This window comes from Hibiscus syriacus, unplaced genomic scaffold (genome assembly GCF_006381635.1).
Source record: "Hibiscus syriacus cultivar Baekdansim isolate YM2019G1 unplaced genomic scaffold, ASM638163v2 tig00111621_pilon, whole genome shotgun sequence".
Taxonomy (NCBI): domain Eukaryota; kingdom Viridiplantae; phylum Streptophyta; class Magnoliopsida; order Malvales; family Malvaceae; genus Hibiscus; species Hibiscus syriacus.
This window is the reverse complement of record NW_024063138.1, coordinates 698,966-771,054: the sequence shown is the minus strand read 5'-3', so window position 1 is coordinate 771,054 and position 72,089 is coordinate 698,966. Positions and strand designations below refer to the sequence as shown.

The 72,089-nt window shown below is 33.5% G+C and overlaps 3 protein-coding genes and 1 pseudogene across 5 annotated transcripts; 1 reads left to right on the top strand and 3 right to left on the bottom strand.

Moving 5' to 3' along the window:
* Nucleotides 1-17,145: 17,145 nt before the first annotated feature.
* On the bottom strand, nucleotides 17,146-22,848 carry LOC120166126 (protein FAR-RED ELONGATED HYPOCOTYL 3-like). Of its 2 annotated transcripts, none has more exons than XM_039175485.1 (9): nucleotides 22,653-22,848; nucleotides 19,868-22,085; nucleotides 19,720-19,776; nucleotides 19,475-19,543; nucleotides 19,333-19,398; nucleotides 19,156-19,224; nucleotides 19,029-19,070; nucleotides 18,850-18,940; nucleotides 17,146-17,432 (listed from the first exon to the last, which is right to left on the bottom strand). In XM_039175485.1, the coding sequence occupies exons 2-8, from the start codon at nucleotides 22,031-22,033 to the stop codon at nucleotides 18,884-18,886; spliced, it is 2,526 nt and encodes an 841-aa protein (XP_039031416.1). In that variant the 5' UTR covers nucleotides 22,034-22,085; nucleotides 22,653-22,848; the 3' UTR covers nucleotides 17,146-17,432; nucleotides 18,850-18,883. The 2 variants fall into 2 exon arrangements, with proteins under 2 accessions (XP_039031416.1, XP_039031417.1); XM_039175486.1 differs by having other exon boundaries at nucleotides 19,868-22,077.
* Nucleotides 22,849-24,761: 1,913 nt separating this feature from the next.
* LOC120165906 lies at nucleotides 24,762-43,493 on the bottom strand (annotated as a pseudogene).
* LOC120165904 (putative 3,4-dihydroxy-2-butanone kinase) lies at nucleotides 33,873-46,220 on the bottom strand. Of its 2 annotated transcripts, XM_039175336.1 has the most exons (20): nucleotides 46,113-46,220; nucleotides 45,478-45,551; nucleotides 45,331-45,394; nucleotides 44,576-44,688; nucleotides 44,423-44,470; nucleotides 44,024-44,095; nucleotides 43,820-43,909; nucleotides 43,512-43,685; nucleotides 43,231-43,314; nucleotides 41,836-41,891; nucleotides 37,022-37,152; nucleotides 36,849-36,941; nucleotides 36,554-36,618; nucleotides 35,806-35,949; nucleotides 35,672-35,715; nucleotides 34,862-34,945; nucleotides 34,703-34,776; nucleotides 34,522-34,634; nucleotides 34,345-34,440; nucleotides 33,873-34,235 (listed from the first exon to the last, which is right to left on the bottom strand). In XM_039175336.1, exons 1-20 carry the CDS (start codon nucleotides 46,150-46,152, stop codon nucleotides 34,107-34,109), a joined length of 1,788 nt encoding a protein of 595 aa, XP_039031267.1. In that variant the 5' UTR covers nucleotides 46,153-46,220; the 3' UTR covers nucleotides 33,873-34,106. The 2 variants fall into 2 exon arrangements, with proteins under 2 accessions (XP_039031267.1, XP_039031268.1); XM_039175337.1 differs by lacking the exons at nucleotides 45,331-45,394; nucleotides 45,478-45,551; nucleotides 46,113-46,220 and having other exon boundaries at nucleotides 44,423-44,495.
* A 1,006-nt stretch (nucleotides 46,221-47,226) lies between these two features.
* On the top strand, nucleotides 47,227-51,292 carry LOC120165905. Its single transcript, XM_039175339.1, has 11 exons — nucleotides 47,227-47,244; nucleotides 47,316-47,451; nucleotides 47,694-47,793; nucleotides 47,905-48,049; nucleotides 48,268-48,325; nucleotides 48,414-48,535; nucleotides 48,651-48,743; nucleotides 48,903-49,175; nucleotides 49,332-49,555; nucleotides 50,586-50,789; nucleotides 50,990-51,292. Exons 2-11 carry the CDS (start codon nucleotides 47,330-47,332, stop codon nucleotides 51,092-51,094), a joined length of 1,446 nt encoding a protein of 481 aa, XP_039031270.1. The 5' UTR covers nucleotides 47,227-47,244; nucleotides 47,316-47,329; the 3' UTR covers nucleotides 51,095-51,292.
* Nucleotides 51,293-72,089: the final 20,797 nt, after the last annotated feature.

Sequence of the window (72,089 nt, the reverse complement as noted above, 5' to 3'; positions counted from 1 at the left end):
TCTCATTTTTAAAAACGTTTTGATCCAACTCTATGGAAAGAAGCTTTAAGATCATCAATTTTCTTTTGATGATCTTCATTAACTCTTGAAAGTAAGTTTTGCAAATCAGAATTTTGTTTCCCAAAATTTTTTATTTTGACTTGCAAATTTTTAATCTTACTTCCGAGTTAACTGCTGGTCTTGGATATGAGATCTTTTTCATTTTTCAATTTTGAAATATCTTTCTTGTATTTTGAAAATAATTTCTCATAATCCGAAGCTAACTCATTATATTCCTCTAATAACTCATCAAATGAATAATCTTCTAAATTAGATGAGTTAGAGGTTACCTGAGAATCCTCCTCAGTGGTCATTAAACATAAGTTTACTACTTCTTGTTCCTCTTTATCTGATGATTCATCATCAATCCAAGTAGCCAAGTGTGCTTTGTGCTTCTTCTTTGAAAGACCCTTCTTCTTCAATTGTGGCAATTGTATTTCATATGCTCAGGCTTTTGGCATTCATAGCATATGATTGGGTCCTTCTCCTTTGACTCATTTTTGAAGCCTTCATTTCGTTGGAACTTTCTTCCTCTATTGGGCTTCATTAATTTTCTGAGTCTTTTGAAAAGTAATGTCATTTCTTCATCCTCGTCATCTTTAGAGTCACTCTTATTTTTAGTGGATTTGAGAGAAACACCAAAGTTCTTTTTCTCCATCTCATTCTTTGTATCGTCCTTCTTCTCGTGATCTACCTCATCTTGAATCATCATTTCATGAGTGATGAGAGAACCAATGATCTCATCCAGAGTTAAAGACTTTAGGTTTTTAGCTTCGATAATTGCAGTCTTCTTTGATTGCCAAGCTTTTGGATGAGAAAAAATTATCTTCCTCACAAGTTTCTTATTTGGGATTATTTCTCTGAATCCCTTGAGACCATTGACAATTACGGAGAATCTATCCATCATAGCTTTAATATCTTTATCTGGTTCCATCCTGAAATTTTCATAACTATGAGTAAGAAGACTAATTTTGGTTTTTTTTTACCTTGTTGGTTCCTTCATGTATGACTTGAAGCTTTTCCCATATCTTCTTGGCGGTTGAACAAGATGATATTCTCCCGTATTCATCTAGTTCAAGTGCACAAAATAGAATATGGATTGCTTTTGAATTAAGTTGGAATTTTCTCATCTCTTCTTCACTCCACATCTCCGGGTCGGTGGATGGTTCAGAGTATCCTCTCATCATGATATTCCATGCTCCCATATCACTAGCTTGAATGAAGAACTTCATCTTATTCTTCCAATAGGCGTAGTTAGCTCCATTGAAGAAATGAGGCTTGTTGACGGGCTGAGAATCAAGAACAAAGTTGAAGTTTGATGTAGAGGCTATTGATGAATTTGATAGCGATTGAACTCTTCTCGTATCTTCTCAAGAGGTGTTAAAACTTTCAAATGAGTCTAGCTCTGATACCAATTATTTGAGTCAATCGATCAGATGAAATAGCCAAGAGGGGTGAATTGGAAAATAAAATTTTGGTGGAAGCTTGACAGAAATTAAAAATATTTGCACAGCGATTTAGAGTGGTTCGACTTTCTCAACCAAAGTCTACGTCCACTACCTTAGCTATCCACACTAAGGATTTTCCACAAATTCACTAATTTTTCTTTCTTTTGAGGATAAAGAGTAACCTTACAATTCCCTCAAGAATTATAACCCAAATTCTTGAGACAATCTCTTCTCAAAGAGAAAATTATAAATTTCGCAAACTTAGAAGAAAAACCTAACAAAGGTAAGATGTTTGCACAATTCTAGAACAACGAAAGAACACTCAAGAATAAATACAATTGAGCACAAATGGTGTTCTTGAAAGCAAAATGAAAATTGAATGGATGTTGGCTTGAATTGTTCAAACAATAAGTTTAAGGCTTTCTCTCTTTGAAATCTTTCTCAATACTTGTTTCTTTTTGTTCATCAATGGCTTCAAGACTTGTTTAAATACCCCTTGAATGAGACTTGTTTAAATACCCCTTGAATGAATTCTGAACGTTGGGAATAATCATGAAGTCAATAGAACCGTTGTTGTATGTTTTTCACTTCAAAAATCTGTTGGTAGTGTCTTGGTATCGGTACTCCACTAAGGGGTATCGATACTATCTGTATAAAATTCAAATATTTTGACTGTTGAAACTCAGCAGTATCGATACCTCTCAAGGAGTATCGATACTACTATGTAAAGTAATATCGATACCGGTCATGGTATCGGTACCCATTTTGCATTCGATGTTTGTCTCGGAGTCAAACCCAAAGGAGTAGTATCGGTACCCATAATCATGGTATCAGTACTACTATATATAAGGATATCGATACTGGGTAGGGTATCGGTACCCATTTTGCATTCGATGTTTTAGGGGTATCGATACTGTTAAAGTAGTATCGATACTACCCAGTTGAAATCTCAATTTTGACTCGATTATGGTTCGAAATAATTTGTAAAAAATATTTCAAAAATACTTTTAGAGTTAAAATCAATTTTTCATTTGAGTAAGGACTAAAATATGACATCTTAAAACTTGGAGTAATTTTTTATAATTCGAATAACTAAATCGAATATTATATTTGAAATCGAATATAAAATCTTAAAATTAAAAAATTTATTTGTTATATCGAAATATCAAAATGATTTCAACAGATTTTCATGACATCGGTCATCATAGTTAGATTCGAGAGTGCATCTATCAGTTTCAACTCATCTTCAAGTATTCAGTTAGTGTAATAATATTTTACTAAACACCTAGAAGGGTGGATATATATACATATGTTTATGTGATTGCCATTGTGTGATAATGATTTTGTTTTATCCATGTTAAGTATGAGTTTGATCCCCTAAAATGTGAAGTTCATGTATGTTATGAGTGTGGTGAAAATACCTAACATTGTGTTAAAGATCATAAGATAAAACATTTCATATGATTATGTAATTTGTAAGAAAGTATGAAAAATATTATATATATTTACATGTATGAATTGGTTTTTAACACTTACAAATAAAACCTTGTTGAAATTGATGTAATAATGCATTATAAGGATGTTATTGTGAAACAAATTTGTTGTATATAAGTTAGGGCAAGTTTAGTATCCTTTTGAGCATGTTTGATATGATAATTTAACCATTTCATATATGGTATCGATATTGAATGCATAAGTATTGATACTCATTAAAGGGATCCAAATTTAATAACCCTAAAATGATATAGATAACATTGATTAGTATTGGTATTGTATTTGCATAGTATCAATACTAGGTGAATGTATCTATACAAGATTGAGTTTTAAAGTTGGAAAAATAATTTAGTATCGATATTGTTAATCTAATATCAGTATTGTTCTTGTCATAATATGTCCAAAGATCAATCATAAGATGATTGTAATGACATATTTATATTTAACTTGTTTATTAATATAAGACATTATCATTATTTTTTTAGTTATTATTATGTGTACATAAATAAACTCAATTATAATAAAATCCTAAGAATAATATGATTATTCTTACAGGTCCTTCGTCAAATATTATAAATATTATTGTGGGTATGGATAACGATAATACATTAAGACTAATGTGTAGTTGATTGATGACAGAGTGTTTTCATTGACATAGAGATGTCAAAATCAATATATAGGTATTTGTTTCATAAAACATATTAGACTAACCCGCTATGAGTATATTTTCTTGAATCATTATGTGATAGTCACGACATTACTCATAATGATCACTACATGTATGATCCTCATACTTGGGATCATCATTTTCCCAACATTATGAGTCGTATATTTTGATAAGTCAAACATGTGTCGCAACTGGTTTCACTATAAAAAAAACTGATGTTAGACATGTCTCAATGAATGTAGCGGGATATGGTTAATCAACATAGGATTTGTTCCTCCTACATAATGGGAGTAGTATCCGAGGTCGCTTGGTTGAGTGAGACTAGAAAAAGCATGGCCATATTGGGTCCCTCTAACCTACTAACGTTGGTACTTTGGATGAGGCCTAGGTCACTCTAGCATCATGAACGTACATATGGGCAAACATCCTAATATACGAAAAAGCATCCAACTAGCATACTCAAGTAATAGAGCATAACTCTTGAGAAATATGGGCAAACAATCACACATAATATACGATCGTTGTACACAAATAACTTGGGTGTCCTTCTCATTTCTCAAATATCAAATAAAGGCATAAGTTTTGTGAAATATCACATCATAATATTCTTATTCTTATTAATCAAATATTATCAAGTTTACATTTTTTTAGCTTATAATTCAATCTCAACATTGTTATACTTCTCACTCTCGAGTCATATATAATAATCAAGGTATACTTCTAATATCATTGATAGTATTGATATTGATACATGGGTGTCGATACTAAGTTATAGGGTATCAATACTCTACTTGAGTATCAGTGCCAAAAATAGGTTCAAAGTTCAATAAAAATCTCACGATATTGATACCCCACACTAGTATCGATACCCAAATATAGGGTATCGATACTTAATGGGAGTATAGATACCAAATCCAGACTCGATGTTTGAATAAAATATTATGGTATTGATACCAAACACTCAATATCAATAGCGAAGGAATATTATTGGTACCCTATGAGCAGGGTATCCTCACAAAACCCATATTTCCCCTATGATGAACATTACTGATACTAGTTCATTTAATATTGATACTCAGACCCATAAATACCCTATTTTACCCAAAAATCTCATCCAAAATCACCTTAAACATATTTTAAGGCCTAAGGTGATTATTAAACCTTATGGGAGTCTTTAGGGGTCATTTTACAACATTTTTACACATTTCCAACGTCCAAGTCACCCACAAAGATCCATAAGAACTAAAGTCACAAAACATACTTCAAATCACATAAAAGCACAACAAAATACATGTTTATAATCTAAAAATAGTAACAAAGAGTCAAGAGTGTGTTACCTCAGCTCGCAAGCAACAAAGACTCTTCTTGCTCAACCTTCAACTATTTTTTCCTTGTCTTTGTACTTAGGGGGCTCTCATAATTTATTAACTGGTCAAAGATCACAAAAAAATGATTATAACATCAACATGATGATTATAAGTTTCATAACTACAATTATACAACATGAAAATTAAATGGAAACATTAAAGGAAACTCTTGGAACTCAATCATCTCAAAACTCCAAGTGAGGTCAAGAACACCATTGAAAAAGATGGTAAGCTCAACTTGGAGTTCGTGATCCATAGATCATGAATCTTACCTCTTGATTTTAGAGACTACATCGTTGACTATCTTAATAAAATAATCATTTTTTAAGTTCTACAAAATGAAAACCATTTTATTAGAGATGCATGCATGATTTGGAACATACTAAACAATTAAAATTAATATGAAAACATAAATTATATATGTATACATATATAATGTTAATGGTGATGATGATAATAATAATAAATAATATAGTAGTAGTAGTAGTAGTAGTTAATAAAATAATCATTTTTTAAGTTCTACAAAATGAAAACCATTTTATTAGAGATGCATGCATGATTTGGAACATACTAAACAATTAAAATTAATATGAAAACATAAATTATATATGTATACATATATAATGTTAATGGTGATGATGATAATAATAATAAATAATATAGTAGTAGTAGTAGTAGTTAATAAAATAATCATTTTTTAAGTTCTACAAAATGAAAACCATTTTATTAGAGATGCATGCATGATTTGGAACATACTAAACAATTAAAATTAATATGAAAACATAAATTATATATGTATACATATATAATGTTAATGGTGATGATGATAATAATAATAAATAATATAGTAGTAGTAGTAGTAGTAGTAGTAGTAGTAGTAGTAGTAGTAGGTAGTAGTAGTAGTAGTAATAATAGTAGTAGTAGTAGTAGTAGTAGTAGTAGTAGTAGTAGTAGTAGTAGTAGTAGTAGTAGTAGTAGTAGTAGTAGTAAAGTTACATATAAGGACTAAATTATATAAATAGAAAATAAAATGGGTGAAATAGAAGAAAAAAAAGTAATCATATAAGGAGCAAATTGCAATCATTTAAAGTGTAGAGTGATCAAGACTATAATTAACCCAAAATACTCACAAACATACAGATCTTAAGCGGATTTCAGGTTTAGGTCTGGGTCGAACACTCTAAAACGATATTGTTTTTTGGAAAAATTAGAAGGGTATAAATATCTTTTTATGTTTTCACTTTTGTCTTTTCTTTGTATTATTTTTTCTTTTCTCTATGTTAGTCCATAATATCAATCTACCTTCAATCACATAAATCGTCATTCATCAGCATCAATTGTCTTCATCGATCACATCATGGTGGCAGAAAAATAACGAAACCTCTCTCTTGACTTGGTTTCTTAGATACAAATATGCTTCCCTCTTCACCTAAATGACCTTACATTTCTCTAGATCTACAAAGATAACATCATAAATTACATTCTTTGATCTTAAAGCCTAACAAACGTATCGAGCTCCACTTCAAGTATGTTGTTCTCTTGATGTGTCCTCATTGTTTGGATCTACAAAAGAAGTCTTTGGTCATTGATAATCTATGTTCGATTTAAGAAAATATGAGTTTTGTTTTTTTTTCACTTTTTAATTTCTTTTGATTTTTAGAATCTTGATTTTTATCTCATTTTTTTTTCTCAAGTTTGTTTTAGGTTTAATGATTTTAGACAATGAATGATGGCTGGCGTTTATAATTGCTCATCGATGGTTGAAGGATAGAATGATAGTGCTGATGGTAAAATCAAATATTGAGTGTTTGGTGAGAGTAAATTGATTTTGATAGTTGAGCTAAGACTAGGTGGATAGATGTTGTGGATATGGTATTTTTCCTTTTTAGTTTCAGCTTCGTTAGCTTTTGTATAAAAAAATGGAGATTATAAATATACGTTGTAGTCGATTGAAAGGTGGTTAATAAGTGATTGGTAGTGGGGTGTGGTTAAGAGTTGAGGGTGAATGTTGAAAAAGGTTGGGTGAGGTTTTTTCTATCTGTGACAATAGCATCATTCCTCAGACTATGATTAAAATGTACATTGAAGCTTATATCTGAGTAAATGATGCCTAAATTAACGATATATTAGAGCTTACATCTGAGTAAATAGTGCATAAATTAACGGCATAGTTATTGGCACGGAAATCAAAAACCAAGTTCAAAATCTATGAACTTGGTCGAAAGCTACCACTGTTGCAACTATTATATATATATATATATGTCCCAAAATTGAAGTTTTTTTTTTTAATAGTTTGAGGTGATTATAAGATAATATATATTTATAATTTTTTTAATTATTGACAACGTACATATTCAACAGATACAATTATTCGAATCCAGAACTTCAAGGGTAAACAATACTCCCTTTAATTACTACGACAACTCATAGATTATGAAATTGATTATTTTGTTATATAAATAAACAAAAAGTGGAGAGTAATGGAATTATGAGATTTGGAATGTGTGAGAAACCAAAGGCAAAGGTCCAACACAATAAAATGTTATAAGGTGTAAGTTCCCTCTTGCCTTTTATGATTTGGATTTATTTATTTGTTGCATTGTTACGTGAAATGAAGGCTACAATGGTGTTGATTGCAAATTGATTCTTTTATAAAGCAAAGGAGTTTTGATGTTTTGGATTTGATGCTTTGACTTTTGTGATCCCGCAGGCAAACTTCTCTTTTTGGATTTAAAGACAAGTATCCCCACTCACATGCTTTGTTTCTCGACCCATCACTCTTTCTAAGTGCTGTGGATCAAAAATATGCTCCAAAACGACGGGGCCCCGACACCCCATTCATGATTAGGGTTTGTTGAAGATAGCTTTTTTATTTTCTCACTCAATTATAGCTTTCTCCCGTACATGTAAATTTTAGAAAATTACACTTTGAATCTATATTAGAATATTGAATATCGGTATACTTTCTTCGGACTTCTTTCGTAAGTTACACATATATTATTATTTTTCTGTTTATCAAATTTTGAAATCTTCAGAACTCTACATCCTTTGGCAAGCTAAAATTCTTTTACATGAATATTCGTAAGCCCACGTGACTATCAATTGAATTTATTTGTCTTGTCAATTTACAAATAATTATTATCACATTAGGTCTAACACTAACCCTAAAAATCTATATAATAAAAATATGAAAAGTAAACTTTTGAGAAAAAAGAAAAGGCAAATATATAATAATACCATGGCCTTTTAAGATCCTTCCATGCAAAGCATGTGTTTATTCATGGAAGCTTTTTTGTTGCATCTTTAATATGCTTTCTGGTGTTTGACAGGTTACCACATTAAACTTCTTCTTGGTCACTTTTCGTTCTTTTGTTTTTTTTTCTCTCTCCAACAGTGTGTGTTAGCCATACGGGGCATTCTATGATTTCAATCCCTTGGAAACCGAATAGATGGTAACGTGCCTCTCATAGGCTCAAACATTACATTATTTATAATTTAGCACCAATAAAATAATTTCAGTGGTTAAGAGATTTGTTATTATCTTTTAAGGTCTCGAATTTGAGTATTGTGTATGCCTTCAAATTTAAATAGAGTTAGGTCTTTAAATAAATACTACTTTGTATTTAATTTAAATTAAATTAATGTTTTTATGAATATTTTAATAATATATTAAGTCTTAAATTTTTTTCTTAAATATTAAATAAGCACTCTAACTTTCAATTAGAATAAATTATACACTCTAACTCGGCAAAACAATCAATTATGCCCTCAAACTCTGTAAAAACATAAGGGGTAAACTACATATTTGGTCACCCACCTATTACTTAGTTTTTATTTTGTTCATCCAACTATTATTTTTTCAAAAGGATGCCTAAGTTACGTTTTGGTTCTGTTTTGGTTATTTATTGTTAAAAAATTAACGGAGATACTGATATAGTATTTTTTTTAATTATTTTTCAATGCTGGTGTGGCATAACCTTATGATGCACATTAGCATTACCATGTCGATACCGTTAACTACCATATCAATACAATAATAATTAACGTTGATGAAAAGATGAAATTATAATTAAATGAGTCCGTCGACAAAATTAATGCAATTTAAAAAAATGATAAAATAATTAATTTGAATTTACTATACGGATAAAACGATCCTCAAACTTTAAAAAACAATGACAATAAAATTTTATTAACAATGTTGTCTCTTGAAATTAAACAAGAGTTATTATTTAATGCACTAATAATAAAAATATTTACAAGCAACTCTATAAATAATAAAATATTTTTAAAATATACCGATAGGGATTGGTTCAAATGGTCAGTAGCTTGATATCACTTAAGTAATGTCTCAAGTTCGAGTCTTTGTGTATGCAGAAAATCTCTGTTGGGAGACTCGCCCATTAAAGTCAGGTGTGCGACACGAGTCGGTCCGGATTAATCAAGGTGAAGCCTTGGAATCGAAAGGGAAAGAAAAAAATTATTTTCAAAATATAAAAATAAATATATATTACATTATTTTTTTACAATAAAGATAAATTTTATTAAATAAAAATAATATTGATCAAAGGTAAAAAAAATTGTCAAAAAATTACTTTAAAGAATCTAAAATACAATCACAAGCACCAAATTTCATCTCAAACAAAATAAAACAACATTTGTCATTATCTTGAAGCTGGAATTACTTTTTTTATTTTATATTTTTTCCTACCGTATACCAAAATCATTAACCATTGTAATTTAAAAAATCATTAACCATCAAATTTTGTTAATGAGTTAGGGGATAATTTTCATTGATTGTTATATAACAATCTCTTAATAAAAGCAATTTTTAATAGAAAGAGAAATTAGAAAAATATAAAAATAACATAACAGAAGTTAGGGTAAGTATTAGTGTTTTCTTCATTGATTGCTATAGACATTATCTTATAGAAAAACACTCTCTTGAAAAGCTAAGAGATTGATTCATTTGTCATCTATACTATTGATTAGGGATAGAGAAAAAGTAAGGATGAAGGTAGTCGCGTCAATATTTTATGGATAAATTGATGTAACAGTTAATAAATTGGTATAATTAAATATTTAGTCTTTAATATTTATACATTCTATCAATTTAATCTTAATTTTAATTTAATTAAATAAATTTAATCATCTAATCAGATGGTGAGACATATCACCATTTGATCCTCAAACTTGCATCTATGATGTGAATTTTAAACATTATGTATATAACTTATAATGTTCTTAGAGAAATATCATCTTTTCTTTTTTCACCCTCAACTAACTTAAAGAGGTGGAAGAATGGAAATATACAATCATCTTAGTCTACAATTGGCTGATAGTTGATCTCATGTACTTCTGTCTACACTGAGTTTGATCATTTTATGTAGTTCGTAGCAGTGAAACCTCATTATATAATTTACTTAGCATATTGTACTTTTTTTTTGGTCCCTTCTTTGCTTCTTGGTTGCGGCCACTGATCTGGAAGTGAAATTTGTTTTACTTCTGAATATGACAGATACATGATAAATATGTTTTCTGTCGGAGGCATCACACGAATCCAGTAGGAAAGAGTTGGCAGGGGAAGATGGATGATCCCTTAGAAATTGTTAATAATGTCATAGACCTCCATACAAAGATGATTAAGCAAATGAAAGGAGTTAACGATAATTATCATAAGTTGGAAAATAGACTGTTGCAAAAGACACGTTAGCACTGGTCAGAAAAAGTTAAATAAAATAACCAAATGGAACATTAATCGTGTCATGGTGTCCACTTCCTTAGAAGCGAATTCTTTCTGATATGTGTAATTGTTACAATGGACGAACAGCCCCATGAGATTAGCACGGTCACTTCAAAACCCGTACACTCGAGAAAAGGAGTGGACTTTAGTGGTACTACTCTTCTCTCAAATATAAGAATTGAAAATATTTCCCTCGATTATAATTCGATGATTGGAAATAATATTTCAAAAACAAAATAAAGAAATTTTGTAAGAGGTAAGAAAATAGAGAAATTTCTCTTATTGTTGTACATCTTAACATGGAAAAATCAACCTCTATTTATAGACTCAAATGAAGAGATAAAATATCTTATAGAAGTTATAAAATAATTAATTATCATAAATATTATTTTAATATTATAAACTATATTGAATATTTTATAATATTTATAAATGATAAAATATAAACTTTGATAATATTTTATCATAAAACTTTTATTTAAAATGAAACACACACGAACCAAATTAAACTACTTCAAAAATTCCTATCTCATATGAAATTCTTTGTATTAGAGACCTCATATACTTATTCTAAGTACATTATAAGTTACATACTGTTGGATCTCTCCTTAATTGGAGAGGTTCTAGAAAATTCTAGAGCTTTCTGGAGAAGTATAGAATTTTATAGAACATTCCAGAGAACACTAGAGAAGTGTAGAACTCTCTAGAAGCTTGTGGAAGAGTGTAGAATCCTCTGGAATATTCTGGAGATTTGTAGAAGCTTGTTGAAGAGTGTGAAATCATCTGGAATATTCTGGAGATGTGTGAAACCTTATGAAAGAGTATGGAAGAATATGGAAGGGAGTGGAAGAGTGTAGAGTTTCTTAGAGTGTGTGGAGCATTCTAGATAATTAATATCCACCATTGGATGTAAGTAATCTCCACCATTCATTGTGGAGGTGGAGTAGTATAAATAGGGGGGAAAGACTTCATTCCTAACCATCCAAGAAATCCAAAAATACTAAGAGAGTTAGATAGCCTCTTTGAGAGAGATGAGAGATAGCTTGGGAAGTCTTTATCCTCAAGCTTAAGTGAGCCACCAAGTGTGAATCAAATTTTGTGAACACATCCTTGTATTCCTACTATTCTTTTCTATAGTAGAAGAATCTCCAAATTAAAGAATTATACTCTTGTGCTCTCTTTGTTATCCTTAATCTCTAAGTGTCTATCTTAACTTCACGAAACGGGAAAGACAGTGATTCCCAATAGTGGTATCAGAGCTAGGTTCATCCGTTAACGTAATTAGCTCGTGTAGTTCAAGATGGAGGATAACGTCGCTCATGATGGAGACATATTCAAACTCGCAGCCAATAACTACTCATATTGGAAGCCGATGATGGAGGACCACCTGTACTGTAAGGATTTGCATGAGCCCATCATCTACAAAGACAAGGTAGAAGGCAAGTGTGATGCTCAATGAGAGCTGCTAAATTGGAAGGTCGTTGTTATGATCCGTAAGTATATTGATAAAACCCTCTTTGAGAATGTTTCTACTTATACAAATGCTTATGAATTATGGTCAAAGCTTGAGTCCATGATTCAAAAGAAAACGCCTCGTAACAAAGCCAATTTAGTTCGACGGTTGGTGAAATTGGAGTATAAGGATGGTCAAAATATGATTGAAAACTTAAATAATTTCAAGGGGCTCGTAAATCAATTAACAAAAACCAAGATGAAAATTGATGATGAGTTGCAAGCCCTTATACTCCTTAGTTCATTACCGGAAAGTTGGGATACACTCGTTGTTACACTTAGTAATTCAGCTCCGGAAGAAAAGCTCACCATGGATACCGTTAGTGATAGCCTCCTCGATAAAGAAGCAAGAAGAATGGAACGAGGTGAGTCTATTCATCCCGAAGCTAATATTATTGAGAATCGGGGTAGGAATGAAACTCGTGGACGCAGCAAAAGCCGAGATCCGCATCAATCTCAAGGTAGATCTAAGTCACGCTTGAAGATTACATGTTACTACTTTGGAAGGATGGGCCACAAGAAAATGGAATGGCGATCCTTGAAGAGAGACCAGAAGACCGGTAATGTTAAGCCAGACCAAATCAGCCCAACGAATAAGCAAGAAGAGAATAGTACTACTGTTGTAGTATCAAAAGAAGATATGTTATATCTCGTTGATGAAGGTAATATCCTAAACATTGCTTATGATGATAGCTCTTGGATTGTCGATTTTGGTGCTTCCTTCCATGTTACTCCACATGGAAGTTTCTTCTCATCCTACCGAAGCGGTGATTTTGGTACGGTGCAAATGAGAAATCAAGATAGGAGCAAGATCGTCGGGATAGGAGAAATCATCCTAACGACAAGCACTGGATGCAAGCTTATCTTAAATGATGTGAGGCATGTTCCAGCCATACGCCTCAATCTTATCTCTGCTGGGAAGCTAGATGATGCTGGTCTGATAAATTACTTTGGTGAAGGAAAGTGGAAGCTCACCAAAGGAAGCCCCTAATAATGGCTAGAGGAAATAAAGAATGGTCATTGTACGTGATGCAAGCTAAGCTATGCAAAGGAGAGGTTAACATCACCACTGAAGATGTGGAGATATGGCATAAACAACTTGGGCACATCAGTGAGAAAGGTCTTCACATGCTCGCTCATAAACAACTCTTACCCGACGTGAAAGGTAAACCACTTGATCCTTGTGCTCACTGTTTAGCTGGAAAACAACACAGAGTTACTTTCCAAAGATCTTCTCCGCCCACAAGGAGAAAAAACATCCTAGACCTTGTACACACCGACGTGTGTTCGATGTCCGAGAGATCAATAGGTGGTGCATTGTACTTTGTCACCTTCATTGATGACCATTCAAGGAAGGTGTGGGTGTACCTTTTAAAATCAAAGGATCAAGTGCTTGACGCATTTAAAGAATTTCATGCCCTAGTGGAGCGTGAGACCGGATGGAAGATCAAGTGTGTAAGATCTGATAATGGAGGTGAGTATAGAGGTCTTTTTGAAGCATATTGCAAGAAATATGGCATTAGATTAGAGAGGACTCTACCCAAGACACCACAATTAAGTGGACTAGCTGAGAGAATGAATAGAACAATTAAAAAAAAGAGTTCGATGTGTGCTCTCTCATGCTAAGTTACCCAAATCATTTTTGGGGAGAAGCTATAATGGCAGTGGTTGACATTATCAACCTCACACCATCAGTTCCCTTGAACGGGGGCATCCCAGAATAAGTTTGGACGGACAAAAGGGCTTCATACAATCATCTCAAGGTATTCGGGTACAGGGTTTTTGTTCACATACCCAAATATGAGAGAGCCAAGCTTGACGAAAAGACGAATGAATGCATCTACCTTCGTTCACCTAAGGATGAATTTGGTTATCGACTTTGGGATCCAGTTAATAAGAAGGTTGTCTGTAGAAGAGACGTTGTTTTCTTCGAAGACCAAATAATCGAAGATATCAAAAATTTAGAGATGCCAAGATTGAGAAGCATCAAGAACACCGAACCTACTCCAGTTTGAAGTGAGGATAATAATACACAAGAAAACAATAATGTTGAAGATCATGAACTTATGTTAGAGCAAAGCAACCAGGAGACTCATGATGAACCAGCTCATGAAGAACCTCAATCTAACTCTTCAACGGTAGCATAGCCGAGACGATCCTCGAGAGATAGAAGACCATCCACTTGGTATAATACAGATGATTATGTTATGCTCACTAATGGAGGAGCCTTAAAGCTATAAAGAAACAATGAGTGATCGTCATAAAGAAGAGTGGAGAAGAGTCATGCAAGAAGAGATACAATCCTTGCATGAGAATCATACTTGTGAACTTGTGGAGCTACCAAAAGGGAGAAGAGCCTTGAAGACTAAGTGGGTGTTTCGGATCAAGATTGAACATAGCAGCTCAAAGCCTTGTTATAAAGCTCGGTTGGTCGTTAAAGAATTCAGACAAGAACTGGCCAGATATGATGATCAAGGTAATACCGACAAAGAAGCTCGAAGATCACTGTCAAGGTTTCGGCTTGCTACTACCTCCCAAAAAGTCGAGAGGGGGAGATTTGTTGGATCTCTTTTTTATTGGAGAGGTTCTAGAAAATTCTAGAGCTTTCTGGAGAAGTATAGAATTTTCTAGAATATTTCGGAGAACTCTAGAGAAGTGTAGAACTCTCTAGAAGCTTGTGGAAGAGTGTAGAATCCTCTGGAATATTCTGGAGATTTGTAGAAGCTTGTGGAAGAGTGTAAAATCCTCTGGAATATTCTGGAGATGTTTGAAACCTTATGGAATAGTATGGAAGAATATGGAAGGGAGTGGAAGAGTGTAGAGTTTCTTAGAGTGTGTGGAGCATTCTAGATAATTAATCTCTATCATTGGATGTAAGTAATCTCCACCATTCATTGTGGAGGTGGAGTAGTATAAATAGGGGTGAAAGACTTCATTCCTAACCATCCAAGAAATCCAAAAATACTAAGAGAGTTAGATAGCCTCTTTGAGAGAGATGAGAGATAGCTTGGGAAGTCTTTATCCTCAAGCTTGAGTGAGCTACAAAGTGTGAGTTAAATTTTGTGAACACATCCTTGTAATCCTATTATTCTTTTATATAGTAGAAGAATCTCCAAATTGAAGAATTATACTCTTGTGCTCTCTTTGTTATCCTTAATCTCTAAGTGCCTATCTTAACTTCACGAAGCGGAAAAGACAGTGATTCCCAACACATACATAATGTTGAAAATTAACATCGCAAATGCAAGGTTTAGCTCAGCAGTTTGGGCGCGCTTATATCTCTGCTACACCCATGTTTAAATCCCTGCCTACGCCTTTCTTGGTGCCTTATTTTTCTTCTCATCAAAGGTGACATATGTTATTGTATGGATGGAAGAAAAATTATTAAATTAAGTAAATTATGATTATAAAATTTTTTGATCAAATAGTGACATGTATTATCTGATTAGATAATTAAATTTATTTAATTAAATTAAAATTGTGACTAAGTTGATAAAAATATGTGAATATTAAGGACAAAAAATATAATTATACCAATTTTATTAACTGTCACATCATCTCTTTCTCAAATATTAACATTGACTTATTGATATCATTTAAATAGTTAAAGGTTAAAAAATTCTAATAGAAAATCTTGCCAATAGTATAATTTTTTAGGTTGAACAGGATAAGATGTTAGGATGAAATCGAAAATATAATATTATCAATAATATTTTTGGTTTTAACCAAAATTATTATAAATTATATAACTTTTTCAATTGTAATCCATAAACCTATCTCAACTAGCCTTAAAATCGTATGGATTTCTAAGTTGAATATTATAATATTTAAATTAAAAACCATTATAAATTAACTTTAAATTAAATTTTCGCATAACATAATTATCCATTATTTAGAACCTAAAGGTGATAAGGGAAGGATTTGGGCAGAGAGTAAGCATGAAAAAGGTAGTTGACTTTTAAATTTTGGTTTAACTAAAAAGAGTATCCAAATTATCTCTCTTACTTATTTTAGGAGTCTAAATAATTTTTTAGGTGAAATTAGGTGCATATGATTTTTAATATTTTATTTAAAAAAAGTGTTGGTTTTTTCTTAATTCATTTATTTTCAACAAAAATATTTTAAAGGGAAGTTTTTTTTTGTGAAAATAATAAAAATCGTCAGACTCAGGCGAGTGAGGTTAAGGTGAGTTAAATAAAATAATACAGTCACTATTAGATAAAGGAGGGTGAGGGTGTATACGTGGCATAGAAATATATTCTAGTTTTTTTTTTGGACATGTAGTTTTTCATTTAAAAATGCGATGAATATATTTTTATATTTTAAAAAAGAAATGCAGAAATAAAAAGAATCAAACGTATGATATGATATTTGTTTAACTATATAAAAATGTCAAAACGTATATATTTCATCACAAAATATCATTGTGAATAATTTGGAAGATATCTAAATTTTCTTCTGAAAGATATCACAAAATAAATGATTTGGGCTTTTGGTAAACACCTTACAGATCATGATCTGATCTTATCTAACAAGATTGAGACAACTAATCAATAAGTCATTTGTTTCAAGTATGATTAATTTTTTATTTAATCGCCAATATCTCATTTATTAATCAATTAATCTAAATTAGGAATTATAAAAATTTATTATAAAATAACCTTTCTAACTTAGTTTAATTCATTCAAAATGTTGAAATTTAAATCCTTAATCCTATTTAAAAAATCCGATACCTTATCTTAATCCAATTTATTCATTCATAGATGACTACGATTTACTCTTTTTTCTTTTTTCTAGTGAATATCCTCTTTTTTCCTACTATTAATCTTCATCTATTTTTACTCATCTAATAATAATAATAATAATAATAATAATAACAATAATAATAATAATAACTGGAATTCAATTCACCCTATTTAGACTGTAACAATCACAGATAATAATACAACATACTTTACATGACTCAATTTTAATGTTATATCTTACATACAAAAAGAGAGAGAGTGAGAGAGAGAGAGAGAGAGAGAGAGAGAAACACTATTGTTTCTAACAATAATCCGATAATATGCCAATATCATACTTTTTCCTTTCTTCAGAATCAAGTTTAGCTTCAAAACAATCTTCCATCCTATCCATCATTTTCAATATATTCATTCATCCCCCACCTACAAAGCATGACGTTTTCTTTTTCAACCCATAAATTATTAAATTAATAAATAAATGGATTAAGATGGTAAAAATCCTATAAACTTTTTAAGAGAAGAAGTCAATTACGCCCCTACACTTTTTTTATTCAATTAAACCCTTAAAATAAAAAAAAAATTCAATGACTTTTTAATAGACGAAACCGTCATCGATTATTATAGAGATGACATGATGGTTCACAATGCTAACATGATAAATCTCATGTAAATAATGATGGGATGAAAGGACTTAATTGATTTTTTTCAAAAAATTTATAGATTTAATTATTTTAATAAAATTTAAGAACTTATTTAATCTTTAAGCAAAATATTCAAAAATTATTAAAAATAAAAAAAGATTAAATTTTAATATATATCAAAAAGAATAAAATGAAACATTATTAAAAAACAACATTTAATAATATTTATAAAATATTACAAAATTTAAACACTTTCATCAAACAGAGTCTTCGACTAAGTATACTCAATAAAAGTCTAATGCTATTCCTCGTATTTTTAGAAAAATCAGCCTACATCTATCAACGTCTCTTTGACTATTTCTTGACAAAAATCAATCTTACTTTATCTATCAATGTCTTTTAGGAGTTTTTATAAATTTAAAAATGAAGCGATCGAATTTACACCAAAATAGTATTCGTGAGTTTGCAACAAGACAAAGTAATCAATTTTACATAAATTTTGAAACGATAAGACTCATCATGGGTTACGGATCAGAATCAGATTATGTAAAATAACAATTTTATCATAACTAATTTTATTGCAAACTAATGAATATTAAGGAATAATTTTTATACTATAGGATGGAAGGTTAATTTCACTAGAAACATTAAGGAATAACCATAAATTCATGTTAACATCAGACAGTCGAATATTTTTCCAATTAAAGTTTTCAATTATTTTTAATTCTTTATAATCTTTTTTTATAATTTATCATTTATCATTTATAAATGTTGATATTTTATTTAACTTTTTGAAATTTTTAATAGTGTTTGAATTTTAGTAATTTTTGGATATTTTAAATTTAAATAATTTCTTAATTTTTAACTTTTTACTTAAAGATTAAATAAACCTCAAACTTTATAAAAATCAATTGAACCTGATACTTTCTAAAAAAACCAATTAAACCCTTCTACTATATCATCATTTACATGTGGATTGCCATGGTAGCACCATCGGCCGTCATTTCAACACAGTCGACGACGGTTTCCATTTATCAAAGGATCACGCTAATTAATTTTTTGGGTTTAGAGACTTAATTGGATGAGAAAAAAAGAAAGTTCAGAAACTCATTGATTTTTTTTTTTAAAAAAAAAAACAGACTTTATGCACCCATTCCTAAATAATAGTAATAATGAAAACAAACAAATCAACAACAAACCTGAAACATGACCTCCACTGTGAGAAAAGCACCGTTATGTGTGTCTTGATGTATCATCATGTAGCTGTGTCACTCTCACATTAGGGTCATCCTGTCGGGGGGAAGACCATATATAAGGAATTCCTGAAAAAAATTAATCAATCTTACCATGTTAAGTTAGTACTATGTGGAAGACTCACCCGAATGAAGAAACTAGGAGATCGAAAGAAATCCATCGGTCCCTGTTGAGCAAAACACAGAATATACGCAAAGTTACCATTTGAACTCGTCAATAGAAAGAAACTATTACACGAAGAGATACTATACCATCCCAGGCATGGTTTGCTGAGTGCCATAGTAACCATCATGACTCGTTGCTATAGTGTTTAACTGTCCCTATGAATGCAAAATCCCAAATTGAAAATTAGTCCTCTTAAAGCCAGCACTAATTGCATAAATAAAGCTATCTAATTGAATCATTAACGCTATAAAATATGAGAGTACCAGCCCCTGAATTGCTTGTTGATTCCCATAATAGTTATCACGAGGTGCCATTAAATTAAGCTGAACCTGAAAAAAGGCATAAAACATGTAACTGAATATAACTGACATAAAGGATAAATGAAATCAACTGTAATGATCTTACCATTCCTTGGACACTTGCTTGTGCACCAAAGTAACCATCTAGGGCTACTGATCTTGAGCTTAATTTATCCTACAAAAAAGAAATCGAGAAAACAGATACAGACCAACTTCATTCCAAAAGCCTGAGAAAAATTTCTTGGTTGCAAAGGCTACAATAATCTTATTGTTATGCTATTACTTAATGCAGGTGTTGTAAATCATTAAAACATCTACGACTAGTCTGCTAACTTATAAAACAGAACTAACCATTTGTTGCAAACCATCTGTTGCTGAAACAGTCATTACCTCCTGCTCTGTGTTTCCCTGGACAAAAAAAAAAGGTACCCTAACCACAGAGCGGGAATAGAATCTGCCAAAAATATACTCGACATGACAAACACTGTGTATAACTAACCTTTCTTTTCTTAGTTGGGTTCTTTTTCTTATTTGTCTTGCTTGTGCTTCTGTTTGGATTGTCTTCTTCAATACACATCATGCCCTGAGTGGGAGATGCCAAAGCTTCTGCAAGGCTTTTGTTAGAAGTATTTGCACTCAAACAGTTCCCAAAAGCTTCTTCCAGGCTTCGGAATGCAATATAGTAGCTCTCTTGAGACAATGAACCCTCCTCAATCAACTTCATTGCTCGTTGAAATAGGTCATTGTATCTATGTGCCCTAGATTGCACCTGTTCTGATTCTTCTCCCATGAAATGCCTGCTCTTTGCCTCTTTCGTCCATCGTTTCAAAATATATTGCGACGGGATGGCTGAATGGCCATTTATTTGGAGAACTACCATAGCATGCCTGCAGAGATACCCTTTGAATTCATATGAGCGGCATATGCAAGAAACTTCTGCCTTCATCTCATTCAAAGTAACAATAAAATCCTGATTCTTTTCAAGATCTTGAACTCTAAAAATGCAGCATGTTGAATCATGATTTTCTTGTTTTGGATGACAAGCAATTGCACCCACAACCTCAATTTGAAACTTCTTGAATAATGTGTGTGTATATACCCCTGCAACACTCTTCTCAAAAGGTGATGGAGATTTTAATGTAGGCACTCTGCTCCATGAATCAGAATTTGCTTTGGCTTCCTCTTCATACCTATCTTGTAAAATTGCTTCATAATGTTTCAAAAAATCTTGCACTGTGGTCTTCTTATGTACGTACTTATCAAAGAATGAATTCACACTCTCACTTCTCAGAACTGTAGACATCCCAGCTAACAACACATTCATGATATAGGCTGGAACCCACATTTTGCGGTCTTCATACAACAATTTCATCCATTCATCATCTTTGAGTTCAAATCTATCAAGAATTTTCCACCACCTTTTGGAAAACTCTTCATCTGTCCATGACCTGTAGACGCATTTCTCAAATTTTGCCATAAAGTTCCCATGCTGTTTGATTACATGACCAAGATTCTCAGAAACCTTTCCTGTTATGTGCCACAGAAAGAAGCAATGATGAGTGTTTGGAAAGGTTTCTGCAACAACTGATTTCAGAGTTCTGTCTTGGTCGGTTATTAGGGCTCTAGGAGATTGCCCACCCATTGCTTTCAGCCATGTCTGCATTAGCCAAGAGTATGTTGCAGCACTCTCATCTGATAACAATGCACATCCAAGTGGAATGCACTGGTAATGGTGGTTCACTCCAATAAAAAGGGCAAGAGGCATCTTAAATTTGTTTGTGACATAAGTGGTATCAAAAGACACAGCATCACAGAAATAACTGTAATCATGCCTACTCTTTGAATCAACCCAGAATAAACTTTTCAGTCGCTGATCCTCACCCACGTCTACTGCATAAAAGAAGTTTGAATTTATGTTCTGCATGTGTGTAAAAAATTCAAGCAAAACCTTAATATCTCCGGCTTCTAATGCCAAATTCCGACCTTTATCAAATGAATTTTTGGGATCATTCTTCAGACCAACAACACTCTTATATTCAGCAAATTGTCTAGCCATTGCAGCATACATCCTTCTGGTCTGTTCACTAACAGCTTGGGCTGGTAAAAGTTCATGGTTATGTTCTTTCACGAAACTATGTATAACCCATTTTCCATCAGGCCTTCTCTTCACATGCATACTTGCTTTACAGTCTGTCTTCAAACACGATCGGCGACCAGTTGCATTTGCATTTTCGGGGTCTTGCTTGCTTTGTCTAGCACGTGGGCGATTAAAGGATTTGTCATTCTCCCTTTTGGTCCCATATCTAGAACAGGCAAACTTTGCATCAATAAATTCTCTTGATGTTTTTGAACGTCGGCTATTTTGTATAGCAGTGCTGAACCCCATAGACCGAGCATACTCTTGATAAAAAGAATATGCTTCCCCATGTGATTCGAACTCCATGCCAGAAAGTGGCTCAAGATTGGTATCCTCCTTGAAGGTCAACACATCCACAGCAGAAGAATGCATTTCTCCACCACCATCATCAGCACGTATATCCTCTCCTACAACCTGAACCATTCCATTATGCAGTGTTTCATCACCTTCTAACATATTATCAATTCCATTTGCATCTTCATCCTCCTTGCACTGTTCACCAGAAGGTAACCTAAGATCTATGTCCATGATTGAAACTTGTTTACTTCAACCAACAGTTTCCCTGACTGATCCTGAAAAAAATGTGGAAAGGTGACATATTGACGTCATAAAAAAAAGGGAAAAGAACAATTCACAATAGCCAACTCTGATTATAAAACAGATAAAAAAAACTAATTCATGTCCTCGTTAGCTCTTGACCAATCCTACAAGCATAAGCTAAACCCAGAGCTACATATATGATGGGCATTACAAAATTCCTTAGCTGTAAGGTGAATATGTGAAGAACTTTTCCCTAATACCAACATTCCAAACGAGCTAAATCGGGCATAAATTAGCTAATAAGATCCAGCAGGCAACAGAACCAAATAATCTCCTATAACATCTACAAGCTAATGATCAACAGGACCAAATAATCATGAATGAAAAATCATCGGGCAAAAACAGAACCAATACAACAAGATGATCGGACAAGTTTCAATCGTATATAGATTTTAATACAAAAAACAGCAGAAAAATAACAGGCATTTGGGAGAAGGAAATCGAAACCAAAAAGAAAGAAGAAGAGGTAAATAGGTAAAATTGAAAAAAGCGGAATTGGAAAGCAAATAGCTGAGAGAAGGGAAATTAAAAAGAAAGAAAGAAAGACCTGAAGTGGAGTTGAAATATCATGGGATGAGGGAGTGATGATTCTGCGAAAACCGAAGGCGAGTGGGGGTAAGGCGCGTAGGGGATTGGGGGATTTAGGGTTTATTTGCTTTCGTTTCCACTCGCTTTTCTCTCACACTCGCCAAATTGGGGATCTCAGACTGTGTTCTCACCTTCACTCGCCTCTTTTATGAGTAAAATATAATGTTCCCTTCTATTTTTATTTTATCCTCTCCCTTCAGGCCTTCACGGCTCTGATCTCTTTTCACAGTTCTGTTTTGTGTTGGGCCTCATTTATTGATCCAATTCCATAGCCTGTGAATATTGAATTCCAATTCAGCTACAAATAAATTATACCAATATCAATAAAATTTATATTTAATATCAATTTTACTATCTTACTTTAAAATAATTAAATTGTAGTATTGAATTTTAGTTTAGACTTCAATTATAGCACTGAGACATTGTTTTCGGAACAATCAGATTGTGTGGTAGCTTAGTGTTTTTTGATAGTTTGGTGTTGACTTGAAAGTCAAAAAATTATTATTTTTTTACTTTACCTCATTATCTTAGACGTTTTCACCCATTTTAGTCATCGTTAGAAATTATCATTTCAACCACTCTAAACACCAATGAACACCTCTCATTATTCTTTGTCACTATATCAATATAAATATTTCCAAAAACTTTTTAAAACTCATAAAAGTAAACACAAAAATTATATCATTTTTAGGGGATTGAAGGCTTTCTTGATTTGGGGGTTTAGAAATGTTTGCTCGAAAAATTCAAATCGTGAGAATTATTCTTTAGAGAAGATGAACAACATATCTCGAAATTAGACTCCTCGAATGGCCGTCAGAGGAGATTGAAGTACTAGAACATTGAACGTTTGTATATATTTGTATTGATTTTGATTGAGTTTCGTGAAAAATCATTCCAAAAAGAAAAAAAAGAGTGAAATGTTAATTGTTTTTGTATTGATCTTGTCTCCGATAATGACTGATGACAAGTGATGATTGATTATCAATGGTGGTCAGAGTAGTTAACGATTATTTGCATGTATTAAATATACACAACTAAAATTTAGTATCCAAAAATAAAATATTTTAAAGTTTAATGATAAAAACGATACATAAATTAAAGTTCACAATAAATAAATGACCACGTGTCATTACGTTAATAATTTAACTACCGAATGTTTGCATTGAAGCCTAAATTAAATTAAAGTTCAATACTATAATTAGATTTATTTTTTACATAAAATTTCAAAATATTCTTAGCGATTATCTCTTCCAACAATATCTTCATGAAAATTCAAACCTTGATGTGCAATATACATTACCACTACGTCCAACACTTGAAATAAGTTTGGATCCATCACCCTCACCTACTTGTATCTGTCCGTAGTTCTCCTTTGTGAAATACATCAATATATATTAACTTCAAATGCACAATACAAATTGGTGTATATATATATATATATATGTATTACATATTCTGAAAGAAATGCTTTATAGCTTGATCAACTAAAGCATATGGTTGAAATGTGAACAACTGATTCCGTTGTATCTCGGGACTAAAAGTTGGAATTGCGGTTTCTTGCATTCCATGGACACCATGAGTCTACCTTCTAGCTGTTCCATTTGCTCGGTTCGCGACATAAGTTCTCAACGAAGGAGACTGCGAGAGACGGTCAGGCGCAACCATTGTATTCAGAGTCGCATTCTTTTGTTGCATCCTTCTCCTGGCTACCAAACCTGTGATCCAGGGGGTGATGAAGTGGATACATACCCTTAATTTCATTGATCCTTTTAGAGTAGCCTTAACTCTATCAAAGTCTGAATTGATGCATCTAAGAAAATGATCAGATGGATTTCTCAAGGCAGGGCATGGAAATCTGGCTCGCGCGAAGAACTGCATTTACAATCCAAGAAACATCATACATACATGCATACATATATAATCGAATTCGAAAATGATGTGTAATGAAAGAAAAGGCTGAGAAGGCTTGACTGGTATGCTTCGGAAGCTTGACCGAAATAAATGGTTTTACCGTCGGAAAGCAAATATAACTGATAAAATAGCCCAAAGACTTCACTGCTGGGCTGATGAACTGAAGCTGTTACAGTTCTACCATCTCTTGACAGGCCACGTAAATTCTGGGTTACAAAAAATGCAGAAGCACTGCACATGTGCATCTCAAAATCAATAACAAAACAAAGTAACAAAAGATAAACTCTAAATCTGAAGATCAAAATCATTAATTGATGTGAAGATGACCTATCAAGGATGTAGACATCAATTTTTTTTATTTTAAATTTAAATTTATTATTATTATTAAAATTATTATTATTATTATTATTATTAATATTAATAATATATATTATTTATTAAATATTACAAGCCCAAGACCCGGAGGCCCGTTTTACAAATCTGGAGGCCCAGTTATCAAATTCTATACCCAAGTAGAGATCCAACAGTAACCCTAAACTCTAGGGTTTCTCTCATCTCAGCAGTTAGCCGCCAACATCACAGCCGTTGGATCTGGCTATGATCCAACGGTCCAGATGATCCCAAGCAGGAAACCCTAGGGTATCATCACCCTAGGGCCACGTCGTCGCCTCTGTTGTAGCCACAACGATGTTCCAGCTGCCGCCGCTGCCACGACGCCACCAACAGAAGACTCCATAAGTTTTGCTGCCATGATAACATTCGCCCACGTCGAGCTCTATGGTGAGTCACCACCATAGCTATGGTGACTCACCGAGAAACCCCTCTGGGACCGGTCCGACAAGAGCTTCATCGAAGCTATAAAGTCTCGGCTCACCTGCAAACAAGAAAAGAGACAGAGAGCAACGGAGAACAAGAGACCACAACAACGATAAACAAACAGAAAGAGGAGACAGAGACCAACGACCAGCGAGCAAGAACGGAGAAAACCACGACAACAACCCGAAAGCAAGCCAAAACACAACAACCACAACGCAAAATACACAAAATAGAAAGAAAAAGAAAGAGAAAAAGATTTACCGAAGAGATTGCTGTCATCGAAGCCTCCCAACGCCGTTGAAAATATCAAAATACCGAAGGTAACAAGCTTAGATCTAGGCCGGGTTAAGGGGTTTTAGGCTAAACGGTCTTCGATTTCGGCTTTAGGGTGGTTAGGATTTTATTTTGGTTTATTATGGGATTTTTCGGCCACCGTTCATGGTGGCCGGCGGTGGTGGTCGGTGCCAAAGCGTGGCTGTCGGCCGGAACTCTCTTCCCTCCGGTGAGGGAATTGAAGAGAGAGTTGAGAGAAAATATTTTCTATCTTCTAAAGCGAGAAAAGAAAGAAAAAATGAGAAGAGATGACCATTGTGGCCGGCCATAAAGGGTATAAATACCCTCCCCTAAACGACGCCGTTTTGGGGGAGGGGTATATCCGTAATTTTGGGAATGGCCAAACCATTTCCACGACGCCTTTAGCTTTGTAAGCTTTCATTTTAGTCACTTAAATCAAATTTCTGTAATTTTAAATTCGGTCTTCTAATTTTATTTTATTTATAATTTAATCATTATCAGTAAATATATATATTTATGGTAAATAACAGATTTAGTCTCTCAGATTTTAATAATTTATATTTTAATCATTGGTTAATAATTAAAATTAAATTACACTAATATTATATAAATTTCATAATATTTTGAATTAGAGCCTTTAATTTTGGTATTTTTACATTTTAATTACTGATATATTAGTATTTTTTACCATAAGTTTATTTATTTTTTAAATTTATTGTTATAATTTTAATTATTTTATTTGATTATTATCTCATTGCAAATTTATTTTATTTCTATTATTATACTTTAATTTTTATATTTCATTTCATTTTTATTTAATTTTAGTCATTATTTAATATATATATATATGCCCCTTAATTCACGTATTAATAGATGTATAGTTGAAACCAAGTAATTGATTAAAAGACCCCCTAATTCAAACCTAAAAAAGATGTTTTTGTTTTATTTATTATAAAAATAAAACTTTTTTGTTTTGATAGAAAAGTAAAACCTACCCTGCTTTTATGTTGAAAACTCCAATATTAATTGTGTGCTTCATGTTGAAATCAAATCTTTGATTTTGAGTTAAATTACTTTAGTTATGTATCTTAAGGTAAAATACTCTATTTAGCCCTTATTATTATTATAATTTTAATTTTAATTCAGATTGATATTTATTACACTATTAGTAATTTTTTTTAAATAATTTGAATGATGCCCATTAATTTTAATATTTTATATTTTAATCCTATTATTTTAATTTTATATGTTTTAGTCACTAATGTTAATTATAAGTCTTATTGTTTTTTTATACTTATTTTTAAATTTATTTATCTTACTCATTATTTATATTTTAATTTTATATGTTTAAATTATTATTTTCATAATTATTTTATTATCTTATTCATATAAATATATACATATATTCTTTTAAATAATAATGTTTATTTATTTTCAATATCAAAGAAAAGGGCAGTCTTAAAACAACTCGATGTCCTATTCTAGTATTTTAAATAATTAAACATTATAAAAATTATAATTTAGTTTTATTTAAATTATTAAAATTTTAATATTTATTTTTATTTATTAATATCAAAGAAAAGAGCTGTCTTAAGGTACCTAGAAGCCCTTTTTCTGATATTTCTAAATAAATAAATATCTTATTTTTGTATATTAATATATTTTCTTAAAATTATTTGAAATAATAGAATTATGAATTAAATATATCTTTGAATTTTTAAATTTCCAATAATAGAGACAATTTATAATTAAAAAGTACCAATTTTGAGCATTGTAGGGGTGTTAATCCTTCCCTAAACGTAACCGACCACGAATCCCTTTTTATTATTAAAAAGAACGAATTTTTGGTTATAAACGTAGATCAGTTCATCTTTTAACTGATGTTTTCTTAAAACTCTTTTAAAAGATAATTTTTAGGTATTCAACCTACCTAACCCAAAAGGTCGATGGCGACTCCCAAATTATTTTAAAAAACCATTTATTTACATCACTTTTTCTAAAAAATTTATGCCTGGGCAAAAACCGATTACGACAAAGGCCACTGGTTGGCTCATCAAGAAAGAGCAATCTAGGCCTCATCAAAATTTCAAGAGCAATGCTGACCCTTCTCTTTTCTCCTCCACTGATCCCACGAAAATGCCAATTCACAATGACGGTGTCAGCGCAATCTTGCAGCCCCATCTCCATGATCGTGTTTTCTACGAGCGCCGGTTTCACGGACCAAAGCATGTTATTAGGGAGACAGAATCGAGCGGAGTAGGAAATCGTTTCCCGAACAGTAAGTGTGCCGATCAAGTTATCATCTTGAGTCACATAAGCTGCAGTTCCGAAAGAAAGCTTGTTTTACGACCGTTGAGAAGAATGGTTCCGGAGAGGAAAGCGTTAGCAGCCAAGTGAACGGAGAGCGCATCAAGAAGTGTTGACTTCCCGGATCCTGAAGGTCCCATGAGGGCGGTGAGAGTGCCTGGCTCGGCATAACCGGTGAGCCCTTCCAACGCCTTCTGGGTCGTCCCGTTGCTGAGATACATCATCACGGTCAGGTCCTTCCATGTCAGCCTGGCGGATACGTCTCCGACGAACTCGGTGTTGGTCTTCTCTCGCCACAGTGTTTCACTCAGTGAAGTAAAACCTCCGACCACCGTACCATCCCCCGCTGGTTTATTAGACTCTATCTCCATCATTACAGAATGTGAAGCAGAATTCCTCATGGAGACGATGGTTAAACCGAGTCTAATTATTAAAACAAAAAAAAAACAAAAGAAAAATGGGATTGGTGTGAAGAAATGAAGCGTGGAATGCAAGTGTTGAATGAACTGGTTAGTAGGTTAAGAAGAGTATCCCATGCAAAATGACCCGCCGCCTCCTCTCCCACTCATCAAGTTTGAGCAAAAATAGTTATATCTCTTTGGTTTTCAGGGTGCGTGACGGAGCTGAGCTGATAAACAAACCTATTAAAACTAGTTTCTTTCTTCATACCGCCACAACAACCAAATGTTAACGATGATGCTTAATCAATAGATTATATTATATATATTATCAATGTAAGAATATTTAAAGTATTATATTATATATGATTCAATCGTATTTTAACATTTAAACTATACGAAATCTTATATTAGAGGACGAATTTCTAAAATTTTAGAAGAGGCGAATTACTTTTAAAATTTTAAAGATGAAAATATATAAAATATATATTAATTTAAAATTTTCAGGGATTAAAACACACGGATGTGCCACCAAAGTATCTTATTCATCAACTTGGATAACGGTGGAATCCCACAACAACCCCTCCATCTTTTTATCTCCACACTAATCATTGTATCGTCTAATTAATCCTTAGTCATTAAACGTTTCCCTTATTATTACTTTAGCACCTAAGTTTCACCATTTTACTAAAGTCACTAAATTTTTCTTTTTGAACTTATATTTTGATATAACAAATAATTATAAATTTGATTTTTTATTTAATAGAATTTGTTAAAATTTTAAAAAATAATTCAAAGTCAAACTAACTTGAAAAAGACGTTTTAAAATTTTTCCAACCTAGATGAACCTTTTCAAACAATTACTCGATCATTTTTTGCACTTAAAAGTCAAGTTTCTTAGGAATTTTGGTTTAATAGATCGGTCCCTTGGATTTCAATAGTCATTGGACCAATCCACTTTTAAAAATAATTAATCATTTTCTAAGAAATCCTAAAAGGATCAATCCCTATAAAAGAATCGATCCCTTTCATAAAAGGATCTATTCTTTCTATGGTAATTGGTCAAATGTTTTAAAAAAATTGATCCCTTATGCTATAAATGTTGTTTCTTTATAGGTAACGACTTTATTGTCTCTCCAACGACTCTTAACAACTAGAAATTATAGAGAATATATAAAAATAAGCACAAAGCATCTCAATAACAATAAGGAACATCATTGAAAGCAATTATCAACATCAAATAATCTATGAGAACTTAATTATTTCATATTCATCTGTAAAAATACTTGTGAGCTAAATTGTTCATATTGTTGTAGTGTTATTTGAGTGAGAGGTTATTTGTTGCAAACATAATTTGCTTTGTATATTTTTCTTTTGTTTACTAAGTTTGTATTTATTCTTTTGGAGGGTGTGTAATCAAGTTTTGTGGCATAAACCTTGAGGTATTTGTAATATTACACGTTATCCTTAAAGGCATGTAAATCTAATGGATTTGAGAAATCTTTAATGTGGATGGTAAGATAATGTACATAGACTTGATCTAGAAATTAAACCGCTCTAAATCATTATGCATTTTTTTTATCTTTAAATTGCTTTCGCACAAAATTTTAAAGTCCAATTCACCCCTCTTGGTATATTTTAATTGATCAAAAAGCTAACAATTGTCATCATAGTTTGGCTCATTTAAAGGTCTAACAATCTATTGAGGCAATCTTTAAAGAGCTCTATCAATTTCCTCATAAACCGCAAAAAATGACTTCCACTATCAATTCCCGCTATATTAAAGATTCCCAATTCATTATAAGACCACCTTATTTTAATGGTGTAAATTACTCTTATTAGAATAATATAATGATGTTGTTCATTCAAGTTACCGATTCTCAATTTGAGATGTTATCATTGATGGATTATATATTCCCTAAATAAAAGGAGAGCACCTTGTGCCAAAGAAAATTTTGAAATGGAGCAATGAACATCGAAGACTCGTTCAACTCAATGCAAATGTCATACACATCCACTTTTGTGCATTTTGCCTGGATGAGTATTTTAGGGTTTCTTCTTGCTCAAATACCAATGAGATTTGGGACAAATTAAATGTTACTCACGAAGATATTAGTCAAGTGAAGAAATTCAAAATAGACATTCTTATACTCAATTATAAGAATTTCAAAATAAATCTTGGTTAAGACATTAAAGTTATATCTAATCGATTCAGTATCATTATCAACGGGCTCAAAAGTTATGGAAAATATTGTCACAATGAAATTGTTAAAAATATTCTTTATTGTATGTCAAAGTCATGGGAGGCAAAAAGAACGATCCATGAATAAGTTAAAACTTTGGAGATTCTTTTGGAAATAATCCTCGACATCTAATATCGGGGAGGTGGAAAGATGAGGGGACCAGCAAAGGGCACACGAGCAACAGAGGCTGGTGGGAAACCGATGGTTTTTGCCAATATGACTGCTGACAGGGGATTTGAAAGGTCGACGTGATTGCAACGCTAGACGGTAAAGCTATAATATCTATCCAAAGAAAACAAAAGTTAATACTTATTTAATATTTAAATAAATATAGCTTAAAATAAATTCAATTTATTTATTACATTGGTATGTATTTTAAATCAAATTAAAATTAAAATTAAAGACTTAAAATTTAAAAATAATTATTTGTTTTAATATCCGAACAAATGTGAACTTCTACACTGATAACATCACAAACTAGTCGGAGTCTAATTTTCAATGACGTTGTGATATATCCTTGTAGCCTTTCATTAATGGTTAGTGAAGTATTGTAAAAAATTAAAGATATCTAAATTTAGAGGGTTCATACATAGAAAAGGAAGGAAGGAAGAGTACTAAAAGAGTATGTCTTAACTTTTAGAATCATAAGAGATAATTATTTTTTTAGAGATATAATCATTTTGTGCTTTTTGCAATTTTTGGAGACTATGTTTTGTAAGGATATTGAAAGAGTGATTTGGAATACTTGGAGTTTTGATATAGATACTAAAATTTAGGATACATGTGATATTATATTTTTGTACCCTTCGTGATCTTTACGCTTGTAGTGAATTATTATTATTCTCATATGTAGAAATAAATAAGACTAAATATCATTAAATTTCGATTCTTATACATGTCCTATTTTATGTTGATTTTACTTTGGTCATTTTTCTACTAATACATCTCTAACCCTACTAATACATCTCTAACCGTAGGGACTTTCTTTTCCTAAGACTTCCTCCGAAGATCGGGTTTGTTTTGCGTTATTGAGATGGATGGTCATGGCCTTTATTTATGGCTCTCATGGAAACACACATAGTGGCGTTATCAGCCCCACCCTATTGCATTCTTCTCTATCCTTCCCCCTAAATTCAATGAAGAGAAAACCAACAAATTCAAAAAAATTAATAATATGAGCGTATTTAGAAGTGAGCTTACTTAGACTGTGATCCTCCTCGTATCCCAATTTTTTTTAAAAAAATTAAGATATAATTTAAATAAAATATTAATATATAAAAATTATGTTAAAAAATAGATTAACCTAGTTGATATATACTTGTAGATTCGTTATAAATATAATATTTATTATTATATTTTTAGATTAAAACTATATATGAATTGTGTTAAATAAATTTTTATCATATTTATATTGATCCACCTAATAAAAAAATTTATGTATTCGTCACTTATAACAATAAAGATGAAATTATCCGACCCAATTTTCGAAATAAGCCAACTATGCCACTGCCCCAGTTAAATATTATACGTATTATATTTTATCAAAATATAACAAAAGTAAATACTTGTCTTGATGGAGTGTAGGGATGAACATGAGGGCAGTCGTTCTATTGTAAAAAAAAAATTAAATTATTATATATTTTAAATAATTTTATACTTTCTATTGATAATTTATTTTCACTTTCCAAAATTTTATAAGTTAGTCTAAAATTTTATAAGTTCATCCCCAACATAAAATTTTGAGTCTGTCTCTAGTTATATGTTCAAGTTTATTCTTTCTTTTCATGGGTTTAAACCTTTTAAATATGTACTTGGATATCTTATTTTTAACCAATCAGATGATAAAATGTGATAATTACATATTAGCATTTCATTCAATTTACGTGAATTTATCTAAAATGATTCTATCTGATGTCATTTTGATCTAAAATAAAATGTTGATGGTCAAAGTACTTTAAAAAAGAATAGAGATTGAAATAATTATTAGATCAAATGTTGATGGTCAATTTTGACATTATATCCCTTTTATATAACATTGTTATTATTACAATTTTTCCTTACTTTTTTTATAAATCGAGGTTAATATAAGATAGTATATATTCAAATACTTTCATCAATTTGATAATAAACGTTTCATATCCCTACATACACTAGTGGAGCCGGCATACAATGAGGAGTGTCATATATATATTTTTTAAAATATTAGCATCTTTAAACATAAATGTACACTCATTATTCATTTTCACCAACTTAAAAAAATTCTTCATATAATTTCTAAATTTGACAACCCAAAATAAATTGTCAGTCTTTTTCGTCGATGTCGCCGTTGTCGTTGCTTTTGTTATTGTTGTTGTTATCTTGTCGTCACTATCATTGTTGTCCCTGCTGGCGTCGCTGATGTTGATATCTTTATTTTCGTTACTGTCATCGTTGTCACTGCCATCGTTGTTGTCGTCGTTATCGCTACCATCGTTGTTGTCGTCGTTGTCATTGATGTCGCTACTGTCGTTGTTGTCGCTGTCGCTGCTATCATCATCATTGCTGTCGTCGCTATCGCTACTATCGTCGTTGTTGCTGTCATCGTTGTCGTTGCTCTACTGTTGTCACTATTGCTACTGTTGTTGTTGTTGTTGCTGGCGTTATCGTCTTTACTGTCATTTGTTGTCTTTGTTATTGTTCTTATTGTTGTTGTTAATTATAATATTGAATTTTAATTTTACATTAATTATATTATTCTGTTTCAAAGTAACGATGACATAATTAACAAGACGATAATATGATTGTCACATTAAAATGACTTTCTTTTGGAAGCAAGAGTTGAAAAATATTAGGTCTTGAGGGTTACACTAACATAGAACATTAATAGTTTGGGACTGTTTCTAACAAAAACACAAAATGTAGCGATATATAAATCAGAGTATATTGTAGAAAGCATTTTATTAATAACGACTTTCTAGGATAAATTATACTTGTCATCATATACTTATGAAAGAAATTTAAACCGACCATTAATCTTTTAATTTCATCAATCAAACCACTTAACTATATCAATAATATCAATTCAGTCCCCCATTGTCAACACTTGACATAGAAATTGACATGACAATTAACAAACTGATAAAATTATACATCTAACCCTCATTACTTATCCATTTTATCAATTTGAACCTAATTTTTATTTAGTTCAGTAAATTGATATAATTATTGATCGGTCTTAATTTGATCCATATTTAATTTAAAATTTCAAAATTTGTTTAAACAATTGGATCAATGGGACTGGTCCATATCAGATTAGGTTTACATTTTGGAAAGGTTTTAAAATTCAATCATGTATTTTGTGTATGTATGTATGCCTATGAAGCTGGCTCTCTCAGCTTGACGCACCCCAAAAAAAATTAAAAGCATAAGCGGAAAGCCAATTAGTAACCGAAAGGCAGAATGAATTCACGAAGCTCTTTCATATTTAGCCTTCACAGCCAAAGCAGCTGCTCTATACCACGCTGCCGCTGCCATCGCACCTGGATCTGGAACTGTTGCAAGTATAGCCGCCGACACATAGCTTGACCTCCCCGCCTGCAACATCCCAACATCAGCTTACTCTAATAAAGTTTTCTACCCATCAACAGATGAAATCAAAATCCTAGATACTAAACAAGGACAAGGCAAGATGATGATTCAGAACCTGTGCCGCCATGTCTTTAGTTGATTCAGCTCCCGCTGATGCTGCTTCAGACGAAAGAACAAATGCAGTACAAGGATCATCACCAGCACTTAATCTCTGCTTGCATAACAGAATATCAGCCTGAAATCTAGGACCGCATCAACAAGAATAGCAAAATGGCAGTGGATCTATATTTACCTCCTTAAGAACTGCTGATGCAGGAATAAGGGCATCCAATAATGTGCGATAACCAGCACTAGCCCCACCATATTTACTGACTGCAGCAATGGCAGCTTCAAGTGCTTCAGCCCCTGAAATACAATGTCGGGTAAGACTATGTCAAATGAAAATTTGTTTCAGATGAAGAGCATCATCTCACATTGCTTTGCCGTGACAGCTGAATCTGGGTTAGCTTTCAACTTTGCATATGCTGCCTTACAAAATATATTATATCTGTTCAAAGAGAAATGTCAAGTGTTTTATATTCCTAGTTATATCTGAAAGTATAAATCAATCAGATAACAGGCAAATAAATTACAAGACTCCACTTGTTCCTCCCATAGCTCTACTCACAGACGACCCAATTTCATTCACTGTTTCTGCAGCATCATTCAGAGGATAACTGGGACAGATGAAGATGATTCATCAAGTAAGATTCAAATATACAAGGAAAATATATATTGCAATGATAATATCACCGGGGGGGGGTTGTTTCATATAAAAATTTTAAAATCACAGAACTAAAGCTGACAGCTATCAATCAATACATTACACTAGCAAATCAATGCAGAAATGATACTGGAGGAAAAACGAATTACACCTGAGCTAACAAACAAAGATATAACGTTACATGCTCCAAACCCCAGTGACATGTTTGACTAGAACAGTTTTATACATTAAAACATCTCCTATCAGAAATATCCTTTCCAAAATTATGGGCATTCTTCTTGCAATTGCAATGACACCAATACAAAGTGTATAATAAAGTGAAATCAAGTAGAGCTCTATGAACAAGAAAAATATCTATATGCAGGCCTTGGCAAACCCCACATCGGAAGATGAGTCTTAAAATAATATATTATACTCGGTACTACAGGAAAGCAATATAAATAAGATAAATATACCCCTTCCTACATGTCTAAAGATAATGACTCATCAAAACCAACGACACTTCATCAAAAAGCTAGAGGTACCTAGCAAACATAAAACCAATTACTATGGTAGCAAACAGCTTGCATAAGTAAATGCCTTGATAATCTGGCATGGGATTGCCAAAGCTACTATGCTAGGAGAATTTCCCTAGCTGTGTTACAAAAGAAAACATAAAAATAATGGACAAAGTGCATACTATTTTTTCATATCATCAAGGATTGCTGTTGCACCTCTGTACATCTGCAAAAGCAAGTTAATCATGTATAAGTACAATAAACTGCGAACCAAAAGTCAAAATGATAATTAAGACGGTTCGAGTACACAACTTACTGTTGACCCACAGTCACCATCACCAACTTTGCTATCCCAGTCATTCAAACTATCCCTCATATCGATTACTGAATTTACTGCTGCTTCAATAGCCACTTCAAGAATGCGGCCCTGTTCACTAAGCTGCAGTGGCCGACTTAATGACTACCAGGACAAACATTAATGAAGTAAGATGACGGTCAACAACAACTATCTTTTTCTCATACCCAACAAGGCATGAATAATTTCATGTACCAAAAAAACTCATTTAACAATATTAACAACCCCTGCCTACTATTCACATTACTTGGACAATTTATTTGACCATATGAGCTTTTACTTAGACAATTTATGTAACCCATATTACTTTTTGTTATTCAGGGACAATGAGAACAAGGCACCTCTGACCAATTTGTATTCATCAACAGAAGACAAAAATCAGTAATTAAACTTTACATTATTTTTTGCACAAGTGCTTAAATATGATGTCATTACATACTCTTCTATTGATAGCAGTGCTGCTAAAATATTTTCGTAACCTGTCTGGCAAGTACAATATTGTGCAATTGATTAGCCATCATCTATATCTATCAATTGTAACATCGACAAATCAAAATCCAGTGACAGCAACTAAAACCTACTATCTACATTCTGCATGAATGAGATTTTGATTTACTTTAAATGTAACATTTAATTAGGTTAAACTTTTATAACAAATGACAGATCCATTCCTAATAGTCTTTTAAAGTAATTAATTCCAGGAACTTACCTCCTCACTCTTTGTTGAACGAGATGGTGGCAACGGAACAGGAATCTTGCCAGGTGGGCGATTACCTAAAAGAAAACAGGGAACTTAATTTTAAATTTTCAATATAAAATGGTTAACTGTTCTAATCATTATATTTAATGTTGAGATTATATTCTTCATAATAGTTCAATTTAGATCATTAATGTGCGATGCAATATATGATGTTAAATTCCACACATTTCTTCCTAAAGCATCTTATAGACAAGTGAAAAGAGGAAAAATAAACAAGTATCACTACTCTAACAAATTGACAGACCAGAAGAACCAACAGGCCAATGAGGAGCCTTTGTGGGAGCATCCAGCCGTTGCAACAGATTTTGATCTGCCTTCATTATAGAGATCGAAAATCCTGAAAGAAACATTGTACTGATAATGAGCAATACTTGCTAGTTGCAACAAAAAGAGAATTATCTTATATCAAAAACTAACCTGCCATATCAAGAGAGGTCATAAATGACCCTGTATACACTCTTTCAACAGCTAGTCCAAATTCAAGCTGCAGCTTAGGGACAGTCTTTCCAGCAGCAATCATAAGTTCCATCACAGGAGTGGCACCTAAGCTGCAAGTCAATAGATCTTTATCATTATAGTAACAACAGCAAAATAAAAAAAATTGAATAGACTAGGACAAAAATAACACAGAATATTAACACAAAGCGGTGAATGAATGCGGCAAAATGACCTAAATTAGGAATATAACCAAGCATTCATCAAGCTCAAGCTTTTATTAAGCGTGAACTTTGGTGATTGAGCTCTTTGTTTAAGTTCTTACCAAATTTGAAACCAATTTGCTAAACAAATGAGCCTAAATTGACTTATTAATAATAATTGAGTTCAGCTCTGAGCTTTTTTAAATAACCTAATTTATTAACTCAAAAGCTTCTAAAATAATAATTTTTTTTTTTGATAGGAATAGGATGCCTCATTAAAAACCTCCCTCTTAGTAGTTCTCTGCCCTAAGGCTAGAACCAACTAGTGGAAGGAGGAAAAGAGTGCATCAATTTATAGATAATAAACCAATTACATAAAACTTAAAACCAATCTTGCACAGTACATAATACATAAAACACTCCTATAGGACCTTTCCTGTAAGACTTACAAACAAACCAAAACAACGATATTAATCACCCAATTCCTTCCTTTGCTAGCTTATCAGCCTCATAGTTACACCCTCTAGGAATCCACCTAACAATAACCTGTTTAGTAGAAACAGTAAAAGCAATTTCCTTGACATAATTTGACAGAAAAGCAGGGGCTATAGCTGATCTTTTATCCAATTCACTGCTATCTTTGAATCACTTTCAATAATAAGTAGGACCGACAGTTTCAAAAAAAAGAGATAAGTGTAGTCCGATTCCAATCTCTAAGAATACCCCCTATTCCAACATTCATTCCAACCGAACTAACAGCCCCATCCACATTCATCTTAAAAAAATCCACTGGAGGGGGACTCCAGCAATTCCCCACTCTGTTCAGGACATTGAACACTGTTAGTTTATCCACCATAGAAGGATCAACAATTAAAGAATCCACCTGAATAGGGATTAGGGGATACTTTGCTATATACCATTTGGCTAACCTTAACCGAACCGTGAAAAACAATGATAATCTATCCAACTCTTTCTTTTCAAAGATTATCTCATTTCTCATCTTCTAGATTGACCAAAAAACAACCCCCGGAATAAACTTCCACATAGCAAATTTAGGATTCATATCAGCCCAGGAACTGAGCAGAGATGGAGGGTCTTGCGGAAGAGCAAGCCGAATACCCCAGTACCCTATAACCTTATTCCACAGTTCCCACGTAACTTGACATGAAATAAAGAGATGCTGGATTGATTCATTCCCTTGATTACATAGAGGGCATAGAATGTTATCCCCTAAAGGAACCCCTCTTCTCAACAATTCAACTCTAACCGCAACTTTTTGGTGAGACAATTGCCAAAGGAAAACTTCTACTCTAGGAGGAACTAATCCCAACCAAACACATTTGCTCCATTGAAACGTTTCATCATTAAATCTAGAGAGAACTTTTCTGCATGCTTTAACAGAAAACAACCCCACATCCGGCCCAATCCACAGCAAACAATCATCCAAAGAGTCAGAAAGTTTAACATTTTTCAGCCTATCCAAAGCGGAGATTTTAGAAGCTTAGAAGTTCTAAGAACTAGCTGACAAGAAAGCACATTAAGTACATGATATGCTGCGAAGTATTAACTACAACATTGTGACAGTCACAATTGAGTCTTTACTTAAAAAAGGGAAAATCTCAGTCACTGTTAATGCAAATTATTTAAAAAGTCAAAAAGAACATTAAATCAAAGAATAGGAGCAACGTCAATTTGGATAAGTCTGTATATACTTAACAACCCGTGTAAAACTCACAAGAATACAGTCTGCACTAATAGATTTTAACCGTGTGAATTATTTGACATTTCTAAAGCAATGTTGGCACATCTACATGAATAATTTGGATCAAATAATGACTAAACAGTAAGTTTAGAGAGAGAGTTAATCCATCACACGATGTCATAATATACTTAGTCTCGCATCTCACCACCTTTTGAATGGAATTAAACTAGTTTGGTTATTCTTTGTTACTTTGTCGTACTAATACTATAAGGGGTAAATTTAAAATATTCAGTAATTTTTAGCTATTCAAGCTATTATATGTTAACTAGGCTAATTTAGAGATAGAGAGAAGGGGCCTCGGGGGGGGGGGGGGAGGTTAGAATATTGTTAAAATTTCTAGTATATGATGCCTTGGATCTTAGTTCAGATTCTCCTCATCCTACTGGGTTTTATTTTAAGCTCATTAGTTTTCAATTTATAATCTTCAGTATTTCTTAAAGTCCTAATTGGATTAAGAAAGCTAGTCCTACTGGGATTAGGAAAACCAGGGATCTATATCTGACTCAAAACAAATGTGCACTTCTCAAAATAAATAAAATAAAATACCAATGTATTCTTCCAATCCATAAAACAAAACAAGGCAAGCCCCCTTACATTGCCATGTCCAACAAAGACACGCCTACAACATGGCCAGATACATGTTATACATGAAAAATCACAGTAGAAAATTAAATATATTTGGACTCCCTACATGGTAGGGGTCTGGGAAATACATGGTGAGGACATAGTATTCCTAATGATTATAAAAGTAAACTCACCAGTCCACAACATTGATCATCCACCATTATCAGCTACTACAATCTAAAACTTCAATGATTACAAGAAATTGATGAATCTCTAAAGGATATCAAGGGAAATTGGCAACATGAACAAAAACTGGGAGAAAGCAGAGAGAGAGATACTGATAGGAACTGAAGCAACAGTGCTGGACAAAATGACGAAGATATTGTCTGAAGGTATTTATATTTTGGCTCTATATGTCTTTATATGCCAAATAGATAACGACAATATATTCTGAGGTAAAATTTGGTTCAATTAGATATTTCAGTCTGCAAGCTTTGATAGCATTTCCCACCACTGAAATTAAAATCAAGCAAAAAGGTAATGGCTTTAGGTCATTAGAGCCAAAACTAACTGCATTTTGACCAAATAATAAAGACCATTTCCAAAATAAAATAAACAAATCAATATTGCATCATGGCAAAAACTGTTTTACGATAAGAAATACACAAGAAGAGTATTCTTTAGTGTTCTGTCTGTATCATGCCATACCCATTTCTAGCTTGTAACTAATCTAACAGTTCATATATTCAGTTATTTTAATACTTCTGACCTAACATCCATTCTAGGATAAAATGTGATAAGGATCCATTTGTTTCGCGGAAAACGGATTTTGGAAAATGATTTCTGAAAGAAATGAACTTATTTCTAGAAAAAGTTTATATTTTATTTGTTGAGAAGATTGTGTGTCAAATATTTTCATTGTTTAGCTGTATCTGAAAAAAACTGGATTGATATAGAAAGGATTGATCCCTACCTTCTTTTTTGTCTTTAGCTTCCATTCTTAGGGATCAGTCCTTCAGTGTTTTGCTTAGAAGGGATTGATTGATCCCTAGATTTAGAAGATTAATATTTTTTATTTTCTTCAGCTTTCAAAATTTTCCTACAAAAATTTTAATTTTCCATTGCTATGAAGTTCATTTTCCATTAACCAAACAATTTTTTAGAAAATAAAAACATATAAATGCTGTAAACAATTTCCAGAAACTGTTTCCAATAAAACAAACAAACCCCAAATATAAGGTTAGAAAATTGCCCAAGCAACTCCTACCAGGCTAAAGGCCAAAACATACTTGCATCCACAACATATACTGTGAACATGTTATGACTGAATTTATTATTTCTAGCTTAACTCCATACTCCTCCATCCTCATCTTTTCCCTCTACCTCTTAGGGGGTGTTTGGTTTTAGTATTGTGAGATTCCCATGGGATGGGAATCCCACATCCCCATGTTTGGTTGGCCGGGAATCTCATTCCCGGTAATGTTTTATTACCAATAGTAGATTTTTTGGAGTATATTACCAGGAATGTCATTACCTCCCTTCCCTTAGGTATTGTAACATTACCGGTATTTTGGACTAAAATGCCCTTAAATTTTGATTTTTTTTCAAAAATATCATTCTTCTGTCATTGAATAATAAAAATTCTACGAAGGTTAAATTACAAATTTATCCTTAAATTATTTTAAATTTACAAAAAAAAAATCAATAATTAAAATTTTATTTAAAATTCAGGGGTTAAATTTTTTTTACCCTTTCATTAAACATTTTTTATATTTTTAATTTTGTAAAAAAATTATATAAATATTATGAATTTAATTTTTTAAAGAAAATATATAAATATTTTACAATTTGTAATATTATACAAATATATAATAAAGACAAATTGGTCAAATATACATTCCAATAATCTTTTATTCTTTTAACCAAACACGGTAATCTTACATTCCTGCTAAACCAACCAAACACAAAATACAACATTCCCAGTAATCCTATTCCCTGGTAATCTTTTATTTCCACTGGTAATCTTACATTCCGTGAACCAAACGCACCCTTAGTCTCTTCTTTCCATCAACGCCAAGGAATATAGTTATTTTCTATGAAACTCTAGTCTATTTCCTAGTCAAAGGTAGAAATTGAAATATCAGAACCAGACTGGACTCAGATTTCAAGCCCCAAAACCTAACTGATTAGAAAACACCCTCTGGCCCTCAAAACAAAAGCAGAGAAAAAAATCAACAGCAGAAAATAAATTTAATATACATACATACCCATTAATCATAAGCACCACTCTATTGCCTCGTGTAATTGGAACATAGTTTGTCTCCTGAAAGATTACATAAATAAAATTTAATGTATCTAGATGATAAAGTTGTGAGATGAAATAATATATTGAAGAGGGAAAAAGAGGTAGCAGAGCTAGGTTGATGCAATGAGTAAAACAGAAAAGAGCTACACACAGCGGGTGATTGTGTTCATGGAAGATCAAACATTAATGGCAATATCCTGATCTGCTAAGCTTCATTTATCAAAGTCAAGGATGCCCTTTGTATCGCCAACCACAATAGAAAAGGTAAAAAGATGACGTGCCACAGAAACCAACCTTAAATAATAAATAATAATAGCAACAGCTTTGACTCTTGAGAAGATACATGGTTTTCTTCAAACTATATGAGATATGGCCGAATGGCCCACATAAGGCAGCGCATTACAACATTTTGAACCTAATGTAATCCCCAAATTGAATAGCCTTCGGAATCTAAGTATTGCCGGTGAAGACTGAAGAGAATAATAGAATCAGGCCAGAGAGAGAAATCTGGGATTTTTATTTCTTTTCAATTTATAATAAGCTTTTTATTGTATTTTTAATATAGGATCGCAATTTACATCATTCAATTACGAAGAAATTATCACGAGTAGTTCTTTAACAGTCTTCTATGGTGATCTATGCCGTATTTAACTTACAACATCAACATGATTGAGCAGCAAGCCTTGTATCACGAATAATTGGACTTAATTGATCTAAATTGAAAAGGGAAAAGCTCAACAAGAACAAATAGAACTACACACACTCATATTAATTCAACCCAAAATAAAACTTAAATAATTTCTACTGATATTAAATTTGTAATAAGGTTTTTATCGTATGTTTAATATAGAATATACATCACAATTTACATCATTCAATTAGGAAGAAATTGTCATGAGTAGTTCTTTAACAGTCTTCTATAGTGATCTATGCCATATTTATATTACCACATTAACATGATTGAGCAGCAAGCCCTGTATCACGAATAATTGCGACTTAATTGAGCCAAATTGGAAAGGGAAAGGCTCATTAAGACCAAATAGAAATACACACACACACGTATCAATTCAATCCAAAATAAAAATTCAATAGTTTCTAGTGATATCAGGCATATGTCTGTACCTTCATCTATGAGAGAGAGAGATAAAGAAAGCCAAATAAGATTTAAAAGTATCACATCAAAATCTTGGAGAAAAATGCAAGGCTATTTTCCTTGCAATAGAAAACAGTAAATATCAGATACCACAAGCATTAGTTGAATGTGATGCACATAGCATAAATTATGTTTTCCATAAAGGTAATGAAAGATGGCAAGGGGATAAAAAGGATAAGCTGGTGCTCCCCAAGGGGAACATACCAATGACAATATTTGATTAAGAACATGAGAAACCACCACATCCACAGGCTGGAGGTCTGCCACAGCAGCACCAGGTTCCCCATGCTGAAAGAACAACAAATCTTAGCTCAACATAAGCTTTGAAGTAGAAAACAAATTAGATAACAAAGAGAAGCATAGTGTCAGACTTCAGTCATAGGCCAAGAGTATAGAGCTAATGTCTTAAAGTGATCGAACAATAAAGTAAAAAAGAGAACTAATTCCACTAGGTTCTGCAGAAATACAAGTATAAAGTAACTCACAATTCCCAGACCAAGTTCCATCTTTCCTGGGCCCAAGCGATCAGAAGTAACCTGACCAGGCAGCGTGCAAACAGATAATGCGACGCCCATGGTTCCAACCATCTCAGATGCACGTTGTGCCTCAGAAGCAACATCAGCAAGAGAAAGGCCAGCTGCAGCTGCAGCTCCAGCAACCTGCATTCGATAAGTGGGAAGAGGAACAATTGCAAAAATTTCAGTGCAAATAAGATTTGTAAGAGGACAAAAAAGGCACTTTGCTAAATATAGAGTACAGTTTAACTTCTGTCAAACAGCAGAAGAGAGAGAACCTTATGAACAAGAATAGTTCCTGCCAAACCTCTTCGTCCAGAAATGCCTCGAGGTGGAGGTAATGCACAATCATCTCCAACAATTACAGTCTGCAAAGGGAAGGAATTGTGTCAATCTATTAATTTTCTTCTCACTCATACTGTTTTGGACATTCAAAGAAATAAAATGTCCCTTTTAAAAAAAATTATAGCTTGAACACATACTTCTATTTTATAACCTTCAGACCTTGCTTGCTCAGCAGCCAACCCGAAATTCAAACGGTCACCAGTATAATTCTGTCCACATCCAGATTATACCATGAATTAGAGCAAAGAAATATTACCAGTAATATACACCATTCTTAAACATGATCTTAACCTTTATATTAGCGAGTCTACAAAGGTTTTTCATTTTACTTACCTCTTCCAATCAGCACCATCCCCATTCCCACACCCTGTTCGCCTTCTTATTTAGGCTGGGTTGGTGGGGTTGAGGACAATAAAAGAAGATATCTTCTAAAGCAGGAAAAAAATTAAAGCACACATCATGATAGCAGTAAATACCCCAACAGAATAATCAATATCATATAAACCTATAACTTCATTAATTAGGAAAATAAATACCTTCACTATCAGAAGGCATCCCATAGGACCAGTAACAGCTCGAATGCCCTGATGAAATAATGTCAGTCACAAACAGGAAGACGTTAATGATAAAAACCAGGAAAGTACATCTCCCCCTAAACCATCAAAAAGAGGGGGGAATAGAAAGCATACTGCTAAAATTGAATCAACTGAAGGAGAAGCAAAAACATCTCCACAAATGGCAGCTGTCAGCATCCCTTCTCCCACATATCCAGCATGTGCAGGTTCATGCCCACTTCCCCCTCCTATGTTTCAAATTATATCAAATAAAATTAGCCAATAATTGTTCCAATTTTATATGCCCAATATCACTTGTCATGACCACCATTTCCTGAGGCAAAAAACTCAATATACTTTTTTTTCTTTCTATTTTAATTATTGTCTTTCTAAATACAACCTATAAGTAAACAAGATGTAACATGTTCAGACAGAAAGACCCATTGACATAAACAAAAACCATAAATGTAAAACATGAGTGACGAAATGGGAGAAAACAAATTTCAAAAAACTGTCGAGACTAGTAAAAAAAAGAAAGAAACATGCATGCACCCAAAGTTTATGTCCAATGATGCACAGTAACTAATCTATAATGGGTCCTGGAAAGTCAAAGTAATTACTAAAATTTTGTTAAGATCAGAGAGAAACATTTTGAGCATACATGCTAAGGGAAACAACTTTGACCCCCAAAATTGCCTAACAAAGGGCATATCAAACTAATTGGTTGTAAAAATCAGTAGAAACACAAAAGCCAAAAGGTCACTTAAGCTTTAAAAGCTGTCTCGAATTCATCATAGCTAAAATGAATGTAAAGGTAACAAAGTATAGAATCTCAATTTTGAGCAGACAAATACAGATATCAAGTGTTAGCAGCTTTGCAGGGTTTGAACCTGATATGACTGCAACCTTGTCATATGTTGTGCCTGATGCATCAGCACGAATAACAACTTTCACCTGCAAACGAACAAGTTACCAATTTGTTTTTTGTGAAGTCTAATTCACAACTGAAAAATAAGCAAAGCAGAAAACAAAATCACCTCCGGGAAACCATCTAAGTACTGGAGTTCTGGATATGTTTCCACAAGACCCTCAATGAATTCAGTCACCACATCTGCCACCACCATAACAAGAGAACTTCAAAATAGTTTTTTATAAAGCATAAAACTAGAACCGGGAATTCGATGGTGAAAAAGAGCATAGTAAAGTAATGCATTTAAGAAACAAGAGTAAATAAATCTTGATTTTGGCCCTAACACAGTGCAATCGATGCATAAAACCTAGGAAACGAAACGGTGACTTCTTTGTTTCCCCTACTTTAGCAATAGCCTTGCTTCATTTAGTCAGATCAAATGAAGGTAAGTACAAAAACAACCAATAACTACTATCAAAACAAAATACAGAAATTACATATATCAACCATTGTCTAACCGCTAATTAGAGGGCAAAGCACAAAAACAATAAAAAAAATCCAAAACTTTCCCAATACGAGCACAAATAAACATGAAATGAGCACATGCCAGACAATACCATCCTTAACTTTAAAAAAGAAGAATAAAGAGATAAAAAAAAGGAAGACAAGTGAATGAAAAGATAAATAAATTAATATTGTGGGTTTTTGGTCGGAAAACAAAACCCAGAAAGTATGAGGCGAAAGAGGAAATAGTATTAATACCATTGGGATTGTTGATGAGTTTCTTCCCTTGAAAAGCCATAATCGAAGACTAGAGAAATCAGATTTGAGAAGCGTTTAACTATGTAACGGACTTCTTGGGGAGAGTTCTCCAAATTTGCACACTACAACCATTTTGCTGCTACTTAAAGTCTTGGTTCTTGTTTTACTTCTCCGGACAAGAAATTCCACCCCAATTACCAAAATGTCCTCGTCTTTTTTTTTCTTAGGTGTTGGGTGGTATCCAATAAAAATGTATTTTAACGCTTTGATTAATAAATTATTTTGACTTCTACTCTTTTAGACCACTTTAACCTTCCATTTTTATTTTGAAATAAAAGGATTAGATGAATATTTTTACTCAACAAATGATTAAGGTTTGATCTATATGTTAATATGTTTGATTAGAGTATGATAAAATTTGATCTTAGAATTATTTGAGTTATATTTTATGGATCGATTCTCGGTTTATATTCTGTCGTCGAGCTAATGCTTAAAACATTATGTCATCGATCCATTGCTAGAAAGTAACGGCGGTGTCAGTAGTCATCATCAAAATATAATTTTATTATATTCCAGTCAGTAGGTTAACGTCCAATTCAAACGACCATCAATTTTTTTAACTAAGAATGACGAGTTTGAAACATATGAATATTTGAGTAACTATTTTGTAACTTTTAATAGTCAGGGGACTCAACAAAACAATATTTGGGCCATTTTGTAACTTTTATTAGTTAAGATACTTAAATAAGTAGTTATTTATAGTTTAGGGACCATTTTTATAATTTATCCAAAAATATATTCTAATATCCTTTTCTTTTTAAAAATAAAATTAAAGTAAATGAATAATAAAACAGGCCTACGGGCTGATGTAAACCAAACTCAAGGTTAAGCTTAAAAACCGTTTGAAACTGGATCAGATCAAACCCAACTCATAAACAAGTTCAGCCCCTAGTTCCTACCTCAATCGAAGAGCGGAGACAGTGGGCTCAGTCCATAAATACAGTGGCTCTTCGGGTTCACTTCAATTCAGAAACCCAAAATTTTTTATAAGAATTAAGATTGATTTTTCATTTCCTTAATTTTGGTTCCAGATTGATAAATTTTCCAGTTTGATCAATAGAATTATTTGTTGGGGTTTCCCGGTCTTTGTTTCTCAAATTCCTCAAAACACCCCTCAATTTTCATATTGTATAATTTCAATTTCTTCATCAAACTACATGAAAAGGAAGGACAAAGAAAGTGATAACACAATGGCTGATTCCTCCGAGGTGGAGTTGCAGAGGAGCAACGATTGCTCTTTTGTTTGGGATCCTCAAACTCGTCTCTACTTCCATGCCAGGTTCTTTTTTTTATTTATTTCTTGTACTTATATTTGTTAAATTTATAAATTTCAAGTATTGATTCTTCCGAATGTCTTCTTGCTGGTAATGAAATTAATTGCTATATTCGAGGAATTAATTGTAGATTTTTTTTCTTTCACTTTAGTAACTGTAATCCAATTGCAATATGTTACTAGTTGGGCTTTGTCCCCCCCTCTATTTCTCTCAATGTGTTGTTCATTTTGGTACCGTACTTTTGCAGTAGTGGATTTTACCATGATCCTGATGCTGGATGGTACTATAGCAGTAGGGATGGTCTCTATTACACATTTGAGAATGGTAATTATGTGCTCTTGGACAAGGTAGTTAAGCTATTGCCGTCATTTACTTTTGCTCCGCTATTATCACGTTGATTGATCCTATGTTTGGTACGCCTTCAAGTTTAGGTTATTGATTGTGAAATGCTTTTACAGGAAGGAGCTATGGCTGGTGATTCTGTTTTAAATGAGCCAGATGCCACTGCGTCTAATGGTCCCGAGTATCACTCTTCATCTCAGGGCAATGAAGTAGATCCTCACAATACTACCATCAATATTGCTGATGAATCTACTGCTGCAGGTAATTCTTTTACTCAATATTATGATGCAGAATGTTTGCATGATGGTTGAATGAATAGTTTTCTGTTGATCATCACAATCTATGAATCTGGGTCATATATTCATTATTGCAAAATATCATCTCGAAAATTCGATTTACGTCTGTAAATAATGTTCTATTGCTTGGATTCTCGTTCACTGTAGTGCTTTAAATCAATTCATGGTACTTCTGATTACCAGATTTGATGGAGTACACCGGTATTCAAGGGTCTGAACACCCACCACCACCATCAGAATGGTATGCTATTTCCGACATTTTGTATCTTGTATCTTGGTTCAACAGTTGATTACATATTTTCTTTTATGATGGTAACATCTGGGTTCAGGTTAGAAGACACACTCATTGACCTTTATCTTTCTGGGTATAACTTACCTGTCGATTCTGCTGCTGATGCAAATACTTCTTTGGAAACAGACGACAACGAGAAGTTTACATTTCCTTCTGATGGTCTGTCATATATTCTTTCTTCATTTTTTTTCTAAAAGTTTCTATGTCCTGAAGATGACTGTAAAAAGTTTGTTATGTTCTGAAGGTGATGTGATGGTGTTTTGTTGAGGGGCAGGAAATGATGAAATGTACGAATTGGAAGAGGGTGAATGGATCCCTGAGGAAAACCATGGTTTTGCTGATTCAAGTGAAGTTGTTCCATATGAAGGTCTTGCGACAATGTTTCTATTGTTAATCATTTGACTGATTTCCTATCTGTTTGAAATAAACATCCGTTTCAGTTTTGCCTTCAAAGTTTACCACTTAAAGGATCCTTGTGGGATAAATTTCACACGTCTAAATCAACATCTGGAAAATTTTCATTCAGGTGATACATGGGATGAAGAAAACTGGCGAGCCCAATACGGTCAAGTCACACATTGCGAAGAAGAGCCCGTGCCAGAATTCCCAGTTGTCGAGTTATGGGACTGGAGTATGGTGACAAGACCAAAACAAGATGGAAAAAATCAGGTGGCCAGACTGATAGGTCGGCTGGTAAAACCGTCAGCTAAAGTTCACCCTTCTGTGCCTTCTGGTGGCGGTTTATTGAAAACTGCTCCTATATGTGAAGTTCATCTTGATCTGGTACGAGTTAGAACAGGTTTGCATCTGCCACTTCTTTAGAAGCGTCATTCTTGGTTTTGATCTGGAGGAAGCAAGGAAAATATATCTTTTTCTAAAACAACGCTCTTTGCAAGATCTAGTGTTAATGATTCTATTTTGTATGTTTATCCCCCTCCCATGTTACTTATTTCAGGACAAGTGTACAGATTGCGAACTCCAAGTCCAAGGTACTTGGCTTCCTTGTCAACATATGATTCTTCTGTTCCAACAAAAGACTGGGGCTTCCCTGATTTATTAGTCAATAAGAAAGCTTCCCTCCAGTTTAAATCGAGACAAAAACATAAATCAGAAGTAACTGAAGAGAAAGGCTTCAAAGATTTTTCTATATTGTCAGATCAGCCCTCTACATCTTTGAAGGTAGCGTTTACTTCCAAGAAGTTAAAACTCCCCAAGTTCTTTAGCTGTCATTATGCATGTGAAGAATACAATTGAAAACAAGAAGTTAATGGGAAAGTATACAAAATTAACAGTGAAAGAATTTGTGACACAATTGAAGCAGAATAGAGTATGATTCGGAGTGTAATTAAGCCAAGCCGAGCATAAGCCATGAGAATCTTGAGCTTCCCTCAAAATTTAAGGCCTGGAGTTTGACTTGAGCTCGATTCTCACTTTTAAAACTCAAGCTCAACGTGAAATAAAAGTTGAATGACTCAAGCCCTCTCCATTAGGCTTAGTTGCTCGTTTACATGTAAAAGTTAGCTTGATTCTCATGCTCAACTTCAAACTCAATTAGTGATGTGTGAATTTGTTTTTGAGTTCGAGTTTGAGATTTTTTAACATTATTTAAAAGTAAAAAAAGTCGATTAGGTTCACAAACTACTCGAGTCCATATTCTATTTGGGTTTACTCAATAGCTTGAGCTACTTGAACTTGACTAAAAAAATGATTGAATCGAAATTGAGATATTTTTAGTCAAACTCAAGTAGCTTGTCAGCACGTCTAGTTTACACCACTAAGTAAGATGACATAAAGTAAGCATTCTGAAGTTTCATGTGAAAATATCTAATCTTCATAAGTACCCTTTTGCCTAATTTGCCCCTTCAAAAATTAATTTAATACAAATACCATTTATGTTGCTAGGCGAATGCCTAATGGTCATCGCACACTAGCATCTTTGTATCCAGATTGGAGGTTCAGTTCATATAGTTATGCCCCAGCTTTTTTTTTTATAGGAGTTATACCCCAGCTTAACTGTCCTTATCTTTTTTGTTTCACCTCCCCCTGCCCACGCCCCCCCCCAAAAAAAAAAAGGTACAGTGGAGCTGATTTTTGCTAGTGTCTTACAACTCAAGTATATCGGCTGCCATATTTTTGCATGAGTTTGCGGACTATGTTGATTCCTTTAACACTCTGCCTTTTCCCTGGTCTCTTGTTACGATTTCTGTAGGGAAGCCATGTATATCGGGATAGAGCTGCTGAGAGAAGAACCTTGCACGGTGGCTTTGGTCTGGGTCCAGGGCAAAAAAGTGTTGCAACTGAACATGACAGTGATCCTACTTGTTTAGAAGATGCCAAATCTGAAGCCTTGAACAAGTCGTTTGGGGAAGGTAGTTATGCCAGACGGATTCTAGAAGGCATGGGTTGGAAGGAGGTGAGTAAACCCATTATCCTAGATCATTCTTATCAGATATGACTCTGCTACTAATTACACATGTTGATTGGATGAAATGATTATTTTTTTAAAGAAAAAAAAAGGATCAAGACATTAGAGAAAATTGCTTTTTCAATCACATTTGACATTTTCTTCATGTATACAAAGCCATATAATTTTGAAATTTAAATTGTATGCAGGGGGAGGCTCTTGGTAGCACCACAAAGGGCTTGACAGAACCATTACAGCTGATCGGGAACATTGGTAATGCGGGATTAGGATGGCCTCAAACAAGGCACCACTGAGATTGCTAGCCACTGTCAGCTTTCTAATCTTTGATTATTATTTTTGGTCTTGGGTCTGTGGGGATAGATATGGTGTAGTTCCTAAAAATCCTTGTGCGGTCACTGTCAGTAAAGGCACCATGACCAAAATCTTCAAAAATGGAAGAACGTCATAAAGCGTTGAAAAATCCAATATCCTTTATCTGCTGAGTACATAAATTCCTGAATCTTGTTTTAGGTAATTAAAAAACAAGGCTATATAATTTTTAACCTTTACCTTTTGAAATTTACGTGTGGCTTGCATTTGTTTAGTAACTGTGAATTAATGTTTATGGTGTGAAATCACTAATCTAAACGTTGTGGGTTGTTAATTTTATTTTGAGAAAGAGAGCAAAAAATATGACAAATTTCTTCTTAATTGCATTTAGCATTCAGGAATACAATGAGTATTTATATGAGTAAGTATATCTATTAACACTTTCCTCGAGTTGGTGTAAAGATATCACACATTGGTCTCTCTGAAGTTGGTGCAAAGGTATTACACATTCTCAACTTTTAGCTCAGATTGTGGTAAGTTTTATTAACTCATTTGGTGAAGGTGTGAACTTAACGATTTGTCTGATGTCATATCGACCAATTTTAAAGAACATGTATTCAGGTTTTCTTTGATGAAGTGTTGATCAATCTCAAAATGTTTTGTTCAATTATGCTTTGAATTTTTTTGATGGATTTGTGTTGATTGTTGGATAGATGATGTTGAATGATGCATTATAAGAATGGTGTTTGTCAAGTATATTCCTTGTTACAAGTATGTTTAATTAGGTGAAGCCAAGTTTTAGGATTGTGTCTTGCCATATATAGATAATGTATGAAAAGTATGTTGTTGTGTGAGTTGGTCTTTTAATCAAATTGGTTTGCTGAAAATGTTGGGGGAGGTCCCCCGATTATGGCAGAACTTCTGGCGATTAAGAGGGGGTTGGGTTTGCTTATTGATTCAGGTGGGGTTCTTAATCAGAGGATTATCTTAGAATCAGATTCTTCCAACGCGCTGAAGTGGATCAAAAATCCAGAATTAAGCACCCCTTTATTCTAATCATTGGTGAAGGAGATAGTCTCTACTATGGAAGGGTTGGACATTACGTTAAGGCTTATCTTGAGGGCTGCTAATTGGGAAGCGGACAGATTAGCTAAAGATGGTATAGGTTGATTTGCTGCCTTAGTGTTTGGGGAGTTGGTGTGTATGTTTCACTTTGTTACTGTAGATTTTGGTTCTCAGTCTTATGTTATTAGTGACTACGCTGTCCAGCTGATAGTGGTTTTTAAGTCTTATGCTTTTTGGGAAGTTTTGTTTGTTGTAAGGGTTGGCAATGTACTATTCTTCTGTTTAATATAATTATAGGCGCTCTTTTCCTCCTTTCAATGCCCTTCATGTTACTTTTATAACATGGAGGGTAAAAAAAGGGGTTTTTACGAGGCCTCATCTTCTATAAAAAAAAAAGTAACTAAAATGGCCAATTAGATAAATCTTGATTCACAAGTATGTTTGATTGTTGTTTGGTTGATGTGAAGCATGTTTTGATTACGTAACAACATGATTTTAATATTACAAGTATGTTTATGTATGATCCTTAATATTAGAAACAATTAGGAGTTGAATTAGTGGCTTAATTATGCATGTTCTAACTCAATTTTGCATGTACTTATAGAAAGGATCAGTCTTTGGAATCATTGGACCGGTTCAATAGCAATCGTGTTGAAAAGAAATGATGCCATTACATGAATGATCAATCCCTTGGGGGAAAGGATTGATCCCTTGGGTTTGGATTCATTCAAAATTGCAATTTTAAGCCTTCAAAGCTGATTTAGCCTTTGGTCTCTCAAGGAATAACATTTTACAAAAATAATCCCTAAATTTTTTAGATTTAAAATTAAGGAAGAATCCTAACTTAGTTTGTGTCGAGCTGTTATGATTTAGGATGAGAAAATAGAAGAAATTTAGTGATTTCAGAAAGAGAGAATTTAAGATACAGAAAATGTGCTTCATTCATCAGATAATCCCTTAAAGGTTCGGTACAAATTTATATATATATAGTACCAGCTGTCAAAACAGAATCTCTAACAAAATAACCAACCTATGCTGACTCACCATACTCACTTCTCTCCTAAGATTCTTCTAACAGACTCGAGCCCAACTTATAAGCCTAACATTAATTAATATTGGGTTATCATAATAAACCCAATAACACTCCTCATAAACCTTAGTCGCTCCCCTAATCTTCCTTCGATTCCCAATCTCAAATATAACATCAATCCCTAGCCCCCTTTCCAATCCCTAATGTCATTCGATTCTTCCTCCAATTGTTGTTGATGCCTCCCAATCCTCTCTTCAAAATTTCCCCCAAATCACCGCGATCAAACCCTAACTTCCCTGCCATCATAACAATACCCCCTTCTCCAAAATATTCTTGTCCCCAAGGATCGAATTGAGGAAATTGTTATCGCAAAACCGTATAATCCTCCCAAGTTGCTTCTGTTGGTCCCATATTCGTCCACTGAATGAGCAATTGAATGATTGCTCGATTCTGCCTTGTAATCACTCGTTGATCCAAAACAAGGGCTGGATAAATCTTCAGTTGTCCATCCGACGCTACCTCAGGAAGATCGATCGAGATAAGTCCTTTTCTTCCTACTTTCTTCTTCAGTAAACTTACGTGGAAGACTGGATGTATCTTCGAATTTGCAGGCAGTTCTAATTTATAAGCAACCTTACCAATTCTATTTTGAATTTTGTAGGGTCCAAAATAACGGGCAGCAAGCTTCAAATTTCTTCTCAGGGCCAAAGATATTTATCTGTATGGCTGGAGTTTCAGGTAAACTTCATCGCCAATTTGAAACTCCCTATCTGTTCTATGTTTGTCACTCATCTGCTTCATTCTATTGGTAGCTTTAAGTAATTGCTCTCTCAATAATTAATTGAATTGTTCTCTGTGTTGCATGACATCCTGCACTGCCTCCACCCTAGAGTCTGTTGTCCATGTCACAGTAGGGGCTTTATATACATATAAAGCTTCAAATGGTGTCATCTGTAGAGCATAGTGGTAATTAGTATTGTACCACCACTCAGCCATAGGTAACCATTTAAACCAAGTCTTAGGTTTTAAAAAACACATACTCCTCAAATACTGCTCTAAACATTGATTCAATCTCTCTGTTTGGCCATCTGTCTCAGGATGATAGGCAGTACTAAATTAATGTAGTAAAACCCAATTGCTTCATTAATTCTTGCCAAAACAGACTAGTGAAAGACTTATCCCTATCAGAAATAGCCACTTTAGGAGGACCATATAACTTATAAACCTGATCAAGATAAACTATAGCAACTTCCAGTACTGTATAGGGATGAGATAATGGCATAAAATGAGCATACTTAGTGAATTTATTAATCACCACCAGAATGCAATTATACTTTGTTGAAGATGGCAAACCTTCAATGAAGTCCATTGTAATCACTTCCCAAGCATTGTTGGGACTGGAATAGGTTGTAACAAGCCTGGCTTAGAAATATGTTATGTTTTAGTCCTCTGACACACATCACACTGTTGTATATGCTCTTGAATTAAAACTTTTTCATTCTTGGCCATAAAAAATAAGACTTAATTTTCTGATAAGTAGCTTGAATACCTGAGTGACCTCCTTGTGGTGAATCATGCAAAGCCACAATTATATTCTGTCTAAGATCCCCTTTTATGCCCATATAAGTCCTATTTCTGAAATACAAGACTCCTTTCATTAATTTCCAGTCCTGTAGTTGATCTGGATTAATAACCAGAATAGGTATTTTCTCTTGAGCTATATCATCTTCTTCATAACTCTTTTCAATATCATGGACCCAAGTAAGAGTTATAACAGTAACTCCTATTTGAACAAATTCACCAGAATCCATTTGTTGTCTAGAGAGTGCATATGCAGCTTTGTTAGACTTACCCTTCCTGTACTGAATAATATAATCCAACCCCAATAACTTTGTAAGTCCCCTTCTTCTGGATAGTTGTAGTTAATTTCTATTCAAGTAGATGTTTTAAGGGCTCATGGTCTGTTTTAATGACAAAAGAACCACTCTCTAGATAATGCCTCCAATGAGAAACTGCCATCAAAATGGCCAAATACTCCTTCTTATAGATTGAAAGATCTTCATGCTTAGGACCCAAAGCTTTACTCAAATAGGCTATAGGTCTTCCTGCTTGAGAAAGAACAACTCCAATCCCTTTGGAACTAGCATCAGTTTCCAAAAAACAATTCTGCTCAAAATTAGGCAAAGCCAAAACTGGAGCATTGCACATAACTTCCTTCAGCTTTTCAAAAGCTGTTATAGCTTCTTGAGACCAATAAAACCCATCCTTTTTCAACGTATTGGTTAAGGGCTTACTCAGATTCCCATATCCTCTGATGAATTTTCTGTAATATCCAGTTAAACCCAAAAATCCTCTTAAAGCTTTCAGATTTTTAGGTAAAGGCCACTGCTTCATGGCTTTAATTTTGGTAGGATTTGTTGCCACCCCATCAGCTGATATTAAATGCCCTAGATATTCCACTTGCTGCTGTCCAAAGAAGCACTTACTCCTTTTAGCATATAACTTGTTTTTCAACAGCACCTTCAACACAGTTCTTAGATGTTGTTTATGCTCTGCCAAGCTAGGACTGTAAACCAATATATCATCAAAAAATACAAGAACAAACTTCCTTAAGTATGCTCCAAACAAATCATTCATTAAAGCATGAAAAGTAGTTGGAGCATTAGTAAGGCCAAAAGGCATTACTTTAAATTCATAGTGTCCTTGATGAGTCCTAAAAGCAGTCTTGTAAATATCTTCCTCCTTGATTCTATTTTGCCAATATCCAGATGTCAAATCAATTTTTGAAAAGAAAGCAGCCCCATTCAATTCATCTAACAAATCTTCCACTATAGGAATAGGAAACTTATTTTTAACTGTAGCAGAATTAAGTTTCCTATAATCCACACAAAATCTCCAAGTTCCATCTTTCTTCTTAATAAGTAAACATGGAGAAGCAAAAGGACTTTTACTCACCTGAATAATAGAAGAGGACAACATTTCAGCAATCTGTTTCTCAACTTCAGCCTTGTGATGATGAGCAAATCTATAAGGTCTAAGGTTTACTGGTTGTGTTCCCTGTTTAAGTACAATTGCATGATCATGTTTCCTACTATGAGGCATTCCTCTTGGTTCTTCAAAAACTTCTTTAAACTCCTCTAGTAGATCTTGTAAGGGTAAAGGAATTTCACTGTCTTCTACTTCAGCACTTAGCAAATAAATCTCTCCATTCAATTCAGTGTCTTTTTCTGCTAATTTCTGTAATTTCTCACATGTGATAGATCTGATTAATGGCATCTTTTGAGACCCTTTTATAACTAGAGTTTCTCCATTCTTCTCAAAACTAATTGTTTTAGTTTTAAAATCCATCATTATAGGATCCAATCCACCCACAAAACCATATCACTACCTCCCAAAGCTAAGACTGTAAAGTCATGTTGAAAATCATAACCTTGCATCTTCCAGCTCACCTTATTACTCCTAGTAGTACTGAACAACTTCTCACCATTAGCTACTGTGATGACTAATGGTTGGGTATGTACTAATTCAACCCCTTCCTTGGCCCATTTAGGAGTTACAAAACTATGGGTGCTGCCACTATCAATTAGCACATTAATAGGTTTTCCTCTGATAAAACCTTGGATCCTCAATGTAGTATGTCCCACATTCCCTGTAATAGCATTAATAGAAATTTACATGGCCTCTTTAGCTTGATCTTCCACCTCTCCAGTCTCTCTTTCTATTAATTCTTGTTTAGCAGAATCAATAGGTTCCTCTTCCTCCATACAGTTTAGCTGTCTGACTTTACACTGATGCCCAAGAGCAAATTTGTCCCCACATTTAAAACATAAATTGTTAGCTCTTCTAAATTCTAGTAGATTTTGTTTTGTATTAGAATTAGGAGGAACTGACTTAGGCAAGAAATTCTTACTACCATTGTTCTGCTGACTATTTTGAAGAAGTGTAAGAAAAAAATTTACTAGGGGATTTGTACTTCTTCCCTTCAATTTCATTAGTCAACTCATATAATTTAGCTTGCCTATAAGCCACAGATAAATTCTTAGGCTCCAAAACTTTCACTTTATGTTTTAATTCCTCCTTGCCACTAATAAAGCTAGAAACAAAATAATTCTCCCCCAAATGCACATTCTATTGCAACAAATAAGGCCTCAATTCCTCAAACTTTTCTTGATACTCCTCCACACTACCCTTCTGCATCAATTTATTGAATTCTTCAATAATATCACAATAATTTCTATCACAGAATCTGTGACACAAGTCAATCTCAAATTCATGCCATGTCACTCTATACTTCTGCATAATGTAACCATCAAACTAGGTTTCAACCTTCCCCACCAAATACATAGCAGCTATTTCCAGTTTCTGCTCCTCTGATATTCCAAACAAATTAAAAAAAATTTGACATTTCCTAATCCAACCCCTAGGATTATTACCATCAAACATTGGTAGCTCCAATTTTGGTCTAGGTAGTACAGAACTTGTGTTCCCAAAAGGATTCTTAAAATAGTTTCTATTGTCCACATTTTCATCTCCTCCCCAATTAATCTCACTAGAACTACCCATCCGATTTTCTTTTTGCAACCTTGGATTAACAGTTTGATGATCAGTAAACCCCATAGGTTTATAAGCTAATATCCTTGGTTCATTAGGTTGAAAAGTATACTTCTCATGCTCACTAAGAACCGTAATCAAACATGGTTGTTTACCTCCATTTTTGTCATGTTTCTCATCCGTTGTTGCTTGATTCTTCACTGACTGAGGTGAATCTTTCTCCTCAGCTGCTTAATTGACCAGTTGTAATATCCTCTGCAAATACCCTCTGTTCTCAGCCATTCCATCTTCCAATGTTTGTATCCTCCCTTCCAGCTCTTCTTTCTGCCCAGCCCACCAAGAAGGTAAAGTCTCCTCCTTAACCTCCACTACTGATTGTTCTGGTACTTCTGTGATTCCAGTTTTTTTCATTTTTCTTGTCTTTCCCAACGTGAAAAATTGATTTTGGATCACTAAACCTCGGCTCTGATTGCCAATTGTTATGATTTAGGATGAGAAAATATAAGAAATTTAGGGATTTCAAAAAGAGAGAATTTTAGATACAGAAAATGTGCTTCATTCATCAGATAATCCCTTAAAGGTTCGATACAAATTATATATATACAGTGACATCTGTCAAAACAACATCTCTAACAAAATAACCAACCTATGCTGACTCACCATACCTACTTCTCTCATAAGATTCTTCTAACAGACTCAAGCCCAACTTATAAGCCCAACATTAATTAATATTGGGTTATCATAATAAACCCAATAACACTCCTCATAAACCTCAGCCGCTCCCCTAATCTTCCTTCGATTCCTAATCTCAGATATAACATCAATCCCTAGCCCCCTTTCCAATCCCTAATATCATTCGATTCTTCCCCCAATTGTTGCTGCTGCCTCCCAATCCTCTCTTCAAAATTTCCCCCAAATCACCGCGATCAAACCCTAACTTCCCTGCCATCATAACACGAGCTTTCAACAATAGATTTGTTGACTTTAATTTCATGTCTGAACTAGAAATTTAGGAAATGTTTGTTAATCCTGAAATTAATAATTAGATTACAATTTAGCCCCTAAAATACATTGTTTGTGCAATTAAAGGCCGAATTGATTTTCGTTTGAGCTGAGATTTTTTGTGTTTCCTTTAAGCATGTTGTATTGAATCATGATGAAATATAGTTCTAAATTTTAGCATATTTTTGTACGTTGAATGTGAAATGATGTAAATAATCCCAAGTATGTAACCCGAATTAGAAAGACTAGCATGATCTAGGTTTGCTCTTGGTTGAATATTATTGTTTGAACTTATGTTCTGTGATTGCCATATAAATTTTTAAGTATCCATGCTCAAATGTAGTTCAAATAATCAATTTTGTTTCGAGTAATTTGTATAGCTAATGTGTCGCCCTGTTTCCAGGTCGGACTGTATCGATCGAGTATATGGTGTCATATATTTTTATTAAGAACAATCAATGAGATCACGCTCCAAAAATTGAGATTTTCTCTTAAATTTTCCTAATATGATCTCAATTCAAGTTTAAAATGTGATGTTTTAAAAATTAAATATGAATGTAGGTTTAATATGAATGGTTAATTTTTGGGGAAAAAATATAATTTATGCAATTTTGGAAATGATGTTTTTTATTTCAAACAACCAACAAGATGACACTCTAATTATTTAAGATCTTGTCTCATGAATCATTTTAATAAAAAAATATCGTCTTATTTTGAATTATTTGACTTTTACCTCGAGATTTTTTCGAAATAATTTCTCTAAATTCTGTTCATTCCATCGTCGGTATTTTTAAAACATTTTTTCTTAAAAACGAGTCAACTTAATATTTAAAGAACACAACATAAATTGAATATAAGAAAATTCAAAGAATGGTTAGAAATTATTTTTAAAATCCATCAGGATTATGGAGTAGGGTCATCAATGCCATCGTTGAATTTGCTTTACATCGTTTCTCGAATTCCTTTCTCCTTTGTATTTAGGTATAATGTCGAAATATTTATTTGATGTTTGATTAAATCATCATTTTGTTTCTCATTTTTTCGAAATATTTTGTTCCCAACGTTTCGTTTTGGGACAAGAAAGTTCCTATGTGGATTGAAATCACTAGTTAACAAACGGTTAACGCTCCCTTTTTACCCTAAAATGAAATGTTGGGAGGTCAATATACTAAAAAATAATAAGAATCAAAGTGACTATTCAATAAAACATTAGAGTCTATAAAATGAAATATTTGAGAGCTAAAATACTCTAAAAAAATAAGAGCCAAAATGTTAAAAGTTTAAAACTAATTTGGAAATTATACCTTAAATTTATTATTTCCTTTTTGTCCTTTTTCCTTTTAATTTTCTCTAATCTTTTTTAGTTTTTTTATAATAATAACAATATAATTTGTAGATGTTAAAATTAGTTTGACTCAAAAGGAGCTAATGGTATTCATATGGTCAAATGGGGTGATGTTTGTAAACTAAACAACTTGGGAGGTTTTGGCTTTCGTATTTGCGTAAGCAAAACGATCCTTTTTTAATGAAGATTGCTTTTAATCTTTTGACTAAGACGGATCAGTTGTGGGTTCGGTTTCTTCGCACTAAGTATAAGTGCATGGATGGTAAACCGGACACTCTTCGGGCCACTAACTGTTATAAGCTTTGGCGTAGTTTACCTTGTATTTGGCAGGACATTCGTTAGAACATTAATTGGTGTGTTGGTCATGGACGTTCGATTGATTTTTGGTTTGATGATTGGCTGGAGAACTGCGGTCTTCTCATTATCATGTTATGACAGCAGGTGCTATTGGTATGACTCCGGTTTCGGTGGCTGATATGGCTGATGAAAATGGTAATTGGTGCTAGCACCTTTTCAATCAACTCCTTCCATTGAACATCCTTTTAAAAATTACAGCTAAGGGACCAAAGGCTCAGTTCGCTAATGCTACGGTGGGATGGAGTCTTAGAGATGATCATTCACTACAGTAAAATAGGTTTTTAGTGGTGCTTTTAATCCTATAAAGACGTTTTTAAGCGCCGCTAAAAATACTACCGACGCTAATAAGAGCGCCACTAAAACGAACATCACAAAAGTTAGCGGCATTTGTGAACCTAAAACGCCACAAAAGGTCGAGTTATATAGCGACACGTGTTCTTTCAAACGTTGCTATATGTTATGATTTATAGTGGAGTTTTTGTCCATAAACGCCGCTAATTATCCCTTCTTTAGTGGCATTTTTTTAGCCATAAACGCTGCTAATTCTATTGTTTTTAGTGGCTTTTGTAATACAAAACTGTCACACCCTAATTTAGGGGCTAAATTTTAGAAATTATAAAGTATTGAATTAAAATGGTATTTTGGAAGAAATTCAGGATTAAAGTATAAATCGCAAAAATAAAATCCCCTCCCCCGAGCAATCTGGTTTTTCCATATTGCTTTTCCTCATTTCCTCTCCCCCGTCAACTCTTTTTGTAAATCCGATTTCTCCACAGTCCGGCCACCGTTCGTCGATCTGAAATCACCAATAGACTCACCATTGAACGGTAAATAAAACCCGACCTCTATTCCGTCGTGAATATACGTCGTTCGCTGTAAAAATCAACCGGAAGTTTTGTCGGTTTTAACTCAATCGTCGTTGGTTTTCCGTCAATTCAAGTCGATCCGGCCACCCGTTTTCGACACCTCCCACACCATCCTGTTCCTTGCATCATTCCGAGTCTACCGGTGTCCTTCTTGTCTCTGTCGTCGCCAGCGCGTGAGGGGTGAGGAAGTTAATGTATCCGACGTTCAAAATTGTGAACCGAGCTTGGTAAATGTCTCAAAATCTCTAAAAATAATTTTAGAAAATTTTGTGGAATTTTTCGGACACCTTACGGCTCTGCACGCGCCGCCCATTGAGAGTGGGCCTCATCTGGCAGCCTAGAGAGTGGGTTGACTGGTTGAACCGGTCTGAACTAGCTGGACTGGTCTGGACCGAGCCGTCGAGCCGTTGACTGTTAACCGTCGTTGACCGTTGACTTTGACAAAAAAAAAGTCAAAAATTTTGCCCATTGAGAGTGGGCCTCATCTGGCACCTAGAGAGTGGGGTGACTGTTGAACCGGTCTGAACTAGCTGGACTGGTCTGGACCGAGCCGTCGAGCCGTTGACTGTTAACCGTCGTTGACCGTTGACTTTGACAAAAAAAAAGTCAAAAATTTTGAAAAGTCAAATTTTATGTTTCTAGATGTCCTGAGTCCAATTCCGAGGTCCTTTTCGCCAAATTCAAACCCGATAAGTTGTTTTTACTGATTAATCACCCGATTCGATCCATTTTTCGCAATTAATCTCTGTTTTTTTATGAAATTTATGTTGTTATGTATTTGAGGAATTATTGGAAGTTGAATTAAAGATCGAGGGTATTCGAATGGAATTTAAATGGTCAATCAATATGACACGAAAATCGAGGTAATACACTACTACCTTTTCATGCTTTATGGAACATGTTGGTATTGGTAAATGCATAAATAAGAAAATGTTTGATCTCATCTGTATAGTTAGGTAATTCCTACACTCGATACAAATGCGGTAAAAAGTCGGTAACTGAATAAAATTTTGATAGTTTGTACAAGAAATTAGAAGTTTGATAATGAATAATTTCAAGTTCAGAGATTATTTGAAAAAGCATTTAACTATAGGATCTCTAAATTCTATTTATCCTTGTTAAGAGTTTTAATACCAAGGTTATATGGTTAAAGAATTACGAAAATGCCTTTGAGAGGTAAAAATAGTCTGAGTTGACTCTGAATGAGAAAGTACTTTGAGAATTCGTACCTAAACCGATAAATTACAAATTTAATTGTTAAGATCCTATCTTTGTACAGAAAATTCATGATAACCTGTTTGTAACATATGAGAAGGCACTTGACCCAAAAATCTCTGAGTTAAGGGTAAACATCTGAAGAATAATTTATTGGGGGTACTCTTTTGTCAGAATTGTTCGAATAGACTAGAATAGATGATAAGTTTGAATTAAATAATAAGATCGGACGGAAAGAAGAATTGAAATACCTTGGATTTGTAAAATGACCAAAATACCTCTGGAACGGAAATGAATCAAGAATATCACCAAGACCAAGAATGAGTGGATACCATCAAGCTCTGAAATGACTGAATTAACATTGAGAACCAAAATGACCAAAATATCCTTATGGCCTAGAATAAGTAATATCTTGGATTTATTAAGAAATTAAAATAAATAGGGATGTTGTACTGTTCTTAAAAGTTATGAAGCACATATTAAGTCGATCAACCAATACTAGTAGTATATCAGTACCTGAATGGCATAGATACCAATTGAATCCTTGTTCATCTCCTAAAGTTTGGATCGATGATAATTCTGGAAGTACTCAGCTCAGGTCAACCGTAGAGCATATTCGGTACTAAGAAATGGATATTCGTTAGATAAATCAGCCACAAAAACCAAATTGAAATGAATGAAAGTACAATATGTATATGAAATTCAGAAACATACGAATTTCTCTGGAAAACTCTAGAGTAACAGGGATAGACTTGACTACTAAATGAACTAAGTAACCTCACTTACTTAACAATGACTTAGTATTAAGTAAGTGATTGGGATAAGTCTAGAAACTAAGATGAACTTACATGATGTATCATCCTTATGGGTTATGAACCATAAATCAAGTACGTCGACATTTCCTGATATAGTTGAAACATGAAAATGAAATGAAATAAAGACCATTAGAATATTTGTTCGTCTCTTTAAGATTCATTCAGTGATGACTCAGAAGATGATTTATGGACAATAATTGTTGGTATTAAAGACTGAATACCTGGAAGGGCAACGAATGGACCGGTCAACATGCATTAGTTATGAGAGTTGTTCAGCTTGAGTTATTTCGATAATCCGATAGATTAACACAGACTGTAAATGTCCTGAACCTTCATTTCTTCCTTATCAGCTCAAATCACATTCTGAATAACTAATGATTCTGTCATTTAATGAACTCTTCCAATAGTGATTCTAACTTCCGGCATTCTATCCGTATACTGAAGATCTGTGTTTCGCTGCCTGACAAGATTATTCAGTACCTCTAAATAATATTTGTAAATACTAGGGTGTTCCCTAATCACATGAATGTTTTATCTGAATTTCGATTTGAATTCTGTTCTGATACCTGACCTGAATTCTGTTCTGATTTCTTATCTGGATTCTGTTCTAAAATCTGATTTGAATTCTATTTTGATTTCTGATATATCCGTTTACTGACTGAAAATGTTTTATTTGGGGGTTATTGTTGGAGGAAGTATATTTACAGGCTTAACGGCTTTGTGCTCAAGGCCTTACTGGCTGGGCGGTTGTGTGTATGGTTCTGGGGAATCTACACATTATGATGTGTAGCGGTTGGAGGGATTATTAGGATTTTTGAATAAAAAATGTTTTAAAAAGATCTGTATCTTTTCATTGGTTTTACGGGAACACACTAGATAACATATTCTGATCTCCTGAACTCAATCATCCGAAATATTTCTCTGAACTAAAAATTATATTTGTTACTACATGAGATATCAATGTGACCTCAGCTCAACTTAAAAATTTGTAGATATCTGAACCAATAAGGAAATATATGTATATCTATATCTGCACGTTCTTCAGCATCATCTGTTAGTATTGTATTACTGAGCTTTCCAAATCTCACTTTTTTACTCACCCTTTTCAGGTTAAAAGGATTGAACCAGTACAACTATCGACATCAGTAAGGGAGTTTTTCTAACTTTTCTTGCAGAGTATGATACATGTGATTAGAGAGTATGTAGGTTGTATTTTATTTTATATACGAGTCTGAATATCTGTTTTATTTCTGAATATTGGTAAAGTTTATTTTTGTATTTATAAATGATTTTATGAGTTTACATGTTTTAATAAAAGTTTTAAATTTTCCTTGTTTTTACGGTGGGCCTAATGTGAGACTCCAGATCGGATTGGGTTATCTGTATCAGTCTGAAGGGGTTACATTTAGTTGTATCAGAGCTTAGGCTGAGTTAAGATTTTCAAGATAGGTCGCTCGGTCGAATGTCAAAAGATTTATGATCAGTACATGCCCTTAGACTACAATTGTACCTCTCTAAGCCGGAACTCCAAGGTCGAGTCCCTCTTTGTAACGAGCTAACCTAAGTTTTTTATCTGTTAGGGCTCTACCTTTGTATAAAGGAATACCAATAACATTTTTCTAAATTTTGTAAAGTACCTTACGAGTAATGTGAGAGTTATTTATCCTAGAAATTCTTACCTGACTCCGGAAATGAAATTAGGGATATGTTACAGCTCTATGAGCATATTCTCGTAACCAAGGCTGAATTAATTCCACAAGGATAAATTTGTTCTGATTATTTTATTGGAATGAGGGGGAGGTCTGATGAGAATGTATACTCAGTTGGTTAATGATTAATAGATTCAGCTGGTTAAGGATTAATAGAGGACCAATATTTTTGTAAAAGCTACTTGAAGATATGAAATAACTGATAGAAGTTTCATTTCTGCAATTTCGTGACATGAATGAATTTCGAGGACGAAATTCTTTTAAGGATGGAAGAATTGTCACACCCTAATTTAGGGGCTAAATTTTAGAAATTATAAAGTATTGAATTAAAATGGTATTTTGGAAGAAATTCAGGATTAAAGTGTAAAATCGCAAAGTTAATAGATCATTTTATGAAGTGCAGGAAATTCAAAGACCTAGTCTTTAATTTACCCATTTTTCTTATGTGTTGAAAAATAAAATCCCATCCCCCGAACAATCTAGTTTTTCCATATTGCTTTTCCTCATTTCCTCTCCCCTATCAACCCCTTTTGTAACTTCGATTTCCCCACCGTCCGGCAATCGTTTGCGATCCGAAACCACCAATTTACCCACCATTAAACGGTGAACAAAACCCGGCCTCTATTTCATCGTGAATCGACGTCGTTCGTCGTAAAAATCAATCGGAAGTTTTGTCGATTTTAACTCGATCGTCGTTGGTTTTCTATCGATTCAGGTCGATCCGGCCACCTGGTTTTGACACCTCCCACACCATCGTGTTCCTTGCATCATTCTAAGTCCACCAGTGTCTTTCTTGTCTCCGTCGTCGCCAGCACATGAGGGGGTGAGGAACTTAAAGTTTCTGACGTTTTAAAATCGAGCTTTTCATCGTTCAAAATTGTGAATCGAGCTTGGTAGGTGTCTTAAAATCCCTTAAAATAATTTTCAAAATTTTTGTGGAATTTCCTGGACACTGTATGACGCCGCACGCGTCCCCATGCGCCGCCCACTGATAGTTGGCATCGTCTGGCAGCCTGGAGAGTGGGTTGGCTGGTTGGACCGATCTGAACCGGCTGGACTGGTCTGGACCGAGCCGAGCTGCCAAGCCGTTAACTGTTGAACGTCATTGACCGTTGACTTCCATTGACTGTTGACTTTGACAAAAAAAAGTCAAAATTTTCGAAAAGTCATATGTTATGTTTTTCGACGTCCTGAGTTCGTTTCGCCAAATTCGAACCCGATAAGCTGTTTTTCACTGATTAATCACCCGATTTGATCCGTTTTTCGCAATTAAGCTCCGTTTTTTATGAAATTTATGTTGTTATGTATTTGAGGAATTATTGGAAGTTGAATTAAAGATCGAGGGCATTCGAATGGAATTTAAATGGTCTATCAGTATGACATGAAAATCGAGGTAATACATTACTATCTTTTCATGCTTTATGTAACATGTTGGTATTGGTAAATGCATGAATAAGAAAATGTTTGATCTCATTCATATAGTTAGGTAATTCCTACACTCGATACGAATGCGATAAAAAGTCGGTAACTGAATAAAATTATGATGGTTTGTACAAAAAATTAGAAGTTTGATAAGGAATAATTTCAAGTTCAGAGATTATTTGGAAAAACATTTAACTATAGGATCTCTAAATTCTATTTATCCTCGTTAAGAGTTTTAATATCGAAGTTATTTGGTTAAAGAATTACGAAAATGCCATTGAGAGGTAAAAATAGTCTGAGTTAACTCTAAATGAGAAAGTACCCTGAGATTTCGTACCTAAATCGATAAATTACAAATTTAATTTTTAAGATCCTTTCTTTGTATAAAAAATTCATGATAACCTGTTTGTAACATATGAGAAGGCACTTGACCCGAATATCTCCGAGTTAAGGGTAAACACCTGAAGAATAATTTATCGAGGGTATTCTTTTGTCAGAATTGTTCGAAATGACTATAATAGATGATAAGTTTAAATTAAAAAATAAGATCGGATGGAAGGAAGAATTGAAATACCTTGGATCTGTAAAATGACCAAAATACCTCTGGAATGGAAATGAATCAAGAATATCACCAAGACCAGGAAAAAACTGATATCATCAAGCTCTGAAAGGACTGAATTAACATTGAGCACCAAAATGACTAAAATATGCTTATGGCCTAGAATAAGTAAATGTATTGGATTAATTAAGAAATTCAAATAAACAGGGATGTTGTATTGTTCTTAATAGTTACGGAACACATATTAAGCCGATCAATCAATACTAGTACTATATCAGTACCTGAATGGCATAGATACCACTTGAATCCTTGATCGTCTCCTCAAGTTTGGATCGATGATAATTCTGGAAGTACTCAACTTAGCTCAACTCTAGAGCGCATTCGGTACTAAGAAATGGATATTCGTTAGACAAATCATCCACGAATACCAAATTGAACTGAACGAAAGTACAATATGTATTCGAAATTCAGAAACGTCCGAATTACTCTGGAAAACTCTGGAGTAACCGAGATATACTTGACTACTAAATGAACTAAGTAACCTCAATGACTGAGTATTAAGTAAGCGATTGGGATAAGTCTAGAAACTTGGATGAACTTACATGATGTATCATCCCTATGGGTTATGAATCACAAATCAAGTACGTCGGCATTTCCTGATATAGTTGAAACATGGAAATGAAATAAAGACCATTAGAATATATGTTCGTCTCCTTAAGATCCCTTCAGTGATACTTAGAAGATGATTTATATACAAGAATTGTTGGTATTAAAGAGTGAATACCTGGAAGGGTAATGAATGAATCGGTTAACATGCATTAGTTCTGGAAGTTGTTCAGTTTGAGTTATTTCTATAATCCGATAGATTAACACAGACTGTAAATGTCTTGAACATTCATTTCTTCCTTATCAGCTCAAATCACATTATGAATAACTGATGATTACGTCATTTAATGAACTCTTCCAATAGTGATTATAACTTCCGGCATTCTATCGGTATACTGAAGATCAGTGTTTCTCTTCCTGAAAAGATTATCCAGTACTTCTGAATAAAACACTAATGTGTTCCCTAATCACATGAATGTTTTATCTGATTTCTTATTTAAATTTTGTTCTGATACCGGACCTGGATTCTGTTTTGATTTCTGATCTGGATTCTGTTATAATATCTTATCTGAATTCTGTTTTGATTTTTGATATATCCGCTTATTTTCGGAAAAATGTTTTATTTGGGGGGTTATTGTTGGAGGAAGTATATCTGTAGGCTCCTCGACTTTATGCTTAGGGCCTCACTAGCTGTGCTGTTGGGTGTATGGTTCTGGGGAACCTACACATTATGATGTGTAGCGGTTGGAGGAATTATTAGGATTTTTGAATAAAAAATGTTTTAAAAAGATCCGTATTTTTTCACTGATTTTATGGGAACACACTAGATAACCTATTCTGATCTCCTGAACTCAATCGTCCAAAATATTTCTCTGAACTGAAAATTTCTATCTGTTACTACCTGAGATATCAGTGGGACCTCAGCTCAGCCTAAAAATCTGTAGATGTCTGAACCAATAAGGAAATATATGTCTATTTGTATCTGCACATTCTTCAGCATCATATGGTAGTATTGTATTACTGAGTTTTCCAAAGCTCACTCTGTTACTCACCCTTTTCAGGTTAAAACGATTGAACCGATACAACTATTGACATCAGTAAGGGAGTTCTTCTGGCGTTGCTTGTAGAGTATGGTACATGTGATTAGGGGCATGTAGGTTGTATTTTGTTTTATATACGAGTTTGAAAATCTATTTTATTTCTGAATATTGGTAAAGTTTACTTTTGTATTTATAAATGATTTTATGAGTTTACATGTTTTAATAAAAGTTTTAAATTTTTCGCTATTTTTACGGTGGGTCGCTCCGGTGGCCCTAATGTGACACTGTAGATCAGATCGAGTTACCCGCATCGGTCTGAGGGAGTTACAAAATTGCTGCTATATATTATGATTTGTAGTGACAATTTTAACATAAACGCCGCCATTTGCAAAAGTTTGACATAAGCATGTTTGATTGGGTTGTTCTTTGTTGAACTCGTAAATTGTTGATCATCACTATCTTAATCCTTAAACTTTCATTAATGCTAATATAATATTATTTTACTAATGAGTTTAAACCTTGGGTCTGATGACATTATTTAAAGAGCTGGTAATGGCAGCTATTATTTTGCAATAACCAAAAGCCTAGTTCTCTCAAGCAACATTCTTTTTTAAGCTAGAGAATATGAAGGTAAGTAATTTATTAATGAAAACAATTTATCATCATTCATCGTACATGATATCTTTAAAGAATATTAAGTTCAAAGCTAACAAACTAAACTTTCATAGATTTAAAGAATATCTTTGCACTACTTAGATCCCCCAAAGCTTTAAGCAGCCTGAAGTATATGAGAGAAGATTGTTCAATACATGATAGGGTATAAGTGGAGCACATATCATTGCATAACTTGGAACTAGCTCTTACCAAGTTCAAGGATTGGTGGAGCAAATTTCAAAGCTTGAAATGTCACCTGATATTAAATAATGAAAAACTAGAATCTTGAGAGCAAACATAACTTGGTAAAGAAGAGGGCAAAGTCATCCAAATCCAGTAAGATTTTGTGTACCTTGCACAAAGAGCAAACATAACAATAGGTGCAGATTAAAAGGAAAAGAAAATTGACAAAGAGCAGCTACTTCACCAAAAATTGCAGTTGCTTCTTTAGCAGCACCTAAAATAATCAGACACAAAAGAATATAAATATGAATGAATATATGAGAACAAGCACTAAATGATACTAGAATAGGAACACATGAAAAATGAAATATTGCGTGAAACAAAATCAAGCCAAACTAAAACAATCTGCTAAGCCATTTAAGTGGCAATTCACAATACATGAAAATTTTCAATCCAACAATCAACAAGTTTTCACTTTGTAAGTTGTATATCAGTTTGCCTAGACAGTATGAACAAATGAGTAACTACGCACATAGAAATTTGAAAAATAAACCCGAAAACTAAAGAGTGATAGAAACTAAAGATTATACATACCGTAAACTAAGCACTAAAAATAGTATAACCTAAACTGGAAGAGCAAAAGAGCTTAGAACCGTCCTTTAAAGACCGTCTTCTTGTCACATAATTAGTAGATGTCAAGAGCTTTTCATACATATCGAAGAACTGGAACAATGTAACCTCATTAGCAAGACAAAAGAGAAATGCAAAAATCAATATTTCAACAAACTTAAGAAAAAAGATATCTTCACAGCTCTACACACCATGTGCAGATTCATCAGGAGTAGTTTGATGTCCTTTACCAAAAGGGTATATATATATATATATCGCTTGAAAACTGATATCGAGTGCAAAATGCAGTAAAACCAACTCCATATTTCTACTAGAATGTCTAGAAAGTAATATGAAATGCTTGAATTTCAGCTGGCCATCAGCAACTAACCCTTTTATAGGTGCCACATACTCCCATATCTGAGGTTTTGCTTCTTTATCTCTGCATATCTGGGAAAAGAACGATAATGAATTTTTGTTAACTAGTCAAAAACAGAGAATAAAGGTAATATAATCGTATGTTACAGCAACACTCATACTTGCAGACCCATCACATCGTCCATTGCCATGATCTGATTGTGTTACTGTCAATTGAATTTAGTGTAATGTGTTGCATGATCTTATTTTTCTTCTTTAAGAATATGCTTGTTGAGATATTAGTTTCTTAAATATTAAGACAAGCCTGTAGTAACCAAATATTTCAACCTAATACATAGATACTCACGCCTCAGTATCAACTGTCAAGTACTTCCGTTTTGTTTTCTGGTGTTTTATGATCAGTAAATAAAATACTAGGATAAAATGCTACATGACTGGGCTAAATCGATGTTGATTGTTATACAGTTCTGAATTTACTCAATGTAAAATAATAAGAAAATTTGAAAGACTTTCCTAACTCAGAACGAGTTCTAAAATTTTACTGACATGCTTAATAATGAATAAATTTCGCAAGAGTAAAAGAAGAACCAATTTCATAGATTTGTATTTCACTAAAATTGCTATGGATTTCACATCGATTCATATTTCAAGTATCAAACCAACAAAAGTTTCACAAAAAACCACATATTCAAAGATGCGTTCATTGAATTGAAAGAAACAAAGAAACCACACAAAAAAAAAAGAACATAAAAGCTCACTTTTTCGATCGTTCATTTCAAAGGAAACCATTTTACTAATTCTTCAGATACCGGCTACCTTCAAAGAGCAAAACAAATAAAAAACAGAATCATGAGAGAATCTGACGCCAGACAGAATAGTGATTATCCTGTAGGCTAGCTCCGACAGACGATTCACAAGAGAAAATTCGCCCAAAAACCAGAGAAAAAAAGTCTCTAGGGTTTAATAAAATATTATAAAATCAATAATCTCCCCAAAAGCAGTCCACAAGCCGGACTGTTATAGCAAAAAAAATCGTCTTTATTCGAATTTTGCCAAAAATAGCAAAAATCGTATTTATTCGAATTTTGCCAAAAATAGCAAAATCCCGAAAATCACTCTAAATTGAAATTCGAAATAAAATAAGCAATCTCCCAAAAATCCGGTCTAAATCGGATTTAAATTGACTTCCTAATTAACAATCGAAATATTACCATAAATAGTAAAAAATAACTAAATCTAGTGATTCGGAGGGGAAAACGGCAGAATTTGAGGTTGAAAAAAAGGCCACATGGAGCGTAGATGTGGAGAGCGTGCGCGTCGAAAAGAGCTTTCCGGATTGGGGTCTTATGCGCGATTCTGACACCTGTAGCCAAAGTTATGGCCAAAAGACTGAAACATACTCAAAACGACCCCAATAAGGAACATGTCACAATCAATTCCCGCCTTTGCGCTGATCTGCCAACTCATGGTATCTCAGCGCCATCAACGTGCAATCTGACAGCTCAGCATCATCTGTCTCGGATCCCCCTGCATCAGTCGCCCTGGGTTGGAAAGAACTCGTCCTCGAGTTCAG

What these genes read in the sequence shown, in the direction of transcription:
- LOC120166126 (XM_039175485.1), bottom strand. Translation starts at nt 22,033, where the DNA reads ATGGACATAGATCTTAGGTTACCTTCTGGTGAACAGTGCAAGGAGGAT. An exon ending in CAGATGGTTTGCAACAAATG is followed by an intron (nt 19,544 to 19,719) that starts GTTAGTTCTGTT and finishes TCTTTTTTGTAG; the next exon opens with GATAAATTAAGCTCAAGATC. An exon ending in AACAAGCAATTCAGGGGCTG is followed by an intron (nt 19,225 to 19,332) that starts GTACTCTCATAT and finishes TTGCATTCATAG; the next exon opens with GGACAGTTAAACACTATAGC.
- LOC120165904 (XM_039175336.1), bottom strand. Translation starts at nt 46,152, where the DNA reads ATGGCTTTTCAAGGGAAGAAACTCATCAACAATCCCAATG. An exon ending in ACTTAGATGGTTTCCCGGAG is followed by an intron (nt 45,395 to 45,477) that starts GTGATTTTGTTT and finishes GTTCGTTTGCAG; the next exon opens with GTGAAAGTTGTTATTCGTGC. An exon ending in GAACTATTCTTGTTCATAAG is followed by an intron (nt 43,686 to 43,819) that starts GTTCTCTCTCTT and finishes TATCGAATGCAG; the next exon opens with GTTGCTGGAGCTGCAGCTGC.
- LOC120165905 (XM_039175339.1), top strand. Translation starts at nt 47,330, where the DNA reads ATGAAAAGGAAGGACAAAGAAAGTGATAACACAATGGCTGATTCCTCC. An exon ending in CGTCTCTACTTCCATGCCAG is followed by an intron (nt 47,452 to 47,693) that starts GTTCTTTTTTTT and finishes GTACTTTTGCAG; the next exon opens with TAGTGGATTTTACCATGATC. An exon ending in TCTGGTACGAGTTAGAACAG is followed by an intron (nt 49,176 to 49,331) that starts GTTTGCATCTGC and finishes TACTTATTTCAG; the next exon opens with GACAAGTGTACAGATTGCGA.